This window comes from Pieris napi, chromosome 21 (assembly GCF_905475465.1).
Source record: "Pieris napi chromosome 21, ilPieNapi1.2, whole genome shotgun sequence".
NCBI classification, from domain to species: domain Eukaryota; kingdom Metazoa; phylum Arthropoda; class Insecta; order Lepidoptera; family Pieridae; genus Pieris; species Pieris napi.
Window position 1 is genome coordinate 4,338,635 of NC_062254.1, and position 72,089 is coordinate 4,410,723.

Genomic DNA, 72,089 nt, shown 5'->3' on the forward strand with positions numbered 1-72,089 from the left:
TACTACTAGCTTCTATTTTTAGAACAGGGGGTAAACGGGCAGGAGGCTCACCTGATGTTAAGTGATGACGCCGCCCATGGACACTCAATGCCAAAGGGCTCGCGAGTGCGTCGCCGGCCATTTAAGAATTGGTACGCTCTTTTCTTCAAGGAAGGAACCTAAGTCGAATTAGCTAGCTGAACAGCTGTGTTTATATAATATTTATTTCACGCCAAGTAAGGTACATTAATTGGAATTAACAAAAGCCATATTCTGACATTTAAATTAAATAAAGCAACAAAAACTGTGATAGTTCAATGGTTAACATCGGATATCCCATCAATCATACTCGCCCATTTAGTCAACAAAAATACTAAGCCCAATATTTGCAAACATAAGTTTGGCAATAAATTTCACCGTTTCCAACACCATTTTAACACAATAGTTTTATGCATAATCATCTTTCTAACCTAAAGCTTTATAAATAAGCGTTATTTTCCCTTAGCGTTTGCGTTTGACAAATATCAGGAGGTGACATCCACGGTTCTGTATGACATATTGCTTGATATCAGACACACGGGGGCCATAAATTCTAAACTTTACCATGTATTGTTAATCTATTTTAGTTGTGTAAGCTGATAACGAATTGGGAATAGATAGTGTAAGATGTATCAATCACTAATAACATATCCGGGATAGGTATTTTTATTGAACAAAAGACAAACGGCCAGAAGGCTCGCAAGTGCGTTGCCGGACATTAAAGAACTGGATAGGTATAAAACAGAACGAGTACCATTTCGTATTTTGTAAGAAATGTATTAAATAGATTATGCAGGTAATTATAACGATGAATACTGTATCCGATCAAATGGTTTTTCTATTAGAGAAAAAACTTTTTTACAACACAGCTTAGAACAGAACAACACATTATTATGTGTGGTCTCTGGCATTATGACCAGCGCTGTGGAACATTCTGCTCCTCAGCATTATGCTGAGCCAGGGCCAATTACATCCACAGCACACACGCATTACACACTTGAAACGAACCGAATGGGAAAAGGGAAAAAAATTTTTTTATATGTCTCATTATATTAATTTTTTCTTCGATTATTTTTATTTTGTGTGTTTATATGACTGTTTGTTAGTAATAAATGTTATGTCTTTAATATATTAATGGATGGACGGATGTTTATTAAACCTAAATGTCATAAAATAAAATAATAACTTAATTGATTGTGAGCGAGAATCGTTTATTAAAATAGACTATTAGACTACAAGCCCATGAAAAAAAATACCTGTGAAATTAACTAACGTGAATAACGCTGAGAAGGCTGATACTATATCAGAAAATAACTCTGAGCACTATGCCGTCATTATACGATGTTTCTAGCAGTTTAGTTGCGTAATGCTTTTCAAATAGGTTGAAAGACCTATTTTGACTCCGTACATTATTCTTATATCAAAAACCTAGCGTTCTTTCCTACGGTTCTTTTTCCACATCAAAGCGGTTTAATAAAACTTTCTTTTAAAAATTTTGTCAGGGGTGAAAGCAGAGAAGTTATTATGACTAAGAAGCCAATTACGGAAATGAGGAGAATTTTCCTTCCTTGTAACTTCCCCTTTTGGGCGTACCATTTATTTTTATACGCTTAATCAGACCTGACAATCACATCAAGGGGCGAGTCACGAGTATCGATTCCTTTCCAATTTCTATGAATACCATGACTTTGTTAATGAAGTCAATGCATATTATACGTTAAAATAAACTATTGATTGGAAGAACTCTTTCAAGATGTTATCTGTAGTGAATACAGAGTGTGTAAAATTACATGACATGAGCAGTGTTGGCCTTGTGGCTTCAGCGTGTGACCTTCATACCTAAGGTCGTAGGTTCGATCCCCGGCTGTGCATCAATAGACTTTCTTTCTATGTGCGCATTTAATATTTGCTCGAACGGTGAAGTAAAACATCGTGAGGAAACCGACATGTCTTAGACCCAAAAAGTCGACGGTGTGTGTCAGGCACTGGAGGCTGATCACCCACTTGCCTATTAGATTTAAAACTGATCATGAAACAAATTCAGAAATCTAAGGCAGAGACTTAAATAGGTTGTAGCGCCACTGATTTCTTTTATTTATTTTTAAAATATACATGACATACAATACATACAAACCATGCTTTTGCGCATTTTAGCCTTTTCCAACTCGATAGCTATTGTGCCTTTTGAATCCATGTGTAGCCTGAATGGTTAGTATAGTATCGGGTCCTCGTACACTTTTATCTGCAGAAGTTTAGAGGACAATGCGCACGTCTGCCGCTATATTGTTTTTCCATTCCATTTATTAAGCAAAATATATATCTAAATGCATTTAAATATCATCATACTGAACTAAAGTCTAATAATGTTCCTAGATAACAGAATCTATTCATATACAACATAATTAATCACCTTAGTAATACATAGTAGACTATATAACACTATAAGAAATCCAGTCTAACATAGAAAAGCCTAATTATCTAGTTGATGTGTATAATTTTATTCACGATACACAGGAAACGTTATGATTAATAAACTGATATTTTCAAGGCAATTACACCGGCGCTTTACAAAGCTAGTTTATGCTTATTTACGTATAAAATGTAATATAACTAACATCTTATAAGGCATTGGAAACTAATAAAGAAATCTTATTTCCACATTATATCCCAACTGCAAGTATAAATTCTTGATCCTTTTTAAACTTCTTCATTCTGTAATGAAAAAAAAATAAAAAAAAGGAATAAATTATTTATGTTTGAAAATTTGTTTTGCCCTCCGAGCAAAAAAATTACGTATTAATTATAAACAGAGCAGTGTCGACCTAGTGGCTTTAGCGTGCGATTCTCATCCCTGAGGACGTAGGTTCGATCTTCGGTTGTGTACCAATGGACTTTCTTGGATGGATTAAGCATTAAGCATTCGCTCGAACGGTGAAGGAAAACATCGTGATGAAACCGGCTTGCCTTAGACCCAAAAAGTCGACAGCGTGTGATAGGCACATAGGCTGATCACCGTCTTGCCTATTAGATTAACAAATGATTATGAAACAGATACAGAAATCTGCGTCCCAGACCTAAATAGGTTGCAGCGCCACTGATTTATTTATAATTATCTATTATTTTTTAATTATAACTTACCTCGTATCACCTCGTTGTGCGTCGTTACACAACTGAGAGTTATTTAAGGCAGTTTTGCCGTGCACCATGTGGAAACAGCTACCCGCTGAAGTACTTCCAAACCAATTCCACTTCGCATCTTTAAAGAAAAAAGCGTACCAATGATTAAAAAGCCAGCAACGTACTCGCGAGCCCTCTGGCATTCAGATTCCATGGACACTATAACATAAGGAGATAAGATTCTGTAAGGCCGTTTGCATCCTGTTCTATAAAAAAAAATCACGTACCTAGTTTGAAGTTATGACATACGTTCTAACTAAAGAACTACAAATTAGTTATCCTGGAATCACTATATAAAGTTTTAAAAACGTTTACCGCGAGAAACTAGAAGCCAATCTGATTACCATGACCCTTAAAAACTGCATAATAAAAGTTTATAGTAAGGAGTTCCAATTACGCTCGTTAATATATGGAACTGTAAAGTATACTTATCAGAGAGCACACAAGCAACCTCGTTCATAAACGAGATACGACCCATTATAAAAGGTAGTCCACAACTAATTTATGACCCGAGTTGGAACCTCACCCTAACTAATCCATACTTATTAAGGATAATGTAGAACCGAACAAGTTTTCGTCTTTATCTCTCCACCATAAATATCAGCTATCACATGGGCCAGTAGCCTGAGGTGTCGAAAGTTTATTTTTATAACTTACTAATTAAGGATTAAATTGTTGAGTGCCAGTTAACTTTGACTTCGATATGAACCAATCAACGATTCTTTAGAGGCTTTTAGTAATGAAATACATAAATCATTTTTATTTAAAATTATAAATTTTTTTTAAGCTTAACTTTATATCTGGTAATTTTAGCACAAATATATATCTGCACGTCGTTATTTTTTATAATGTCGACAAACGGTAGAAGTTTAAAAGACAAGTTTAAGTGTGAAGTATCCTAAGATCCTATCTCTCCAATAGTCATCAGTTATAATGTGTGAACCTTATAACAGTTGTCAAAATTTTTTGTCTATTATAATAGGTTATAATAATTTAAACTATTAATTTTAATTAATTTTTATTATTATTATTTTTTTTAAGTCTCGAACATATGAAACTTGTGTCATTAATTATTTTCTAAGCAAAAATCTACAATTCCATCGAAATTCTAAAGGAGTTATCGTATCTAGTCTACACAACTAAACAGAAGTCGAAATTCAATGACAAACACAATCATGTTCTATAATTTTAATAATGCTACAGAACAACGTCAATTTTTTTCTCTCTATTTGAGTTCTTTCTATTTAATTCGTAAAACAAAATAGTCACGTAGACTTTGCTCCAGTATTTACAATAAATTGAAATTAATTCTTCGAGGCAATAGCCATATCGATTGAAAACGATATGGCATCGTATAACGAGTACAGTTAGCACCCCAAGTGCCGACATGAGTCTAACATTTCAACCTTTCTGAGTATTGTCCATTAACGTATATTTAATTAATTAAAATGTGGTATTTGATATGAGGCCAAACAGGCGATATAAAACACAGGGGTATTTATGTGAATTTGTAATTGGGATTCAATCTTTTATTCTTTAGTCTTTAAATAAAGACAATATTAAGCTTTATTTCTTTTGAAAATCAGTCAGAGTTTAAGCTTTTAATTATACACGCTGAATACAAGGTCCTTGAGACAAGATAAATTCAGCATTTTAAACAGTTGCGTACTAAAATTTATGAGTAATAGCAGAGCCATTACATTAGCTTGTATAATTAAAAGAAGTAAAATAAATTATAAACAGAATTATTCAATGTTATCACGGGTTACCTTAATATTTCATTTAATAAATATTACGGTAATTACACAAATCTTCCAAGACTCCTTTAGTTACACTGTTAATTTTTACTATTATTATTTTTACATTACTTTTCTTTTTTTGCGTCTATGACGCAAACTAACTGTTGTGACCTCTGGCAGAATGACCAGCGTTGTCGAACACGTCGTCTGCTCCACAGCATAATGCTGAGCCAAGAGCATTACAACCATAACACACACACTTAAAAGGTACCTTACTCCTATTTTTTCTTTCCATATATTTTTTCTTTTTTGATTATTTGTGTGTTTCGTGTGTAATAAATGTTTTGTCTATGTCTTTCTAATTGGGAAACATTATTAAATATACAATAGAAAAGTTAATTGAGTAATCAAATATTTTATATTTTTATGTACGAATCGAATCTTTCAATGTGACGAAATAATTAAAAAAACATGTGCGTGACCAATAATAGCCGTCAAGTTAACAACATACATAAAACGAAAATAATGAATTTCGTAAGGTTTTTACTGTACTGCCTCCGGGTGCAATTCCGTTAAATTACGAGCCGGTCCCTGTGACCACCGCAGGTGGGGGGTTAACAAATGTCTAAATTTATTGTTCATTTATATTATACAACTGCGGTGTTGCCCGTATGTGAGATTTGCGTTTCCACTTTAAGGTTTATTGCGGTAGAGTTATTTTATATTGAAATACCTTTCAATATGGGAAATACTATGATTATAATGGATAAGTATTTAAAGAAAAAACTTTTTAACCGGATTAAGGTTATGTATTATTATAAATTTATAATTATTTAACATAATTTTAAATTTATCCGACGTTTCGCGTGCTTTACAGCGTCACTCACGGTGACTGAAGACAAAAGATGTTGGATATCAAAAAGTATCACAGCTGTAGAGAAAGTTGCATTATCTGTATTTATTTCCCCGGAGTTGGTATCGACTAAAAGATGGAGGGTTTTGGCAAAAATGGTTCACGGTGTCCTCTATTTTCGCGGATTGTTTTTCTTTTTGAGATTTTAATTTGGATATTATTGGATCCCAGGTGTTTGACAATTTTAGGTCTTCTCTATTGAAATTGGGGTGTTTTTTGATTTCAATGGCTTCGCGTACCAATCTTGGGAAGATTCATCCCAAGATTACAATTGTCTAGTACAATTTAAATTAAGTTTAAGTGTTACAAACTATATTAGGTTTACAAACGTTTGTGTAAATTTCATTACAATAAATAGCTTTTATTCTAAATATACCGTCTCTATACTATTTTCATTATGATAAAATCCTTACAATTTTGAAAAAGAACAATCCGTATGTTCTACTTTGCAAATGAAACCATTGTTTACGCGATAAGAATACGCGCGGCTCATACGCTCGTCACGATGACAGCATAAATTATGACAGCCCTGCGATTCTGTAACTCACTTTTCGAATTCACTCAGCGGTTTTCGCATCGGCGGTCGCTCTCAAATCAGTCGTGAAGCAGTCATTTTATGATTTGGCATTCTAAAAAGGTGGGAGCTTGTAGTTTATTGTTTATCAGAATGCCAAATCATAAAATGACTGCTTCACGACTGATTGGAGAGCGACCGCCGATGCGAAAACCGCTGTGTGAGTTCGAAAAGTGAGTTACAGAATCGCAGGGCTGGAATAAGTAGTGTGCCACGTGGCAAATACTCAGTATTATTTCCTCCAGCGACAAGTAAAACGTCACTCAGATTTACATCAATAAAGGATTCTATTCCCATAAACTAAGTTTGATTTAATGACTCCGATGTCGGAATAACTTTTTACGTGACTTATGCATAGTGGTAGGAATTAGCATTTAATAAAGTTATTTTGCATATAATTGGCAAAGTGCTGCAGCGTTTCAGTAGCTTCGTTTCAGTAATTTCAGTCATGCAATTTATTTTCATATTGTAACATTAATTGGGCGACGCGAAATTTTAATTGGACTCCGTACCAACTGAATTACTTGTACGGATATGTGAACGGAATTTCAAATTTTCGAAGCATTAAAATTACAGAAGGAATTTTTGATAATGTGAACCTTTTGTTCACGTCATCAAACATACTAATACAAATTAAAAAGTTCCTTTCTTTACACATTGAGATCTTTAACTATTGCCTCTATTTTTATTTAGAACTAGCTGGCCTGGCGAACATCGTACCGCCTAACAGTCGATTCTTCATTTGTTTAAAATACTTATTCTGCTATTCGGGACACCGGTCTAGCCAGTAAGATAAAAAAAAGAAAATCGATAAGACAACAAATACATTATGTCAAAAAATAAAAATTTACCTTCCCGGAACCCTTCCACTAACACTTGAACTTTATGCTATGATTTTAAAGTTCAAATTGACTTTTAAGTATTATTACGAATATTTTGTATGGGAATATAGAAAAGTGTTGTTTTTAGACTTTTTCACTCAATTTTTTTTAATTTTTCTCCGTAAGAACCATCCTCGTACTTCAAGGTATATTATAAAAAAAAACAGACAAATCGGACAAGCTGTTTTCATGTTATGTCGTGACAACGGAAAACGGGTTTCATTTATATATATATATAGATTATTTTTGCTTTGCGTTTTGTTTATGACTTCGTTTTATTAGTAACTTCTTAACATTAAGTTAGGGGCAAATACTAGTCATTTAAACATTAATTAATAATGCAATAGAACGAATTCTAGTTGTACCTAAACTTATTTTGATAGAAAACAAAAATATATACATTACATAAGTCATAAAATTGTTTTGCGTCTTCCTAGAAGAAACGTTTCGATTAAGTAAAGTTTCCAATTTGCAGGATATTTTTGCTCGATGGTTTTACCTGATATATCTATACTAATACTATTAAGAGGAAAGGTTTGATTTTTTGTTTGTTTAAAATGAATAGGCTCTGAAACTACTGGACTATTCACTATCTATAAAAAATGTCGCGACAGCATGTCTCTATCTTTTATAGTAACGTCACAATAAGCGTCCTTTTATTATTATTTTTTTATTAAAATACCACCGCTAGAAAAGGCTCTTTATTCGTACCTAGGTATTGATCCTTATCAAAATAATTACCAACGTTTCACATAAGCTACAATTTAATAGCATAACCACCAAAAAAGCATGGTGGATTGGTGTTCTCCTGGCGTTTCTCTTGAATAGTTTACTACTATGTAATATAACAAAAATCTTAGCCACAGCAACGCTTGGCCGAGTCTACTAGTATTTATATATGTATTTCCGTATACTTTAAAAAAAAACACTTGAAAATCTGTATATAGATATAATTATTTCGCTTTAAGCAAAAACAGGAACCTGTCTTGGCAAGGAAATGCTAATTTGACGTAAGACAATGGCTGTCAGCTTATTCTGGATACCGCACCTCAATGACCTCATTGGGGTGGAGGCGAGTATTAGCGAGTCATTGTTTTGTTTACATTTACACGTCAGCGATTATTTAGTCTAAATTTTTTTCACGACTAGACCAACTTTCGTAACAGTGTTTCTGCAGGTTTTTACGCGGCTCTAAAGGCCGATTTACATTATCTTAGTGTTTAGGAGAGTGCTTTAGGATAGTACTTTAGTTGAAACATGTAAACGCTACTTGCTTTAGTAAACGCTACGCTAAAGTTGCCTTTCAAGTTGTACTAAAGCACTCTCCTACACACTAAGATAATGTAAATCGGCCTTAAGGGTAAGATGGTGATCGAAACTTAGCGGTAAGTATGGCCCCCGTATGCCAAATAGGTATTGAGTTTTGAAATACGGGAGTATATAATCACCTTAAGATCATCACCATACACTACATCTTGTATGTTGCGTATTCAGAGAAGAGACAGAACAGAGATTCAGGAAGATACATGATTTATGATTAATCATATAGGTGTTATTTATACTGGTAAGCAGTGTTGGCCTAGTGGCTTCAGGTTGCTACTCTCATCCCTGAGATCGTAGGTTCGATCCCGGCTGTGCACCGGACTTTATTTCTATGTGCGCATTTAACATTCACACAAACAATGTAGGTACACATCGTGAGTAAACCAGCTTGCCTTAGACTGTGTATCAGGCACAGAAGTCTGATTACCAACTTGCCTATAACATTGACAAATGATCATGAAACAGATACATAAATCTGAGGCCTAGAACTAAAAAGGTTGTAGCGCTACTGATTTATTTTATTTATTAAGTATAAGTGACACCAGTCAATCTATTTATTCATAAAATGATATTGATAAAACGTATTTTTAATATTTATGACCAAAATTACCAAAAAGATCTGTTTCCAATGTCATAGTAAAATGAAAACTTCGCTTTATGATCACGGCTCACGAGAAGTTGAAAAGCAATAAAGGAACCAACTACTTAAACTACGCTTTGAAATTCTCCCCTTTTGGCCTACTTTGTAATTCTTTCATCGATTCGTGACGAGCGTCCACCAATTTTTTGAACGCGTAAGTACCATTATCCTTTGAGTAGTGCGAAATATTACTGGGTCTAAATCGAGAGTGCTACTTTGATATAGTAGACCCTTTTATCGGGATTTTAGAGGCTTGGAGGTTCTAACAAGGGTAGATAAGGAAATCTTCGTTCATATTACTTGGGGTACGCGAATTTGTAGATATGCGCTTGGCACATCGGATAATATCCTATTGTTAAGAGTCCCGTGGGGTGGGTTTTTAATCAATTTCTAAGCGAAGGGGTTTGAAAGCAAAAAGTGATTGTAGTATATAAAAGATCTGTATTATCTGTTGCAGATGCAATATGTTGAATGGTTTTCAATGCACTTTTTTATGATTGTTAAAATTAACTTTTAGTAACGTACTTACATTGTGTGGTAAAACTTGATATTTATTTATTAGAAAAAATATTGTAACTTTATTAAAATTTGTAATTTAATTATACATTATTTCAAATGCTACTTCTCGAACTTTATTCAAATAGGTAAACAAGTACACAAATTAAATCTAAATTTACATTTACTACCAGTTCGCAAGTCAAGAGGGTAGAGCGGGCAAGAATCACTGGCAAGAAACTCTCCGACACTCTTTTTAACCGCTAAGTTTTGAGTCATACAAACTGTTTGAACATAAGCAGATCAATCCCAAGGATATGGATCAATTTCATATTCGTCAAATTTATAAAATGCTTTATTAATAAATTTACGGTTCTGCTATAGGTTTCTGCAAAACATATTTGTATGTAATTGACATAATATTGTTATTTTATTTAATTAATAAAATTATAAAACATCGAGTTATGTAAATTATTTTATACATAATATAACATCACGTTTATTACAATATTATTTTAATAAATCTAATTTATATTCTATACTACTTCATCTCCTGGTTGTGATTATTTAAATCTCATAGAAGGCCAGAGAATGTTTCTGTTCTTCGACGACTGTCATGTAGTTGTGAATGAATTTGCAATTGTGAAAAACGTATCAACTATTTTTACCTCAATTCGTTTGTATGGCATAACGGGTTTCTTAGTAATTTACATATTTATTTCACGATAGTATACATATTTCACTTGTATGCGTAAAAAATGCCGTAATGAATTTTCCACGTTCTATAATTTCGAAACAAAAAGAATGTAATTGATTATATATAGGGTTCTGAGCAGTATTGGCCTAGTGCTTTCAACATGCATCTCGCTCTGGGGTAGTAGGTTCGATCCCCGGCTGAGCACCAATGGACTTTCTGTCTATGTGCGCAATTAACTCTTCACGAGGAAACCGGCATGACTTAAACCCAAAAATTAGACGCCTATTAAAATGTTAAGGGAACAGAGCCCTCCATACCTAAAAGGTTGTAGCGTCATTGGTACAACACAAAAACAACTTCGATTGCATTTTTGTACCTTTAACAATTAATTCTAAACAGTTTCTACTCACTTTAACATACACCCCATATAATGAATAATTTATAACGTATCCCCTACTACAACTAACGCGAACTAACCAAACATATTCATTTGTAGCAAATAGAGTGACATTGAAAAAGCATCCTATTGTCCCAAGGGAGTATGTGGGTTTGACTCCCGTACCAATTAGTGGTAAAGTAAAAATTCTGCGTAACCATTTTACCCGGGGGACGGTCCCAGGTGGTTTCTAATGGTGTATCTTTGCTTAGAGGGTGGTTAGTTTTAGTTCCATATGTATCGCTTGTAGTAGTGTGAAATTATTATCATTGCAAATGGCATAGATTTATTTGAGATTAGGGATCATAATCTTAGTAGGTTTTGGTTGTTATTTAAACGTTTGACTTTTTTACTTTTTAGTTTAGTTTAGTCAGTTTTAAACACGAATGTACGACCCACATTATTCCCATAATTCGATTATAGCGGTTCGTAATTTTTTTTTAAATATGTTTCAAATTCATGTCTGTGACTTCAAAATTATGAAGATAAAACGAGACAAATTTTAAATTCGACAATAAATAGTCTTCAAGATATCAACTAGACATCCTCAACACTTCACTATTGTGTTTTAATATAGCTGCCCCCGCGAACGTCGATTCGCCTTAACATATGGAACATTTTATTATACCCTATAGAGTTCGCTTTTCCGGAATAAAATCAAAAACAATTTTTTTTCATATTTTTCCCAATTCTCTCTCCATAAGAACCTTCCTCAGAGTTCAAGGAATTAAAAAAATACTCGTATTTCTCCAGCCATCTTCGAGACTTGCGATTCATTTTTATTTATATAGATTTCCTTTTTTTGTTACTTAGAGATACTTATTTTTATCTCTTTACCCTTATGAGAGAATAAATCTTAATCAAAAAATCTTATTATTGCGCAGTAAGCATTGAAACACACACACAAAAGTGAGAACTGTTAATGTCACTGAGACTTATTCCACGCACCACGACTTAGTGAAACCAGCTGTCCATTGAAGTATTTTCGAACCTATTTACGGTCCTTCAAGAAAACCCGATTCTTAAGAGACAGCTTGCGTGCCTTCTGGAACTGTGAGTATAGGAGGCAGTGTCGCTTGACATTAGATGATCGTTCTGCCGGTTTTTTTCTATAAATAAATTGATTAATTGAATTGTTATTCAGTGTTGATAACTTGCTACACTTAAGAACATTTATAATTATACGCCTCAATATTTTAAACCCAGACTTATGGTGTCGAGATAAAAGTGTTTACAAGATTAATTGGTCCAAGAAAGATTACATTTCACGGTACACGAAATTAAATTAATGAAAGTCGTTTTATGGGACTTTTTAAATATTAACCTTAGCTTTTTCTTTTTGGTTCTAGAATAATCTGTAAGGTTTGGATTAAGTATATCTACAATAAATTATTCTTTAAAGGATCTAGGATTTCTTGGGTTTGATTTCAACTCATTTAGGTCAAACAAGACCCAGATTTTTAAATTTCACTGTACTACAGAGCTAAAACAGCACTATTTAAAGTTGAAAAGTTAAATATTTAGAGTTCATTAGATGATAGTTAAAGGTCGAATTATATATATCGAGTAACATAAATACTTTAAATAACAAATTTGAACAAAAAGTTTTTATTCTTCTTATGAAATCGAATGAACGCGTTTGAATCCTAAACATTTTCTTTTTAGTTTAAATACTCGCTTAAATTATTTACGCCGAAGGTTTTATTACAATACAATAATTCTATATATCATATAGATATTGTATCGGCTATCTATAAAAGTATAATCAAGAAATCTCCTGGAATATCTTTCACGAATTCTGAATAAAACAAGGGAAATTAATAATAATAAATATCAGAACGGACTGTCAAAAGTTTCATTTCCTCGTCATTTTAATTAAGCCGGGACGAGTTTTGACGCAAATAAATTGGTATTGCGAGGATTCTATTATAAAAATACCAGAAGACGAGTTCAAGATTCATAAAGGAAATTGTATTTGACACGAATTGTGCAACAACCAATCGATTACGTCTTATTTAGAACTAATACTACGAATACTATATTCGTATGCCAAATCAAGCTGTGTGTGGCTAGTGCCTATTGTCAAGTGCATAAGTACATATTCGTAATCAACTAGTATATAATACATATGGTGATTAGGCGTGCGTGCCAATGTACCATGTTATTTAATATATGCGTGAGGTTATATGTTAAATTATCGGCTATGCTCCGTGATACAAAAAACCCTTTGTTCCCGGGACATTAACACAGGTCGCAATGCTAACGGTGTTTATTTTTGAGATTTCTTATGATTTCTGGATTCACTCTTGACACACTCCTCTTCTCAGATCAATGATGCTGTTCAATATAAACTGAAATAAATTGTAAAGATCCGTAAAATTACTTTATAACAACGTGTTTTTCTGTTAGTTAAATTGGAGTTATACATTTATGTGTAGCTGGCAACATTGGATTTGTTTTCTCATCAAACCCGTATCGAAGTGTCGCCGTACATCGTCCGACTTTACTGCACTCAGGGGAAATTCAGTGATTCCTTGAACCGTGTTTGTGTAATGCAAACTCAACGACGTACCTTAACAACGACGTGAACAAAAAACTGTATTAAGAGCCATCATACATAAAATGTTTAAATTTACTATATTGTATCTTAAGGATCTCTTATAAAACTAAAAACTAAAAGAATAAAATTAAACAAAATACATCCTTGGTTTAAGAAAAGATATATAGTAATCCTGGAGTCATTTATTTTTCTAAATATAAAATATAAGTCGCAGAAATCTAATCGTACCAAAAAAGTTAATATTCAATTAGGTTCAAAGTTAAATTGCCCTTATCAAAAATAGTCCTTTAAGATTGTCATCCGTTTTAATTTATATAAAGTTACCAATACCATTTTATCCAACCAATCAAAATACCAGCTGATTTTAGTATCTTTAACGTCAGTTTTTTATAAATAATCATTTTATGGTTGTTTACGAAGTGAAAATAGTTAATTAACTTATTAAAACAACATCCGCGTACAATAAATTAAAGTAAATGTTTTTACGGCATTTAAATAGCCCCTGATAGGCCTGTTGAAAGTATCTTTAGGTAATTATGGTTATTATTTATACGGAAAGTATAGATAATGAAATTGATTAAAGAGGTTCGCAGCGGGATCAAAGATGGCCGCCGTGCTGCGGCTTAATTGACGTTACTTAATAAATTGCTAATTTACACCAGGATATTTAACATCGCTATCGTTATTGCTACAAATTTATTTATTATCTATAGAAACGGAGTCAATAATCGCTGTTAAAATTTATTTATTTTAAAGGCATAGCGAATTTAATTTTCATTATATTTAGCTAACTGCAAACGGATATTTTTTTAAAACTCTCTTTGAAGCTTCTATAGATAGTTATATTCTTTCGTTTTAATTGTTCCTACACCTGAACATCCAGATATGCTGGAGAATCAAGTCGGGACAGCGTGTAAGCCTTGCGAGTGAGCTTTTACAAGGAGGCTAATTTGCTAATCTTAGTCAATTCTAAACTAATATATAAAATTCTCGTGTCGCAGTGTTTGTAGTTAAACTCCTCCGAAACGACTTGACCGATTCTCATGAAATTTTGTGTGCATATTGGGTATGTCTAAGAATCGGACAACATCTATTTTTCATCCCCCTAATTGTTAAGAGTAGTCCACCCCAATTTTTTTTTTAATATTTAGACATTTTTAATTTTATAATGATACAGCATTAAAAAATACATACAACCCCTAATTTTCACCCCTATACGATCAACCCCTATTTTTTAATATAAATGATATACATGGCAAAACGACGTTTGCCGGATCAGCTAGTTGTATTATAAATATGAATTGTTTGTTAAACTATCTCAGGAACTTTTGATTCTCAGACTCATAGTCCAATAATATAGAGGAAATCTATAATATAACGTCACCCAAATAACGAGGGTAAAACTGGTTGGCTGATAAAACATAAAGTTGACAAAGCTTTACAAGACAAACTTTATGAAAATGTAAATAATGCGTTGGCGGCCACCCATTGAAGACGTATCTAAAAGCTATAGAAATTCAATTGTAATAAATTCGAACTCTCGAAATACAAGGATGAAAAGAACGTTATCCAAAACCATATAAAACCGATGTCCAGACTTAACAAAAGAGTCAATCGTAATAAAAGTATATTTTCAATAAATTTTATTTTCAATGACATCAGACAAGTGCATTTTCAACTATACCTATAATTTGTATGACACAAGGACAGTGTATGTTACGATCAGTTGCGAAAAAACATCCTTTAAAACTTCATCATTAACAGAATTAGTTAATTTTGACGACTCATTGGTCTAGTGGTTAGTACCCCTGACTGCGAATCCATGGGTCCCGGGTTCGATCCCCGGCTGAGACGAACATCGATGTGATGAGCATTTGGTGTTGTACTTAGGTCTTGGGTGGTTAAATATGTATTTATATGTCTATCTATCTATAGTATGTATGTATATCCGTTGCCTAGTACCCATAACACAAGCTTCACCAGCTTAGCATGGGACTAGGTCAATTGGTGTGAATTGTCTTTAAAAAAAAAAAAAGAGCAGTGCCCTAGTGGCTTGAGCGTGCGCCTTTCAACCATGAAACGTACATTCGAATGAGGTTTTCACTTTATAAGAGCAATTAACACTCGCTCGTATGATGAAGACATTGTCACAGAACCAGAGAAAGAAAAAATTATCGTGAAACAGATACAGCAATCTGAGGCCAAGACATAGGAGAGATTGTAAATCCACTAGTTTCTATTTTTAATACAAAAACATAATAAAATAAGTAAAGAATAAATTTAATCACAAAAATAACAAATATCAGAAAAAATACAGTCGACTCTCGATAATTTGACACTCGTTAATTTGAATCTCTCGATAAATTGAATTTGTTTCTGGTCCCTTGGAAAATACTCGATAAATTGAATAAAATCAATGATAATTGGTCCCTTCGGTAATTTGAAGTTGAAAAAGTATTATCTTGCTCGCCAACATGCGATAATTTGAAGTCCGGTCTTCCCTACTCTCTATAATTTGAAGCGTTTATCATGCACATACCTGTCGTATGTGTACATAAATGCACAGACTTGTCAATTGTTTACATAAATGAGGTTTGTGTCAAAAATTTGTGAATAATTGTTAATACACAATAAGAATATAGAAATAATAAGTAACAAATTTTGATCAAATTCTTATTTCCTTCCGTCGCCCCTCCCCCTCGTAGTTATTCAAACACTTGTTATTTTGAACTCTTGATAATTTGAAATTTATCTCTGGTCCCTTGAGTTTTAAATTATCGAGAGTCGACGAAAAATAAGTTCGTATTCTGTTATCTTAAAGAATACACAACTGGTTCATATACAAAGGGGGTTTTCCTCACAGTTTCTCTGCGTTTATTTCAAGTAAAACCGAATTTGACATCTCAAACACGCAAATACAACGAAGCTATACTTAAACATATACACTAGTTAAATTAACTTAAGTTGACTAAACTCGCCCACTAAAAGTTCCATTTACTGTATTAAGAAAATACAGTTTATAGATTGAATCAATACAAAATGGAGCCTGGACACCCGCGGTGCAACCGAAAGGTGGAACTCAAAGTAACACAGTATTTGATTATTTATTGTTGAAATTACCATCGATCCAAATTGTATGTGATTTAATACTTTACATTTATTTCGTTGTAACGCATGTATGTTATTAATTATATTGAATGGCTTATTTAATGGGTTCTGTATTTGTAAAATGAGATTATATGTTATTCTGATTCTTCCTAATAAGTAACAGGTAAGTAGTTGAAAATAAAATAAAAAATATTTAGTGTTATTATTTTTTTATCTTCATGTGAGGCCTCACAAGAAATGCAATTGAATTTCATATTCAAACACATTATGGTTTATATTATTCTAAGATTCGTTATAACTATCTTGAAAACAATACTTACCTATTTCAATATAAATATTCATTTATTTAAGAAGTAATGTATAAACAGATGCCCACCAAAAAATTGGGAAGAAGAAATAAAAGGGATAGATCATGGAAAGGAATCATGTCACTTAGTATACAAAATTAAAAAAGATTATTCAAGTACGTACTATGTAATTGTATTTACAGTGTAAACTCTTTAGAATGATATTCCTTATAACAAAAAGCTCTCGTAAAAATAAAATATATTGGCTTGGTTTAACACAAAACCCATACATTAATACACTCTTTATAACGTAACAGCAATTCTCAATTGCGAAGAAATATTCATATTTAGACATCAACCACATACTTAAGTGTAATTATTTTTATAATCAGTGTCGAAATTTGTAAAAAGACACCTGACGTCATAAACAGCCGTCTCGCCTTTGTTATTGTTAATTTCATTAACACGTGTGCCATTATTTGTAAACAAACTGACAAGGTGGCCAGACAAAATACTCAAAAAAATACAAAACAAATATTGGCATAGCAAAACACGTCGGCCATAGTTAACAGAATATGTGTTTAGAATAATTTACCTATTGATAGTAATAAAATTAGAAATTATTATAATTGGTTAAATTTAGTTTCTTTTCTCTTCTATCCGTATAACGAAAACTCTCTATAACGAAAAAAAACTTGTGGCACTAGGGAACTGCTGCGATGACGCTATTGCATAGCATTTTTTATCAACTTATGCAATTATAATTATTTATTTATTTTTTATTTATGCAGTATTTTTCTTTTCTTTGATGTTAATTCAAGTTTTTTCTTTGATATTAATTCAATCTACCAGTCTACCAGACTCAGACTAACACGCCTATATAGTCTGTCTCACTCTAACGCGTACCGACTGCACCGGCCGCGCTTACGCTAGGTCACAGATCTCGTCAGAGAGATGTGGGACGCAGTATGCGCTCTGTCCCACTCTAACGCGTATTGGCCGCACCTATATTACGTCATCGTGTGTTAGGCTTTTTTCGTTACACCATTTCTTGATTCGGTCACCGCGCTCAAAGCCCGCGATAAAATCTATGCAATAGCTTAAAAATGCTCAGTCTCTTGAAATTCGTTATAAAGAGTTTACACTGTATTTAATAACAATTTACAAAAATATGACGTGGCAGTATAGCAACAAAATCGTTGAAATTCATCTTTTGAAATGCCATCAAATATTCTATCCGCGTTCAGCCCGCTTCGTTAGTTCTCACTACACTAAAATTCGTCCCGGAAACTGCTATGTTATTACGGAAGGTTTATTCTGGCGCCACGCTCGATGGCTGAATTCAACTAAATGGCACTTCCGTCTTTATGGCCCTGGGTGCGTTAGACGCTTGTGACAATACCAAGTGAAAATTTAAGATAACGAGGAAAAGGGGATACATGGGAAACAATTTCTATAGAACGCGAGAAATATGAGATATCTGTTTTACAAATTATGATTTCGTGCTGTAAAACCCGGTAAAGGGGTTCAAATTGGGCAGGGGTGAGATTTGTTTCCCAGTTTAATTGATCGCGTTCCTTCATAGGAAAATCTGTGCCTACCAACCCGAATAATCAGGATCTAAGGGTCTTCGAGTTAAATGCAATTGTATTTAAAATAACGTAGAAACAGTTTTACTACTTATTGTACGCTTTTTATGTTTTTATGTTATTGTTTGAGTTTCATCATCGGAGGTCGAGGTAGCATACGAAATCTCACCCGTATCATCTCGACGTCCGTCGTTCCACAACTGAGCGATTTTTAAGGCAGTTTTGCCGCGCACCAGCACTATGTGGAACCAGCAGCCCACTGACGTATTTCCAAAACAATTAGACTTAGGTTCCTTCAAGAAAAGAGCGTAACAATTCTTAAAAGGCTGGCATCGCACTAGCGAGCCCCCTGGGATTGAGAGCGTCCATTGGTTATCACTAATCATCAGGTGAGATATACCACTCGTATTACACTCATATACATCTAAATCAAATACTATTTTTATATAAAAAACAGATGCCCTTATATTAAACCAAGACATGAAGAAAACGTAAAAACCCAAATTTATTCAAAAACTGAAAGTACTCAGTAGTGCTGAAAGATCTTAAATTTTTTAGTATAGAAATTTCAACTTTAATGTAATAAAGCGACAGTCTGTGCTTTAAAAGCAATGATGGTTACAACATTTCCGACAGATTAAATTTTACTTTATTCTCTTCAGGTTCATGAAAAACATCGTCTTCAGGGGATTATAATTTAACAAGAATATTACAGGTGTCTGGCGAATTTAATCTTTTCCTGTATGGAGGCTTCGTCCAATAGGAAGTTATTATTTTATAGAACAGCTAACGCTCGCCCGAAGACTTCATATTATATTTAAATTCATGAGGCAACTTTTTCAGCTTTTATCCATATAATAAATTTTTCAATGTGGTCATTTTAAACAATTTCCCTTTTGATTTAATTAATTTGCGATATTTGTTTTAAAATAAGTGTTGTTTGATGATTTGCTCTTTTTCTCTCGGCCTACACGCTCTGTCTTCATTGACGATGAGTAGGGATTAATAATTTAATGACGTGGAATAAGTGATACCTGTATCTTATGTTCCATAATAAACATATTTTATTTTTCAACGAATTACTACAATTTTATCAATTATATAGTAATTATAGTAGTTCTCTATTCTTAAAAAAATAAATAGCGCTACAACCTTTTTAGGTCTGCGCCTCAGATTTTTGTATCTGTTCCATGATCATTTGGTAATCTAATAGGCAAGTAGGTGATCAGCCTCCAGTGCCTGACACACGCCGTCGACTTTTCGGGTCTAAGACATGTCGGTTTCCTCAAGATGTTTTCCTTCACCGTTCGAGCGAATGTTAAATGCGCACATTGAAAGTCCATTGGTGCACAGCCGGGGATCGAACCTGCGACCTCAGGGATGAGAGTCGCACGCTGAAGCCACTAGGCCAACACAATTCTTAGTGAAAAATATTCTTAATAAACATACATGGACTATTAATTGTCTATTTATGCCCATAATTAATTCTTATTAAATTTAAATCGCTTACAACTTCGTGTTTGGTGTTCAAGAAAGTACATTGTACACGCCTAATCCATTTACACCAAAGAAACAGCCGTCAATTCCCACATTTTCTGTCCACACTCCCGTAATATTACCCATTTTCCTGTAAAAGAATAGCTTTCAATTTCAATCTAATCCGGACGGAAATGCGAGGGCCGTATGACGTAATGGTTGGAAGTGTTCCACAATTCTTGAATTTTCCGGCGCGATGAAATTAAAGGGCCAATTTAGGAAATGGTTTAAGGTTTCTAAGTAAAGTGGATACGGGTAATAGTAATTCGTTCTTTTGTGGAAGACATAACAGTCTGAATGAGTGTACTTAGTAGTAGAGTTACTTAGTTTGTGTGCAATAGTCATTTTCAGTAAAATTTTAATCTTTTTGTGTATATAATATATTTAAATTGACTGTTATCAAAAGTTGTTAAATAAAATATAAAATACGATTACTCCATACTTTACTAACAACTGAATTGACCTTGTAACTGTTTTATTAACATTTATTTAACCTTAAATATATATTAATAGTAAAGTATTGCAAATACATTTAATGTACTTTTTTAATTTCAAGACACGCAATGATATCAGTGTTAAAAGTTACTGTCTGACAACAGATGAAATTTGTATAAAAATCTACTCAATTTAGGAAGCTAAACTAATCTAATACGAAACAAAAGATTTATTTTACTTTACAGTAAGCTCGCTGATTATTCTTTTTTTTAATTTATTTATATATTAGAATTTACAACAGGTAATAATTCGATATGTGTTGTGGTTAATGAGTAATGTTGCAGCAATACATGTACTTAGAATTCATCAACACAATGTCTTTCTTTTAAATATTTACGCTAGACGTTTTCCTCCATCTATAAGGTAACAAAAATCATTGAAGAGAATAAATATCTTCAGATGAGTCTGCAGACAATAAAAACAAAAGTATACTATCATGTATAACATTTACAACGTGATAAATAGTCCGGATAAGACGAAACGACACCGTCGCCACTGAAATATAGTATTTTCTTCATATCTTTCCCCTCCTGATATTATTCGCCAGGTGTTTACTTAGGCCCCCTTTATTACTTCAGAGTTATATTAATCCGGAGATAATGATAATCTTTAGCAGTTACGTGAGGCTATTTTAAGTACCTTAAAACAAATTGCATTCTTAGCTGACTTTAATTAAAAACATCTTGTATATTAAAAACAACTTTGTTTCATATAATTTTTGTTATAAATTAAAAATAGGAACAAAATACAATTTTATTTTAGGAGAATAATCAAGACTAAAACCTCGAGAGTAATAGGTTTACAGAATAGCTCCAAACCTTAATTCTGATGTCGATTTGACATTAAAAAACTGCATAAAAAATACCTGTCTTCCATAGATTATTAGAATCGGGACTTTATTAAAATTGACTGTTTCGCTGTCGTTTCCGTTATCTTCAGGTGACCCTTCTGCTTCTTTAGCGTTATAAAATAAATTGATTCGCATTTTAATCGAACCTTGAAATTATTCACCAAATATATTGATATTATTAAAGACCTTTGTACCAATTCACAAAGTTCGATAAAGACGTGATTGACCTATATAACACGCTGAACGGGCAATAGTCAGCAAATTCGTAACTTTTTTCCCCAGGCGAGGCCCGCTCAACAAATAAACAGGATTACATCGGCGAAGTTTTTCTATCGATTTGTATTCAAATTTGTTTTTGTAATTTTGATTGAAAGGGATGTTCGAATTGCGATAGTTGACGGAGCACTGCGATTGTATGGTTTTAATGTTATAAATCTCTAACATTAATATCCTCGTTTTTTTCTAATTGGTATTAATACTAGAAGGGTAGGTTAGGGACAGGTACTAAAGCGTTAATAAGTTACATCATATTTTTTCACTAAATTTTGTGTGTAACTGTGGCTTCCTTGTGTATATATAAGATCCTGAAATTGACCAGCCACTACATTATGAGCCAAATAAATTATATCAAAATGTTATGTAGGTGATGATGTACCTACGGCTCGCTTATCTGCTAATTTTAATGGTCAAGTGAAAAGGCTTTCTCACATAGATGAAAATATTGATATTTATTTATTATTGCTATTATATATATTTATTGATTTTACAAAAATCTTCCAACTTACCGTAACTTTGTTTAATTAAGTAAGTTTTAATTATTAGTATTTTTTTACTTACTGTTAATTTTTTGTGGTTGCTTGTTTAATTTAGCTAGCTTGCTTATGTTCTAATATAATTGATATGTATGTATGTAAAACTAGTATAATTTCATGCACACACGCTGTTTTAGAACTTATAAATAAATAAATGTTTTGATTACTATAAACACAATTTTTATAAATTATAATTTGCAAAGCAACACAAATCAATCAATAGCTATACTCGTAGTATATTTATGAAACGATTAAAAATGTAAGTTACACAAGTGTTATTAGTTATAATTAAAGTACTTTAATAATTGATTATGCTATTAAAAGTCGTAATATGTCCTTAACCCATAAATCATGTGTAATTTAATATCATTTAAGACAATTTTTGATGCTTGCTTGTGTGTATATATGTTTATATAACATGACACACAGGTCCAGGTTTCGATGCCCAGTGAAATATTTCAGGTCGGCGCATAACCACCACACTACTTGTCTTAAAAATATCAATAGAATTGTCTTTGATTAACATAACTTTTATTCATTTAAATAAAACACTATTTTGACCGGATTGAAGTTATGTATTATTATAAATTTACAACTATTTAACATATTTTTAAATTTTCGCGAAAATAGAGGACACCGTGAGCCATTTTTGCCAAAACCCTCCATCTTTATAGAAATAAATACAGATAAATATGCAACTTTCTCTGCAGCTGTGATACTTTTTGACATTCAACATCTTTTGTCTTCAGTCACCGTGACCACGCACGCTGTAAAGCACGCGAAACGTCGGATAAATTTAAAATTATGTTAAATAGTTGTAAATTTATAATAATACATAACTTCAATCCGGTCAAAATAGTGTTTTATTTATATCAATAGAATAAACACAAAATTTGTCTTCAAAACCCATTAGCGGTTACTTCGAACAACAATACTGTCACAATATTGTCTTCAGTATGGTACTCTTTGTAACAAAGAAACTCCCTAATAATCCTAAAAGTTGCCTGTTTCCGGGAGCTATGCACATTACCTGTTATTGCCCCGGGCGTAACAATAAGGGATCCGGGATGTAATGAATGTCGCAGCTATGTAGTTTTATTGGGCATTTAATTAACAACTAGGAGTAATGAAACGTCTTATAGGAGAATATTAAAGTAACGAATTAACAAATTGTTTTGCTTGTATGCAATTGTTTGTCTATACTAAAGCGTCATAATTCTATTGATCTGATACATAATCTTGGGCAGACTAGATAAACTGCTTCCAATATTAGTGTCGAGTAGTTAGGGAATCCATACGGCGGCGCTAAACACTTATCCCTAAGGGCCGATTTACATTATCTTAGTGTTTAGCAGAGTGCTTTAGGATAGTACTTTAGTTGAAACATGTAAACGCTACTTGCTTTAGTACGGTTCTACTTGACTTTCAAGTTGAATTAAAATAGAATCGCTTTTTATTTTTGTTTCAAGTGAAGTTTCAAGTCCTCCCGCGCTCGCGCAGCCCCCGAGATCTTCCCTCGTTGTGTCTAAACACGTAATTTAGTAAAATCTTTAGGAGAGTGCACAAGTGCCGTGAAACGCGTGCGTGTTTTTTGATTTTTAAAAATGGCTAAATGGTCGGAAGATACAACTATCAAATTTGTGTCTGAATGTGTTGTTCACGAATGTTTGTGGAACGTTAAAAACAATTTATACAAAAACAAACAGGCTAGGCATTCGGCATACACTGCCATAAAATAAGCTATTTTATTTATATTTAGTTTATTTATTTCAAATAAAATCTCGTCTTCTATTTGTTCCATAATAGACCACAAGCCCATGAACAAAAAATACCTGTGAAATGACCCAACCTGAATTACGCTTAGAAGGCTGTTACTATATCTGAAAATAGCTCTGAGCACTATGCCGTCATTTCTGAGCGGTACATGTGAGTACGTGAGTGAATGGACTTTCTCAGGTACAATGGGGTAATTTCGACTAATTATTAATGTACGGCTTTGTTATAAGTGTATAGATGATTAAAAATAAATGTCGAAAAACCTAGTGCCGTACAAAAGTGATGGTGCCGGAAGTCGGTGCAAATTTTTAATTCGACGACAGTTGCAGAAGCAATATAGGTCATTTATTACTGTACGGCATTTGTGTGATTCCTTTTGGACACATATACAGATACTTTAACCGTAAACGCCGTACATATTCCCAGCGGACCGGTCGAAAGCCAAGGGTCGCAACATATGTCTGATTAGCATATAGGTGATGATGATATGAAACAACATAAAATTAAATGATCTTGAGAGTACTTCACAAATAGATAACATTTTCCAGCATGCCGTACATTTTTTGTGGAACACATAGGTGTATGGGGTAAATTACTTTCCTCAGAAAAGAGTCATTTTCCGGTGACTTTTATCTGTACGGCAATAACACAGGTTATTAATACTTTAGACAATCTTCAATAAAAGATAAATGCCGTACACTTTCGATAGTCCGCTACCACCGCCTACCAATACAGGGCATCCCAAAGTTATGGGAAATGAAGGGAAAGTACCTTAAATATCGTAGATAGGGTATTTTACTAAAAGAAGACTTTATGTTATTTTTAAAAGTTATTAATTCTGCATTCAAAGATTTTTTAAAAATTACTTGCCTCGTCTGGGAATCGAACCGACTTAAATGTAAAAAAAAACACCCCTACTTTTATGATGCCAATCGAAATAATGGCCAAAAACTAATAACTAAAAGTTATTAGGTTTTGTTTTTTGTTAAGTTATTAAGTAACAGACTCGTAGGGGATTTTTTTAGGCCGAATACGATAGATAATGTTTTTAATTTTATTAAAAAGGTATATTCACGCTGTTACTTTCCTTTAAAATACTATGTTAATTAAGAAGAGTTATTAGTTTTTGGCCATTCTTTCGATTGGCATCATAAAAGTAGGGGTGTTTTTTTTTTAAATTTAAGCCGGTTCGATTTCCAGACGAGGCAAGTAGTTTTAAAAAAATCTTTGAATGCAGAATTACTAACTTTTAAAAATAACATAAAGTCTTCTTTTAGTAAAATACCCTATCTGCGATATTTAAGGTACTTTCCCTTCATGTCTCATAACTTTGGGACGCCCTGTATTATATTTTTATTTTTGTTAAAAATATTTTTCCTTTACCTCTCTCTGCTGGTACAATAAGGCTGTAAATATACTTTACAGCCTTATGGTAGTATACTCAGATATGTACAGTTATTAATGACCTTAAGGGACACCTCAAACGTCGTCGAAGTTTTTATCAGCTGTAAAGAATTATCTGGAGTAAAATGTACGGCATCTGGTTTTTTTTGTTTACTTATATTTGTTACATATAAAATAACAATAATCTTTAAAAATATTACTCCCCATATTACTCTAGGAGCATTTGAAAAGTCATCTAAATTTCGGAAATTTCATATATTTTTTATCATAATATTTTTATTTGTTACCATTTATAATGAACGGCTATAATGTACAACGGTAATATTTAGTAACATTATGTAAAAAAACAAGTTGCCGTACATTATTCTCTGATCTTACAGCAGTAAGAACTTGGTAAATCCTGAAATTTCGATAAATATTTAATTACACAAATATTAACTATAATATTTGGACGGCATACTTATAAAACATTATTGTCCGTGTTAAATAATATTTTGAACATGTTGCCGTACATTTTACAATGACCTTAGGGTATATGGGTGTAGGGGTAGGGTTCCGACTCTTGGCTTTCGACCGCTCCGCTGGGAATATGTACGGCGTTTACGGGTAAAGTATCTGTATATGTGTCCAAAAGGAATCACACAAATGCCGTACAGTAATAAATGACCTATATTGCTTCTGCAACTGTCGTCGAATTAAAAATTTGCACCGACTTCCGGCACCATCACTTTTGTACGGCACTAGGTTTTTCGACATTTATTTTTAATCATCTATACAATTATAACAAAGCCGTACATTAATAATTAGTCGAAATTACCCCATTGTACCTGAGAAAGTCCATTCACTCACGTACTCACATGTACCGCGCAGAAATGACGGCATAGTGCTCAGAGCTATTTTCAGATATAGTAACAGCCTTGTAAGTGTAATTCAGGTTGGGTCATTTCACAGGTATTTTTTGTTCATGGGCTTGTGGTCTATAACTCCAGTTAGTATTTTGCGTAGAATAGAGCGTGTTTGCCGACGTCGTTGGCCGTTGCGCGTTCATTGTGGCGCTGTAATGATACTCTACTGGAAGAAAAGTAAACGTTCACTCGCAACGCACTAAAGCACTAAAGAACTTGCCTTTCAACTTGTACTAAAATACTCTCCTAAACACTAAGATAATGTAAATCGGCCCTAAGAGACCTGCCTTTTCATCCCATAAAAATATATTCTGAATAATCTTTTAATGCAGCGTAATACAATTATACTCCTAAAAACATAATATCTAATCTTAGATAGATAGATGGAACGTAAACACGTCTGAACACAAACTTCGCAATATACAGAGCGTACCTATTCTTAAAAGGCCGGCAACGCACTCGCGAGCCCTCTGGCACTGAGAGTGTCCATGGGCGGCGGTATCACTTAACATCAGGTGAGCCTCCTGCCCGTTTGCCGCCCGTTCTATAAAAAAAAAAAAAAAAAACAATACCTTGAAAATGGTCCTAAAATATGTTTTTCCATGTTCGCGTGTTCGGAAGCAACCATGCGAATAATACTTAATAGTTTATTAAAACATTCAATATTCGCCCTTATTCCAAAGGGAAATATACGGTATGTTTTTCGTATATTCCTTGTAGCTATATCATAAAATCGCGTGTTTTCATTGTAATGCGATTAACAAAGGCTTAATCCTTTCACAATAGGTGGATTAATCTGGCTTTTGTGTAAACAGAAACGGTATTATATCAAACGCAACGAATTTCGTTTACACCAATTATTCAATACGAGAGCTTTGGTTCGTTATAAAAATTTTGCACTTAATCCGCTCGCTTTTTTTTTTAATTTATTTATTTTATAAGCCATACATCTAATGATTATTATTGTTATTAAAGCTTTATTTAATTCGTACATTTCAATTGGTTAGTTTATATTCCTTAATATTAGTATTAGTTAAGTTAGTAAGTTTTAAACAAAATTTAAGTTAGTTTTATGTTTAGTTTTTTATGTCTAGTTTTTGTATGGCCTCCTACAGATTTTTCCATTTCTCTTTGTTTTGAGCAACATTCATCCAGTTTTCCCCCACTAGTTCTACAATGTCATCTGTCCATCTTTTCCTTTGTCGTCCTATACATCTCTTTCCATCTAATGATTATAGTTTAAGTATTACTCTAACAGTTTACTAGATAACGAGCATTTTTATAGTATTCAGATCTAAGGTTCAATGAGTCTATAATATAACTTATAAATCTATCACTAAATTTAGAATCTATATAATATAATTCCGCTCGCATTTTGAATTTTACACAAAACCAAAATAATGGAACTTGCTGATTCTCGGTTAACGATATTGATGTTTTTGCAATTCGATAATATTTGAATATGATTAGTTAGATCACAAAGTATGTGTGGACAATTTCATAATCTGTATTGTTGTCATATACACAATCATTAGTATGTCGGTCTACAAAATTCCCGAACACCATGACTTATATCGAGATTATAATTCCTATCTAATTTCATAAATATTCATTAAGAATATATCAAGCATTTTGGTTTGTGATGGCCCTCTTCGAGTCATAATAACTCTAAATATGTGCCTAAACTGTAATTTTAATTAAATGTTGAAGTTCTAAGTACTTAAAGATGCTAATGTAATTATATAACAGAGATTTATAATATATTTTTTTTAAACTTGGCCATGTATGGGCCGTAAATAACTAATGTTTAGATCCTCCATTGTTACGAGGTGTGAGGGTATGCTCCGGAGGGATCCAAGCCACATTGCAAAGCAAGCTCTCGACTGGAATCCTCAAGCCAAAAGGAAATGTGGCCGGCTTAAACAGATCTGGCAACGATCATTAAAAGGAAACTGGATATACGTACAGTGAAGTTTATAGAGCTATACAAGAATGATGAGGCTGGTGTTCTGTGTTGGAGGCCCTCTGCCCCATTTGGCGGACATAGGACCTTAAAGCCAAGTAAGCCAAACCCCTCGTTGAACATTTCAACAGTAAATTTTACTATAAAACTAGCAGACCGGCCAAGCGTTGCTGTGGCTAAGGTTTTTGTTATATTACATAGTAGCAAACTATTCAAGGGAAACGGCAGGAGAACACCAGTCATGGGGACCACCATGCTTTTTGGTGGTTATGCCATTAAATTGTAGCTTATGAGAAACGTTGGTACTTTCAACACAGCGCCATCTGTTAGAATTGTGACTATCAAATAATAAACAAATATTTTGCAATAAAATAATATTGCGGGTATAAATTGAGATGTAAGCTATCATATCTTTTAAGTTGGATCAAACTACACACGGTGTGCTAATTTGATTGATATCGGTTCGGTAGTTTAGGAGTCCACAGCGGGCAAACAACGTGACACGTAATTTAATATTAAGATGATAATTAATATGGGTAATATTAAAATAAAAAAATCTGCCATTTATACTGGAAAATCTGTAAAAAATTACGTATACTCCTTACTAACTTCAAATCCCGAAGAATCACGTATAACATTCGACGCGTAATTTTTGTTTTTGATACTAGACATGTATTTGGCTGTCTCACTGAAACCCATATTGATTTTCATAACATTTCGCCCGTCTCATTAAAATAAAACACGTTTTTACGTTATAATTAACGTAATAACTAACAGTTGTCACGTATCGCGAACATGCTGCTTTAATGAAAATAAAATTAGTTTTTTCACAATAGCCTGACCACGCGACGTAATAAAAAATAATCTTTATTGTTTTGTGTAGAAATTACCATAACTCAGGCTTATTAAATTAGATGATGATTTAGTGCTGTGGTCAAGCTATTGGGAAAACGCGGGGTTTTTATAGTTGTATTTATATGTTAATTACCTTTGAGTATTTGTTTTATACAAGTGTACACATCTGACACAAAAGTAAGTCTAAGCTAAGAGTTACATTAAATTAATTCAAATAAATATAAAATAATAATGAGCAGTGTTGGTCATATATCATAATTGAAGTCTTAGGTTCGATCTCCGGCTGTGCACCAATGGACTTTTTTTCTATGTGCGCACATTTGCTCGAACGGTGAAGGAAAACATCGTGAGAAAACCGACATGTCTTAGACCCATAAAGTCGATGGCGTGTGTCAGGCACTGGAGGCTGATCACCTACTTGCCTATCAGATTTAAAAAATGATCATGAAACAGATTCAGAAATCTGAGGCCAAGACCTAAAGAGGTTGTAGCGGCAGTGTTTTTTTTTTAAATATAGACTAATATTGTCATCATAACTCATAATTATTGTCTATGTCTAACAAATTACAGGCTTCAATGATAATGTTCATCAAAGAAAATTTCTTTAAAATCAATCAAATCGACACCACTTTATGATACCAACTGTATCACAAGTAAGTACATAAAACATTCGAAATTCAAAATATTTTACGTTATCCAGGTCATTCGAAATTCAAAATTGAAAAGCATTGCCACATTTTGCATGGAACAGTGGTCGTGCAAACCACGACTGGATTAAATTTTAAATTCATTTTTTGGATAAAGGGTAAATTATTTAAATTTGGAACTCGACCGAGAAATAAATTCTGAAAATTGGGCATAGCGGTTGTATGTGAGGGTCGAAATAATAAGTACTTAACATTCGTTAATTTTTGGTTGAAATATATATTTTTCTTTTTTATAGGTATATCTTTATTATACGTAATCGTTGATTCGGGTACACTGAATCGTTGATTCGGGTAGCTTGATATGTTTCAGTACTGGCGCTACACAAAAACATTGTTAAAAAAGTAAAAGTCAGATACCAACTAGAGCATTGTAGCCTAGTGGCTTAAGGGTCGATTCGACCAAACAAGAGTAAATCTTAATCTTAGAATAAATCGTCAGTTAATCGAAAGTAAATCAATTTTACGTTTTACCAACTACAAATTCTAAGAATAGTGGGCTTATTCGGGAATTGCTACTATACCGCCGTTTCGCACGGAATAACAGCTATTCCTAGAATAATTTAATGGCGTCAGTCAGTCCAATCAGCTGATTTCTGTCATTTTACAAATATGTATTCTGTGTTTTAATTTCAAGTCAACGCAACGCACTAAATTAATAGTCTAGCATTGTATAATGAAACGTTTAAACAATTTATTATTTATTTATTTATTTTTAGATTTTTTATTTTCTATAATATTAGAATGAAATTCAACTAGGCTCAACAGAAGTTCCTTTTTAGACGAAAGCCTCAAACAAACAACAAATAAAAACTTTTTGTTGTCGTTTGACACCTGTTAAAAGCTACTTTTTCACACTATAATACGGCAAAATCGAGTTGACATGATGTATGCTCTTACACTGTCCCGTCGTAGAACAACATTTATTTGCCGAGTTTTATTTTCGTTCACCATTCTCTTGCTATTCGCGTATTGTTATTCCTAGCGCAATTATACTATCGATTACGTGGACAAACGACTATGGATTTACTCGAGATTAAAATCATGGAATAGATTATTCTTGGTATAGTTACTCGTGTATAAATTGAAGTTTGGTCGAATCGACCCTTAGTGTGCATAAATTAACCCTGAGGTCAAGTATTCGAAACACGGCTGTGCAGTAATGAAGTTTGCTTTCTATGGTGAAGGTAAACATCGTGAGGAAATCAGCATGCCTCGAAAACCCCAAAAATCTACGAGATTACTACCTATAAGGCTACTTCTATAAAGAATATAATATTCAAAGAAACGAATGCAATCAAACAATCGGCGGACATACATAACCTTACGTAGGTCTTGGCTTAATTTGAATTAATTAAAATATATCTATATATATAAAAATGAAACCCGTTTTCCGTTGTCACGACATAACATGAAAACGGCTTGACCGATTTGTCTGATTCTTTTTTTATAATATTCCTTGAAGTACGAGGATGGTTATTACGGAGAGAAAAATTAAAAAAAAATTGAATGAAAAGTCTAAAAACAACACTTTTCTATATTCCCATACAAAATATTCATAATAATATTTAAAGGCAATTTGAACTTTAATACCATATCATAAAGTTCAAGTGTTAGTGGAGGGGTTCCGGGAAGGTAATTTTTTTATTTTTTGACATAATGTATTTGTTTTATTATCAACTTTATTTTTTTTATCTTACTAGCTAGACCGGTGTCCCTAATAGCAGAATAAGTTTAAAAAAAATAAAGAATCGACTGTTAGGCGGTACGATGTTCGCCAGGCCAGCTAGTATAAAATAATATTGTCATCATTGCTCATATTGTCTATGACTCCGTCTTACAAATTATACTAAGACATCAATGATATTTTTCATCATAAATAAATTTCTTTAAATTCAATCAAATTGACACCACTTTATGATATCCGACGGTACTACAAGTAAACATTCGAAATTTAAAATATTTTATTCACGTCATTCGAAATTCAAAAATTTAAAAGCAATATAATGGCTATACCTACTAGGGCTAGGAATAGAAGAAGTATTATTTTTATAAAAAATGCTTTATATTATTCTTCTCCACCCAAGAGCCCCAGCCCTTATTAACGGTAGATTGTTATCCACTCACACACTCACTCACTCCGGCGAATCTGCGACCCAAAAATTGTCTTGGCCTCCGAAGAAACTTCTATCGCTATACGGTGCCACCTTCCGCTAATTATTGCTGGCTTTCAGCTGCAGATCTTCCTCTACCCTGTCGAACTAGCAGCAGCTAGCCGACCTACTGGTCTCCGAGCACTTAGTTGTTAACCACTGACTAAAACTCCATATTGCCTTTTGTCTGATTGTAGTTTAATAATTTAATGCTAATGTGTCACGTATTGCCTTTCAAACAATGAGGGTCCAACGGAAACGCAATTAACTTTGTACAACGGAAAAAGGAAATATCAATTCGGGCTCAGAGTGGGGATTGATTACTCGAAGCCAATCTACTCAATTTGTTGCATTGGATATGTTTTGGTATAGCTTATTAAGGTTAGAGGAAGTATTTAAAGACTACATGTCAATGAACATATAACAAACAGATGAAATAATCTTAATTAATAGTATATCCATAGCTAGCTGGCTGGAAATTCATTACAAAGGAATTTTTGTGTGCAACGTTTAAAATCGGACGTTTCGGTTATTTTGCTTAACTTGAAAATTTATTTAGAATACCATTATTGTATGTAACATTTTGAGACTGTTTCTAAAAAAGAATCAATTTATATAAATAATTGTAACTAGTTCTATAAAGATATTATCTACTCGTATTGTATGTATAAAAGAGCGTACCAATTCTTAAAAGGCCGGCAACGCACTCGCGAGCCCTCTGGCATTGAGAGCGAGCCTCTTGAGCGTTTGCGTTCTGTAAAAAAATTTGTTTAATTAAAAACATTTTGGAAAAATGTAAACCCATTCCTATCCGAAAAGAATTATTACTAAATCGTTCCTTTGTTAAGAACCCTTCGGGTTTTTAAGTCGAGATAAATATCATTATAATCTTCGGCATGGTATGATCTCCAAAGAGTTTTGGTATTATTATTACGTTTTTGACTTACTTTACTGAAAACCGCGCCGCTGAATCTATGTCACAGTAAAACAAATGAAATACTACATTCATTTCACCAAGCTTTTATAAATCTCGAACTCAATCAAGGCAAATGCAATGTTGGATGGCGACGCGACGTATGGTTTGCGTTACTCGATTTTGCATCCCGATGCACTTCGCTTGCTATCTTGGGATTGGATCGATGTCTAGACTAGACAGTCAATATAGGTCTCCATCGTGCCTTAATCTTGTAAAAATGCTTTCAATTCAAATGTAAATAAAGAAAACAGGGGTACACTGGGGGTTTATAGAAAGGGTACTACAATCTTTGTTCGCTATGTTATATACGGATGATTACTTGAGGACTAAAAGTGTATGGGGATTTTAACCATATGGATTTGGATGTATTTAAATTCCCTATTTTTCACACTTATTATCTCGTATTCTAAGTAAGTATGGTAAGTATATATAAGTTTTCATTCTTGAATTTGATTCAATATTAAAAAGACAGTCGTAAAAGTATTTTTGTTTTATTTCCTCATACATATAAACCAATTTTTTTTTATTGTTAATATTTTAATTCCATTCATCGCTCTTAAAAAACTTCTTGCCTGGCTTGCCTAGATCGCTGATAAAATACCCTGCCCGTTGTATTCAGTCTTTAGATAGAACCGTGACGTGATATATTCTTGTCTTGTTTAAGTGTAAATAAAAACGATTTGTATTTGATTAAATCAAAATAAAATACGTTTTTCTTTTGTGACATTAAAGCTGAACAAAAAAGTAGGGAAAGATCAAAGAGGATGACGAGACGTCTGGAATAACATTTTAGAGTAATGGATTTTCGAATTTCATTACGAAACACCGCGGCCACAACGATATCATTACTACATGCGTAATTTGCAATACATTGAAAGTTTTCTACGACAGTATTTCTGTAAGCACGTAGAAGAAGGGATGTATAAAAAACAAATGAAGGCTTTCGTAACCGTTTTAATAGTTGTAAAAGGTTCTCAGAGCTTCAAGTAATGACCGTGGAGTTAAGTACGAAGACAATGCAGAACTTAAACATTGTTTTGCAGAACAAAACTGCAGTCGTTTTGCATTCTTGTTAAGTTCTATTGGTTTATTTATATCTTAATGATGCTTAATCTTTAAAAACTTTAAGCGGTGTAAAGTTTTTTATTACTGTAACATTTACGATATTATTTTATTTAAAAATATAATTGAAGGTTTAAATTTTAAGCTATTATGTATTATTTTACGACTACTACTTCCCAAACTCAAAATAATAACAACAAAGTATTTTATTTCCTAATTACAAGTTCAACAAGCTTTGCAAGTGCGATTATATAAGTATATCTCGCAATTCGATGTGCCTTTTGGCATAGGCCTCTCCCGAAAAAAAAAAGGTGCTCAAAAAGAACGTTAGATTTATTAAATTTAATTTTTCACCTCATCGCAATTAGTGAATAAGACGGCTCCTGGGTTCTATTCTCGGACAAACAATGCTGACTTTTATACTAATAAACTATGAAACAGAAAAAATATGTCTGCCCCATGCTCCTTTATTGGTGAAAAATCATATTTAAATTTAGGTATTTCATCTAACAGATAAAAAATATTTGTATAAATAAATGATTACACAAAGTGAATGCAAAAAAGCTTTGATGTTGCAAGTATCCTTGTTGAGTATCATACGATTTAAGTTTAAATTCATTTTAATTAAAATATACAGACTAGTGATTTCATAAGAGAACTTCATAAATGATAAAAAAAGGGTGCGTGTACTTATGTACGCGCGTAAGAAGTTATACTTCTTTGGCATTATTAAAAATAGTTTTTGATTGCATGCAAATAATTAATTACAATTAAATAATCAAAGACTGGAAAAGGAGTCATTAAAGTCAATAAAGTTCAGTTTACATTTGAAAAATTAATTAAATAAATATTTATTATTATTCTCTTACATTAAACAAATAAAACACTATTTATCTTTAAAACATTTTTATTTCATTATACTATTTATTTTTAAGTGACTGTCTTCATCAGAATTTCGGTTTGTAATTTTAAATTAATCATTACTTGGTTGTGCATCTACGAGGCTTCTCCAAAACTAAAACTACTACTTGCTTTCTGCAACAAATAAGAGAATATTAATTTAAGCTCTGTCCATGCAAAACTTAAATTTTTTTATAATTCATATTATAAATTTTTTAACACATTTATATTAATATAATTATATAAATGTGTTAATAATATAATTTGTAGCACATGCTACAGACCTGGATAGCAACTTTCTTTTATTCTATTTAGAGATAGAGATAATTTAAATATAATACCGGTGTCTTCCTTGTAGGTTTCTTTGGAGTTGTTTGGGGATTCTTGTTGTTCAGTTCGACATGATTTTCTTTAACCTTTCTTTAATCCTACAAAATAATGAAATTGTTAAGTTATGTTGTCACTGTTGTGCACACCTTTGTTTGGCTTTTTTAGTATTCAAGTTATGTCAAAACTGATTTATTACCTTGTCATTGTTGGCTTTTGGGATATCAATTGTTTCCAAAATGATTTTATTTGTAATATCCTGAAATATATAAATAACATCTATTAATTTAAGTATCATGGTGAGTGGTTCGCACTCAGGTATTAAGGTGTATTATACCCACTGTCCATTATAAGTGGGAATGGGCTCACTTCTGGCTGGACAGAGTTTCGGTACTACAAGTGCAACATGGATGTTTTGAGGTATTACAATATCTCTAACTACCTGTAGGGGAATAAAGTACTGTTGTGAGCATATGCCTATGCTTGAAAGGTTGAACCTTGAACATCACCATACATCATATTTATAATTAACATTCCTACCTCGACACCATCACAATCAAATTCATTGAAATCTACTTCAAACCGTTGCGGTATCATCTCTGCCATATCCATTGTGTCTCGAGAAGGTGATGGTGGCTTTGTTCCACCTCCAGTTTTAGATGTTTCACGGCGATAAGATGACAACTCTTTTTTTGTATTCAATTTAGTGCACTTCCACTGATTCATCAATTGTTTTTTGTCTCTTGTCCTTATATTTGCTAGATTAAATCTGAAAAATTACATGTTTTGATTAAATAATGTGGTAATTTTTTTGAGATGCAGGTACTTATTAAAATGTTTACTTCTCTGTTATATCGCTCCAAGCCTTCATTTTCTCCTTATTAGTATTCGTGCTTAAATCTTTGTTCTCAATTATTTATATATAGAATATTTCTAAAACGTTGCTGTAACAAACGCAATAAACATAAGCAATGAATAATGGTTCATGTTTCAGTTTTAATCAACAATAATACTCGATAATACCTACGGATAGTTAACCTCAATTGTATTGAAGCACTCAGGAAGGTTGGCACAGTTTTTTCACAAATATTTTATCATATTAATTAGTTTTGATTTAGATATTAAATTTAAATCACTTCTTATTATAATTCAGACGCACATATAAAATTCGCGCTTGTATAATGAAAATAACTAGATACATAGATAATCTTTTATTTTAAACAATAATTCAAACTCCTATATTTGTTTAAAAGGTAAATGTCAATGTCAGATGTCAATTGTCATGGATATTCAAAATTCTTGTTAAGCTGCTAAGCTAAGAAATAGAATATGCGTGAAGTTAGCTTATATTCTATTTCTTTTGTAGATTGCGCACGCTATAATCACACTCCGAATTTTGTGTCATAGGTGCGCGCGCATCGTAAAATTTCACTCTCATCAAATTTTCATAACGCGCCTAAAGAAGTATAACTTCAAAAATGAACGAATACACTTGGCAATGCCATTCCTATTTTTATATAATGTACATACATTCAACCAACCGTTTCCCGTCGCGATTTTTGTGTATGGTCTAGAAACAAGTGACAATCATAGTCCTCGTTCCACAGACGTTAAACAATGAAAGATCTAGGTTTTATTATTTCGCAAAGACAAGATATATTTGAATTAAAATAATTGTGTAACCAATATTTCATAATTTGGTTTGAAACTGATAAGTGTGTCAAGTGTGTGTCTAAATCTTCTGGTGCGATCGGCCTGCCTTTTTGGTGATAACTCTAAATCTACCAAACAAACATACTATATTTTTATGTTTACTATATTAAAGTTATGTTAAAAAAATATCTAAAATTATACATTGTTTTTTAAATATATGATATCAAATTTATTATAAACATTACCCAAATAAATATTGACTTACCACAAGTTTAACAAATTTGCCCTCGACAACAGGTGAGTTCAATTAATATCTTAGCAGCTCATCTCCTCCACAAAGCTGAAAATAACAGTAAAACACCACGCGCGCATATAAGTGCTTCCGCGGTCTGTATCACCCACTGACTTTAAGATGATAATTAAGATCGTGTTTGCAACTGAAATCAAACTACAAACTGTGCCATACCAACTAAGGTATCAAGGTGAATTATATGCCTATATATTATATAGTTTCTTGCATAAGTAATATGCCATCAGCCGGTTGTGAAATGTCAGTTCGATACGTAATATTTGCTTATGCAGTAGGAAATCTAATGTGTAAGCTGTTTATCTTAAACATGACGCGAGTCACTTAACTAATGGATTTGCAAGCAATATCGAACATAGTTCACTGATCATATATTCCTGTAAGATGAACCCGCTTGACAGTTCTGATTCAAAAAATCTAATCGAAGATTTTCTCCTCTACCTGATCGCAAAAAATAAACAAACAAAAAAATAGCCGCAAATTACGTATGTCAAGTGTAATATTAGTTAGTAGTGTATTCTATAATTTAACGCTAGAAACACCTTCTATTCGAAAAATGTTAGATGTTGAAAGACAAACGACGATAGCGCATTTCGTTTGCTTGCGATTGGTCAAACGGAAAGGCAATGCGTCTTGATTAAACATGTGATTCTCGCGACCATCTAAACCAGAGTTCCCCAAACATTTTTGTGTCGTAGACCCCTTGCCATGGTTTTCCGAGTTGGGTAGACCCCCTACTTTCCTGATATTGATTTCGTGTAAATTTCTAACTGTAGTGAAGTTTAGTGTTAAAAATTTAAAGTGTTATGTTGTTACATGTTAATTTGTACATTTATTAATTGAATTTATATTAAAACTACTCATAATATTTTTTTTTTATCTGATATATTGGTACTTTTATAAATAATGTATATGTTTTTATATTATAAGATAGTATGATGTAAGTAAATAGGTACTATCAGTGTATGTGTTGAGATCCACTACCGTGGATTTTCATTTCATGGACCCCCAAATTTTTTTTCGCTGACGTAGACCCCTTGCATGTTGTCATAGACCCCTAGGGGTCGATATAGACCACTTTGGGAATCACTGATCTAAACGAAATGCGTTGTTTCGCCTGGCGTTTTATATCCTCCATGATACTTTTTTATGCCAAAAAGGTATACGCCTATACTTAAACTTAAACTTAAATTTTAACATAAAATACATATGAAACATCGTACATCTTGGCCGTGTCATTGCTAAACAAAACAAGGTTAAATCATATGCGTACGTTTTCCTTAATCTTGACACATGAGTCAGTTCGTGTTTTGCAATCAATGCAGCATAACATGGACTGATTATTGTATACAATGAAAGCAATAATATTCATTGTGTTATTAGTGTGTTTACAATTACAAGCCAAGGACTTGATATTAGGTACTAGAATTAATAACTTGTTGATATCAACACAGAAAGTTGTGTTTGGTGGAATACCACTTATAAGACGGGATAAAGATTATCGGTCTTACTAATAAAGATTTATGCACATCGTATAAGCCTGTTATAAGAAAAATGTTACTAATAATGTCTGAATTGACAAGGTTGATGTATACTGCTGTTATAACAAGTGTCTGGTTTGTATGAAGACTTGTACAATGCTTATACAACGCAGAGGCCTAGTTTAACGGGTGTATAAGACAAAAATTGCGTAATTTCATCTGATTTCGCGTTTGACAGCATTTTTTGACTGTTTAGTTCAAGGAAAGATTTAAGTTAGTAGATATTTGTGTTTGTTGAAAATAGATTTTATAGATCAAATAGAAGATTTAGATAATATTGATATGCAGCTAATACATACGATTGAAGATTTGCCGCCTCCAAGGAAAGTCAAAGAACATACCAAACTCGGTGCAATCCGTTATTACTTTCGCTTGGCGATTTCAAAACAAAATATCGCTTTTCAAAGAAGTATGTTATGAAGATCTGTGACAGAGTGCGAGCTGATGTCGAAAAGAGTACTAGAGGTGGAGGGTTTTCGATTTAGGTGTCTTCTTCATGGCTTCTCAGTGTCATTAGAAAATGCCAAATTATATATAGTAGCACTGGCAATCCTCCACAATATTGCTATTGATATCAAAGAAGACCTGGATGTTACGTTTGATGACACTGAGAATGCTCCAGAAGAACCAAGGCCAACCTAGACGCCCCCAAGCAATCTGGCTAGACAAGCTGCTAGAGCTGCTTTTATTGAAACATATTTTTAAGGCTGTTTTATTTACATAGGTGTGGATAGTTAGGGACTTGAAATAAATAAAAAGTTATATTTCATTTAAAACGGGGGTTTTATTTTTTTTATAAGTATATAATTATTTATTTAATTGCTGCTGTAACAATTTGAGCCTTAGAAGCTTCTGTCTAGCCCTTTCGTGAGCTTCGGCGAGTCGCTTCTGTTTGAGCTCATGTGTTTCAGCCATCTGCCTTTGTTTTGTTTCGTGCTCTTCCTGGAAACACTGGAACACTACCGTGTTGCGGAGTTTGGCACTTTCCACTATTTGAGATGCCTAAAAAATTTAAGTATGATCGTTGAGGGATTTTGAATGAAATAGTCCTTTCTCTATCACATTGATACTAACCTCTTCTAACTTTTGTACTGCAGAACGCGGCTTTTTATGTAAAATTCTAGTCCTCTTTGTCTGAGGTTTTGGAGTTTCTATTAGCTGCAAATAATAAATTGTTATTAGTATATTGAGTAAATGTGTATATAATTGCTTTGGTTGATAAAATAAATACAACTTACATTAGAATTATGAGTCGTATCAAAATTATTAAATCAAACGTCAATCAAACACGGCGGGTTGCCAGGGTAACAATAAATAAGGGTCGTTTTGTTATTCAACCAATACACATCGATTATTGGTCAAAGAGGAGTTTATGCCCTGTACAAGCTCTATTCACTGAATTACTATCACCTTGTCATAACGCATATATAGTGATTTTTTATTAGTAAGACCGTATGTGTATACTGATTCGAAACAGAGGATTATTAAGGTAAGCTGTTTTGTATAACTTTATTCGTTTTGGCTTAAGCTTAGGTTTCCTAGAAAAGCGGTGCCGTTATCCGTATATAATCGATTATTTAAAATATAAAAATCGCGAAAAAAAATCGGTTTTAATCGATTTTATTAATAATCGATTATTTTTTCACATCCCTAGTTGTGAAGAATCTGACGCTTCGATGCGGTTCGAATCTGCGCTAGTAAAATTGACCCTTAGAAAAATTGAATTATCACGAAACAGAAACAGAAATATGAGACTTGAACGGTTGTAGGTCATGTTTTTATTATTTTTAAGTTTCTATGATTATTATTATATGTAGCTTAGGTAAGATTCTATTGTAAATTATATTTTCCTTTTTTATATATTTCATATTCACCCTTGAGCTTGTTAAAATTGGCTAACACGGTCTCAGTTGTTAAACTCTTGCTGCCGTCGTAGCTGTAATAAACTTAAAAAAAAAAAATTGGTTGTTTGTAAAGTAGGTTTACGATCGAGATGTTTACGTGATAACGTCTTATTGGTGATATAAGTTTTTGGGAAGTAAGGAATTAATGAAGATAACAATTTTTTCAAATTTTAAATTACATCTATCGTTTTATTCACACTTTTGATGATAAATTTCGGGTGTAAAATGACAAGTTTACTTATTCGACTATGATATACATTTTTCTTCATACATTCACGGAATGACTGGCAGCGCTCGAGATGAGACGGGAGATCGGTCCGTCTCTCTCTCGTTATACCTGCGATCGCGCTCGTGAGGTTTTGGTGTGACACAAGTTTCTGAACATGTCACCCGACTAAAACGATTTTAAAGACGTTATCACGTCAAAATATAATGCAATAATTTATTAAGATTATGTATCTTTTCCAGGGTGTGATTGCCCGCGACCTTTCTCGAACTGACGCTGAAGTGACAGTGAGAGCTGGAGGTGTGGGCGAAACCCACATAACTTTACACCTGCGGAGCGCGAGGGGGGAGGGACTGAACTATCTTATACTCATTTTTAGTCAGAATAAATAGTTTTCTTAAAAATTGTGTTGTATGGATTAGACACCTGTTCAGCAAGAATTTGTTGATAATTTATTTCTCTTACCATCAACATTTATATTTGCAATCTATACTAGGAGTTGGTTGACAACAAGATTGTACACATTTTACATAATATATCAATCACAGATTATAATAATATCCATTGTAAGTAAACATAGTACAATGATGTCATATTATGAAAGTGTTTTATGATATTGTTTCTAATAGAAAATATGTACTCGTAATTATTTTACACCCTCCACCTCCCATCCCATCTATCCCTTCCCTAAGATTATCATTCTGGTGTGTACAAATGCCTCAATGCGTGTGTAAAAAACCATGTAAACCTGTATCTAGTCTAGTATATATATCTAGTCTATATAAGTCTAGTATAAGTCTTAGCTCTCTATTTTTCTTTATAATATATACTATTTTGGTTTCAATTTTTGTTAAGTTGCTATTCATTAAACCATTGGAAATGCGGAGTACACTGATGTACAGGTCTCAATAGGCATAGTTCAGGGGCTCCAATATCTGCTAAAAATGTAACTTTTTATTGAATAAAAAAAAATCTTTTTTTTTAAATTTGAATGTAATTAAACGCAAATCCTTAACACCACAATAAGTACCTACGAGTATGCATAAATGAATACCGGATTTATCAAGGTCATAGTATATATTATTAAGGAAAATCATACTAAATCTCGAGTTCTTAGTTAGAATTTTTAAATCGAAGGAGTTACATATGTTTTGTGTGCGATGAGGGCAATAATATTTGTTGTGTTATTTTATTATTTGATATTTGTGAGTGTATGCGCCAAGGATTTTAAATTTGGAATCATCTATAATAACGACTTAATATCATTTAAAAAAGTTGAAGCTGACGGAATACTGCTTACAAAAGTAGAAAAAGATTATATTTATATTGATCCCAAAGATAGTATTATTGAGGTAATATAAAACGTTTTTAAATCTATTAGTAGATATTTGGTTTAGTGGTTAGTACCCCTGACTGCGAATCCATGGGCCCCGGGTTCGATCCCCGGCTGAGACAAACATCGATGTGATGAGCATTTGGTGTTGTGCTTAGGTCTTGGGTGTTTAAATATGTATTTATATGTCTATCTATCTATAATATGTAGGTATATCCGTTGCCTAGTACCCATAACACAAGCTTCACCAGCTTAGCATGGGACTAGGTCAATTGGTGTGAATTGTCCAATCATAAAAAAAATATATATATATATATGAAGATTTCCATAGTTTCTTTTTTGGCTATGGTATAATAAAACCAATGGAGCAGTGTTGGCCTAGTGGCTTCAGCGTGCGACTCTCATCCCTGAGGTCGTAGGTTCGATCCCCGGCTGTGCACCAATGGACTTTCTTTCTATGTGCGCATTTAACTTTCGCTCGAACGGTGAAGGAAAACATTTTGTGGAAACCGACACGTCTTAGACCCAATAAGTCGACGGCGTGTGTCAGGCACTGGAGGCTGATCACCTACTTGCCTATTAGATTAAAAAATGATCATGAAACAGATTCAAAAATCTGAGGCCCACACCTAAGGAGGTTGTAGCGCCACTGATTTATTTTTTATAATTAAGCCAATGAGATCACGAAAGTTTCTTTAAAATAAATTAAGCTACAGTATTCATAGCGATAATCCTGCAATTTAAATCTGACTTTAGAAATATTATATTGGTATCATTCTTATGTTGAAAATTTTTCCTTAAACTTATATTACTTGGATAAAAAGGCCGCAACGTGATAGATTCACGTTGCTTCATTCAAAACACTCTAATAGTTTTTCCTCTATGGAAATTTTACTTTTTTGACGTAGCTATTTGAAATATAGACCTTGTACACAGGTTATACATAGAATTTGTATTTTGTTTGCAGGGTGTAGTGGCGTATGATCTGTGGCATACAGAGGCTGAAGTCAATGTAACAGCTGGAGGCGTCGGCGAATCTCACGTGACTCTGCATCTCCAGAGCGAGATAGGAATAGGACTCAATTATGCTATCCTTGTTTTTATTGAATAAACATCAAAATATAAGTAAAGTCAATAATTTTTAATTTAATTATGTATTTAAATTGATCGTACCTACCTCAAGCGCTTGGCACACTGCTTATAGAATAAATAAAAAATCCTTTTTATGCCTTGCAATTTGCAAAAAAACAAAGTAAAGTTAATATTTCCCAATTATTTGCGTTAAACACTATAATTAATATTAATTTGATAACATATGATATGATATGTATGGTACAAACATTGTACAACCATAACATATTTGTACCATATTCTTGCAATACATTATTATTAAAACGTAGCGCTTAGGTTCCTTCCTATTCCTAACCTAATTAGAAAATAAAATAAATCAGTAGCGCTACAACCTTTTTAGGTCTCGGCCTCAGGTATCTGTTTCAGGATCATTTGTCAACCTAATAATCAGCCTCCTGTGTCTGACATACGCCATCGACTTTTTTCAAAGAAAGAAGGAAAGTTTATTGGTGCACAGCCGGGGATCGACCCTACGACCTCAGGGATGACTGCCGTAAGCTGAAGCCACTAGGCCAACGATTCCCGGCCTAATAATAGTTCTTACGAGTAAAGTGAAATAGAGGTATTAAATATCTTATCAATTGTATGAGAAACAATGTTGCATCATTTATTATAACGTACGATACTGTTGTATAATGCTAAAAACTGTAATGCGGAAATAAAAACAAACCGCATTGCTTTAATTCTTGAATTACAACTTAAATAAATAAATAAATATAGCCTTTATTGACAATCTTGTAAGTTATATTATCTTATTTCTACTTAGTTATTAACGAAATTTAGTTAAAGTAAATGTAAATATTATCTTATTATTTCCTATTAGACACCGGTTTCTTGATCGTCTTGCTTTTCTCCACAAAGATCTATCTACGTCACTTATTCCATATATCCCGATTAATTTTATATAACGCTTGTTCTAGTTCTGTTAACTTTTCTTTCGATTTTAATTCTTGTATCGATTGTTGCTATGTGTAGTCTCTTTTTCCGTTCAGCCCTGCGATTCTGTAACTCACTTTTCGAACTCTCACAGCTGTTTTCGCAGCGGCGGTCGCGCTCAAATCAGTCGTGAAGCAGTCATTTTACGATTTGGTATTCTGATAAACAATAAACTACAAGCTCCCTCCGCTTGTCAAAACGTAATGTGAAATTGCTTAACAGAATACCATGAGATTCCAAAAATGGAAGGGAGCGTTGTTAGTGCGAGGTGAACTCACGGATTAACAGAATCGCACGGCAGTTGTTGTGTTTGCTAGTTTTTCCGTTATGAGATCTTTGAATTATAACTTAAAAGTCACTATATTAATGTTTATGTTTCCAAATTCCTTTATCCACGCTGATCAACTCCCCCGAAAGTGCAAACACACAAATCAATTTTAGCGAATTGTCTGTGTACACAGGGTGTTTAAACTGAGGGTGAACTAATGGAGACACACATTAAACCATGCCGCGTGCAGACAACATTGACACAGAACAGGGGGGCCTAATTAGTTTAAGCCTGTGGCCAGGGCACCCTGGAGATGTCTTTCGAGATACAAATATACTAGATACGCGCTAACCTATTAGGAAATGATATTGGCTCACGCTTTATCACGTGACCATTTTCATAGAAATTCGTTTGGCGTTAGTGGGTCACGCCTTTCGAGAAGTGATTTTGTCTCAAGCCCCAGGTTAGGTTATCTATAGCTTTATAATTTACGCATATGCCTTTCATTTATAGAGAAATCTTTGATTTTAAAATTAAAGGTTGTTGGCAAATCTTTTATTATATAAGAATTTAATTAAGCACGAAAGTAATGTTACATAAAATTTATATCATCTCGAAAATAATTAACTGGCTTATACATATTTACTTTGCCCTATTTATTACACGTACGCCCTATTTCTAATTTAAATCAAGTTGCAAACACTGTAAAAACATTTTTCTTCTAAAAAGATTGACATAACATTGACACTGTCAAATATTATTTGACAGTGTCCTAGACCAGATTGTGATTTGAAATTCGAATTAGAGCGGGGATAGGGATATTTGTAATTGTTTGTTATTTGAGTTTAGTGTAGCCATCTCTTTGTATATTTTCTTTCCGCATTGGAAGGCTGGTGACTTGATATTACAGGATTTCTATAGTCATATTATAGGCACCAGCCTCTCACAAAGATGGTCATCAAAAGTGTAAAATACAATATTGTTTTAGTTTTTAATTATATTTATCCATTACTTCTTGGACCATCGTTAAATAAGAATATTTGGCACATCCAGCACAACTATAGCAATGCAATGTCCAGTGGGGCGCCAGCCACTGCTCACATTTTATCCACGGATCAAAAAGCATGTGCTTATTAAATTTTCATCGAATTACCTTAATACAGTAATTCAATTCCCATTTAGAAGTCGCATACAATTACCATTTATTTAAGTTAATTGATAGTTCGGCGTAATTAACAGTACTTTTGAATATTTGATATGACGATAAACTCGAATGAGTGCAGTAAAATTATACTACATTTTATATGTAGAAATAACATTTTATGATGATTAAAACTAGTTACACTAGGCGTTAGGGAAGAAAATGCGGTAAATATTCAGTATCGCGGCACCAGCGATTTTGAGGCTGATTTTTTTTTTACAGTCGCGTTATGATCTGTAAACATCATAACTAGTATTGTTATGATGGCGCATGAAAAAAAAAATTCAATTTATTTGAAAAAAATAATAATATTCTAACCTAACCTAACCGAACAATGCAGCCCCGGAGGGCCTTGCGTACCAAAGCATTTTATGCCTGTGCTGTTACAGGGGGGGTTCTGCTCTTCCTCCGCGCCTCCGATTTTTTATATACACTCTAGGGGTAAGGCAGACAAGACCACGTCGATAGTGGGGTGCACTGATTCGGTTTTGGGTACTGTTTGTTTTATTTTTGCAAAAAAGGACATGCGCCATCACAACAAGTTATAGTGCTGAGAACTCATGACGAATTTTTTTTTTCTTTTCCACTTACGAGCATTTGAAAATAAAATAGTGGGTGTCGTTAGCATTGCTTTTTAAAATACGGAAAACGTTTAAAATATGGCCACTGTTTAAATTAACACTAGCTAGAAACTTTTAAGTACATATTTGTGATACATATAATGTTTTAGGTTAATAATATGTAATTTGGATTGAAATTTACTTACACAAAAAAACACAACTGATGACGTCAGATATACTATTAAAGCCCCAGTATCAAGCGACTCTTTTCACCTTGTTGATGCGGTCGAGTTAGAAGTGCCCGAGGTTGTTTCTAGAGTGAGTTGTCGAGTTCCATATACAACTGTACTTTAGCAATACAGGATAGCCCAAATGCATTTTGAATAATAAAATCACTGTACTCTTTCCCATTCAATCTATAATTTCGTCTATAAATTCAATCTATAAATTCGCCGCATAAATTTTATGAAATGTCGAAGTAAATATTTGAATTTAGAACTCATTTCGAGATTCAGATTTTCAAAGTAAAAGTTAAACTCCAAATGAAGCTTCTATCTGGATAAGTAATAAGATAAAACTTAAATATACTTTTGCAAAACTTCCTCTCGGCTTGCTAAATTAAAATATCTTAATGGGAATCGGATCTTACTTTCTTGCTTTCATTTCGCCTGAGGAAAATTTTATAGAATTTGTCTATAAAATCTCTTTTTTTTTAATGGCTGTGGCACGATTTGTGCATTAGCCAGCGTCAAGTATAGGATTTTTTTATAATTCGTGCTAGTCTTTAGAAATTCGACCATGTCCTCCATGTACGGTTTAGGCACTCGCCCGGTACCGCACAACCCTTCCAAAGGCCGAGAACAAATTTAAATTAATTTAAAACTTGCCCTCGAACCGGGAATCGAACCCGGTACCCCTCACCTTAAAATCTCTTTGGTTAGTATAAATAGATGTAAATATTAATCTTATACAGGAAAATTAATTTAATTTCACTTATTGTTTAAATTAATTTATACATTGCGTTTTTTTATAGTCAGAGTCAAAAGTCAAAATCGTTTATTCATTTAGGAATGTACACTTATGAACGTCAAAAAAGAAATACATAATAAATGCTTCTAATTTTACATTTACTGCCAGTTCTCAAATCTAGGGCGTAGAACGAAAGTGAAGAACTGGCAATAAACTCACACCCACTCTTTTTAATCGCCAATTTTTTTTTGTTTTACACAATGTTTGTAAGGAGCTGCAACCACTACACTATGTTCCACATGACTTCTTAAGGAATAAATAGTTAGTTAATAATAATAAAATAAATTAAAAACAAAGATTTGTCCTCTATCAGCAGAAGGCGTGAATAGGCACTTACATTCTCGTAAGAACAACACGCAAATCATAGTAGAAACAACTACAACATCACCACATACACGAATTCAAGTCCGACCAATCACCACAAGTAGCACCCATTCACGAGTATGACGCATGGCCAGCCATCGGTCCCCTTGCCATATTTTAGGGAGAGAGCCCGCATGGACAATAGAACTCATAGATCCGATAATTTTACTAGATTGCTTACTAACTTTAGATATATTATAAATGCAAGTATGTACAATTTTAATAGGATAGAATTGTGTAAAGAAAGTACGCACCTTTCTTGAAGGACCCTTAATTAAATTTGTGTCCAAGGTCATCGATCGATTAATAGCTTTCAGGTTTTCAAAAGTTTCATTTTCCATACATTAACAAATCGTTACATAATATATGAGGTTAGAAACATCCTCAATATATATCCTTTCACAAGTCGACTCTCGTACAAGAGATCGAGTATTGCAAACCAGTCATAAATTCTCAGGTCTCCCAGTTTACGTACGTATCGTAAAAGCATTGGTAAGCATTTAAAGTATGAAGCTATATTTCAGCAGTTAAGCTGTCCAGTGTGATGTGTGAAGTCGGTACTAATGCACTCCCAGACGCAGACGAATAAAATATACATAGATATAATGCATACTTAGGGTGCATACAAGGCATTTTAAATTCTTGAGGTATTTTTCTTTCATAAAACTTTCTGTTTACGCTGAATGGGCACAGATAAGTCAGCTATTCACTAGTATAAAATACCGTTTTAGTATTTTAATTAAAGGTATTATTTGGAGCTTTATGGTCTTTCAAAATAGATTTATTATACATAGAAGTCGATGTGAAATCGTCAGTAAAATAAACTGCGTAAACTATGATTAAATGGTTTGGTTTGGTTTCATAGTCTACTGTAAGCTATTTTAACTTAACACCCGAAATTAAAACAAGTAAAGTCGTTTTTGATATTGGCTAAATGCATTACAATTACTATATAAAAGGAATATCAATATAATAACGTATAATAAAAAAAAATATAATAAAATGTTTGTGCGTTCAAGGAGTTGGCGTTTTCTCAAAGCAATCACCACGATGAATAAGAGCTTACAAGATTCGATACTTTCAGCGAAAAGTGAGGGCTATTAAGGGCTTAGTTATGAAATTAATTAACTTTATGTAAATATAATTCCAGATTTTTTAATAAGTCTTTTACGTATATGGTATAAAGCAAATTTGTTTTGTTTAATAATAATTTTTATTCCTAATATGTAGCTAGTCATAATAATAATAAAGAGAATCTGTGCTTAATGGTTAATGTACTATATAATATGAATTATATAGTGCATATAGATAAGTAAATGTATGTCCAAGGGGGTGGAATAAAGAAGTAGTTTAAGTCAATTTTAAGATAAGAAATCTCTAATTAAACCCTAGAAAAGTAGTCCTGATGTTTAATTATCAAAGGTAGATCTTGTTTTATGCTGAGCAAGTATTCTTTTGATTGAATTATGGTAGTATGAACATAATATATTGATGTTCTATAATTTTTGGGTAAATATTCATATATTACTACAAATTTCAACAAGCCCATTTAGGAGGGATTTAATCATAAACACGCACAAAAGATTTATAAAAATTATTAAGACCTTACAGAGACACAAAATAATAGTTATAACTATGGATTTGCTTTATAAATTTGATATCCCACATAGAAGTAAGTGTTAGGGGATGAAAATGAAACATAGTCCGAACCGGAACAAATATTTATCTTACATGTTGTTTACTCCTGGGATCGATCGAAAAATATCCATCCCCAAATAACTTCTTCGCTTAACAAAATAATCAAATATGGATACATTATAAACAATACAACTTACTGCGCTCATATTAATTAATGATTACATTTGTTCGACTTTTTACATACGGTAATAGGTATATTGTCTTTTTGGGGCTGTCAAAGGCTCGATTTTCGGAGAAAACTAGTATTTTAAGACTTTTATTATACTTATAACGATACAGGTACAACTTAGATTTCGTCAATTGATTTGTGATTAAACGTAATTATACAAGCCTCGTAATTAGCTATTTAAATATTGTAATTTTGACTCATTACACAAGTTTAATTTTGACTTTTTTTTTAATTTTAGTTAGTAGTTTACTAGTGTTACATGTTATGTTATGTTTTTTTTTGTTTATTATTTATGCATTTGTATTTTACACTAAGTAGATATTTCTTTTAATTTTTCCATACTAGGATTGCCTGAAAGAAATCGCTTCTCGCTAGATAAGGAAACCCGTTGCTTAATAATTTATGTCTTTTTATAATATGTTTAAGGTAACGAAGTAAGATAAATAAATCAATAAAATCATAAAAAAATCTATAACTTTGTAAAACAAAGGATAAAGGAAATTAATCTATCTATAATGTATATAATAGAAAATAATATATATATAACAATATTTGATATATGGCAATACATATTATGTTTGTATTATGAATGTGCCTTTACGACGCTGTGCTTCATTTTCCTGAATTCCACATCAAGCTTCACGTCTGACAGTGAAAAATATAAACGCGAAAGCAAGATAAGTTTAGCAGAAACTTTTAGATTTCTTAACTAAATAAAGTTTCTGAGATCTCTCGTAAAATATTGTTTTCAGTGAGAATAAGTTTAGTTTTATCAAGACAAATGATAACAAGTGAATCCACATTCAATTATATAGAATAGTATAAAATTATTTATTTACTCAATAACAAAAAATAGTTTCACTAGTTTACATAATTGGGTTTTAAAAAAAAATATTCTGATAAAGGGAAAGATCATAATATTATATAAGTTTTATAACAAAATAATTTGTTTTATTTTTTTTCGCAAAAATTCAAAAGTTATTTAAAAATAATGATCAGATTAAATTAAATCAAAGATTATGTAACCACTGTTAAAAACACAAACGTACTAAGACATAATAAAAGTTTCATTCGTTCGTGAAAGAATCTAGGCTTACGTGTTTTTTTTTTCATTTTATAACAAGAACCTCATTCCATTGAAATGTTACAATATCACGAATGTCGTCGAAAGCATTTAATTAAATTCGTTTCGTTTAATTAGCACATTAACCTCAAAAGCTTTGTTAAAACCCTTTAAGATAAGCCCTTTGTAATATTTTGTCACAATTTCCTTAATTCTCTGCTTTTATTGTGGCAATAACATTACAAATTTTACCTTCACAAACAAATTGCCAGTCATTAGTGGATAGTCTGCAAGTTTGAATTTCGAATGTAACTTCGTAGACAAGTACCGAAAATTCATTTTTGATACGTTGCAACGACGTTCCATCAAAAAGTCATTTCCTTACAAGAACTACGAAGAAAATTTTCTAATTTGATCCAATCTAAATCCAATTACATGTAACGGAGGGTTAGCCACGCGAAAAAGCTGATACGGATCTAAAATAAACTAAGTTTAGAAGTAATATCCTTACTGCATATATTAAATATTTTCTAACAGCTTTATAGAACTTTGATTTGAGAACCACAATATACAATTAATTATTTCTCTCGTGTTAAGATCTATTTGACGTGATAATCATTATAAAAAAGGGTGCACGTAAGAAGTTATACTTCTTTGGCATATTATTAAAAATAGTTTTTAATTGCATGCAAATAATTAATTACAATTAAATAATCAAAGACTGGAAAAGGAGTCATTACGGTCAATAAAGTTCAGTTTACATTTGAAAAATTAAATACATAAATATTTATTATTATTTTCTTACATTAAGTGTAAAATAAATTCTATTATTCGAATGTTGTTTTTAAATTATGTCCAATGCCGTATCATCTTCCGTGGGCAACTTCATTCTTAAATTTCATAGAACACGTTAACTACAATCTGTTCCTATTACACCACTACATATTATATTCTGTTGACAGAACATGAAGTAATAAAGTTTTCTTACATTATGCAGTAGACAAGCGTCTATAAATTAATGTAACAAGGGTACAATTATTTTCGAATCAATATCAAACGTATTAACAACATTAACAAGGATTCTATCCAGGCTTCGTACTTACCTGTTGTTTCTATTTTTGGTGTATAAATAACTTATACAAATTAACCTACACGTATTGTTTACATTTCGTGTGACACGTAAATGCAATTTTCATTTATTAATAGAAAAATGTTAAAAGGTAAAGAACATTGAATATTTCCCAACGGTTTGAAGCTATGTGAAATACCATAGATAATATTTATGCGAATACGCCATCGAAATATTACTGTAGTGACATAATCTGTGACGCTTGTCATGCGGTCAATGGTTATTCGATGTTTAAAATTTAAATTCAGTTGAGTCACGGATATAATTGAGTGGTGTTCTGAGATCATTTTGACGTTAAATTAATTTGCGATAGTCACGTCACACCTATCAAAATGGTGCGTGTACTTATGTACGCGCGTAAGAAGTTATACTTCTTTGGCATTATTAAAAATAGTTTTTGATTGCATGCTAATAATTAATTACAATTAAATAATCAAAGACTGGAAAAGGAGTCATTATAGTCAATAAAGTTCAGTTTACATTTGAAAAATTAAGTAAATAAATATTTATTATTATTCTCTTACATTAAGTGTAACATAAATTCTATTATTATTCGAATGTTGGTTTTAAATTATGTCCAATGCCGTAGCATCTTCCGTGGGCAACTTCATTCTGTTAATTTTGTGTCACGGTGCGCGCGCATCATAAAATTTCACTCTCAAAGAAGTATAACTTCAAAATTATATTAACTCTTTATTTAACAATTATATTATATGTATTGATTCTATACAGACAACATTTTATTCGTTTCCAGTGGTTAGTGGCTTATTTATACATCTTTTGTCATTTGCAAGTATAATTAGGTCTTATCTGACAGCCTACGCTGTGGCTAGGGCGCCTAGATAATAATAGCTCTGAAGTAATTTTATTATCTTGAGACTTCTATCTATGGCCAGTATTTCTGGAATTGCAACTAGCTAAAATCTAGTTTTAAATTCTATTAATTTCTGTTAATTCAAATGTTTCTGTTTAGTTTTAAGCTGTGAATTAAGACTACTTATAAATAATGAAAGAGCGGTGTTGGTCTAGTGGTAGTAGTCGATTCTCATCCGTGAGGTTCGATCTCTGGACTAATGGACTTTCTATTTTACACTCGCTCGAACGGTGATGGTGATCGCGACAAAACAGGCATGCTTAAGACCCACGGCGTGTGTTAAGCATAGAAGCACAAACAAAAACCAATGATCATTAAAAATATATAAATCTATAGCCGAGACCTACAAGAGAATAGCGCCACTGGTTGATTTTTTTAAAATCTGTATTTTTTTACTTAAACCTATATCTAGATAAAAAAATTGTTCCTAAGCGCTATAGTCGAAGACGGCTGGACTAATTTGAGTATTTTTTATATTTATTCCTTGGATTCTTAGTCTTTTTTTTATGTAGATAATTAATAATAATTGTAATAGTTTAGTTTTGTTAGGCTTTTCAAAGAGATTTCAAAAAGGTTAGTCGACATCACAGGAGACCGAAGATCTGGCAGCTACCTCGGACAAAGAATTAGTCTAGCAATTCAAAGGGGGAACGCTGCCAGTATCTTCGGAACCTTGCCTAAAGAGACTCCTTTTCATAATATATTTCAGTTTATGTTAAGTTTAGTTATTTATTTCAATGTATATTATTTTATTATTATAAGTATTTAGTAAAATCTCTATGTTATAGTTTTATTTGGTACTTAGGTTTTATTCCGGTCTTTAAAGCAAAAAGCATAGCAAAATGTTCCATTTGTTGGTATGTAACTAAAAAGGTAGGCTAAGTAAAAAAATCATATTAAGAAACGAAGTTCGCAGGGGCAGCTAGTATCGTTATAAATATAACCATATACAATAATTAAATACTTGTTTATTTTTTTATAATTCCGAAATTGCAAAAGCGCACAGCTGGTTGACAATTACATAGATAGACACTAATTGTCTAGCAATGCCTTATTATATTTATTATTCGTAGCGCTGCCACAAACAGGGAATCACGGGGCTTGAACTATATAAGATTGGAATGGGGTTCGGAAACACTATCGATTTTACGCGGCAAGTCTGCCTATAAATAGGCATAAAATGTTTATTGCTGTTACAAAATAACGTTTCCCATACGTTAGAAATAAAACGCGATTATAACAATGATTTATGAGACCTATCGGCGACCGCTGCCCCCAGTTTTTAGTTCATTTTTGATAAGTGAAATAATTTAGGAAGTACTAAATGATTTATCGTTCCTTGTATTCAATGAAACGCATTTATTCATTATACACTGATAACGTCAGAGAATTCATTAAAACATCAGTAAATTTATTTTTATTGCCATAATACGTTGCCGTTAATTAGTATGATAAATTTTTATCTGTATTTTGTAATGGTCGTTTGTAGATTATTGTTGTTAATGGTTTGAGTATTTCTAAACGTATGACAAGAAAATTATTAATAAGAAAACAATGAAAAAAATATGAATATCGAATGTACGAATTCTTTTTTTATTACTTAGAACATTTTTGGATATATGACGGCTGTGGCTGGATTGCTAATGGATTAATTATTTGTCTATCTAAATTTACGATACAATATTGTTTAACATTAAATCCTACAAAAATTTTATTTTAATGGAGCAAACGAGCCTATGGGACGCCCAAAAGGGCAGTCGTCAGCGCCCATGGTAACCCATTTTAGTGGGTGCGCTGGCGGCCTTTGTAGGAGGAGTATTCTCTTTCTTTAAGCAATTGGAGGTCGTATCTCCTAGGGAAGACGATAATTCGCAAAAGAAAGTGACTCGTGAAGCGGACTTTGAAAAACTTCCAGCCATCAAGATGATACAGCTTTTTGTATAATATAGCTTGCAAAGTTAAGTTCAAGCTAACAGAACTGGCGAGCAGCACCGTGTGTCACATGAACCATTCGGAACCACTTGGACCCCTTCATAACGCAAAAACTATTTCACATAAACATGACAAATCCATCGTATATGAAAACTAGCTAACTAAGCCTTACCAATATATTATCCTAAGTTGTAAAAGAACTGATATAATATAACTAATACTGTACTAACTTGTTACAAAATATTTATTTAAATACAACCTAAACATAACAATCAAATATACAGTATTTACAATTGTTTAACCTACATAGTAATAATAAAAATAATTAAAAATTAAAACAAATTTAAAAAGTTTGGTCCCTGTGGTAGTGTACCTTTAACGCCGGCAGCATTTCATAGGCGAAAAATAAAATATTTTACATTAGGTACATATACATATATAATATTCAGGACTAATTAATGAACTTGGCACCCATTTAGATCTCACTACTTTTGCCGTTGAAACTAACAATTAAGGCATCATAATATTCAACTCTCATTTCACATTTGTTTTTGGGGGGTTTTTTATACACAATAGTATGTAGATCGATACAAAAGAGCCTATAACTAAACAAGATCAATGAGTCATATATATTATGAATTTAATTTCGAGTGTTATACCTAAGTATGAAGGACTCAGTAAGAGCCAAGGGCCTCTAAAAATAACTACGATCAGCAGTTTTTGGTAATGAATGTAAAGTACCAACGCCCTGATCTTCAGTCGCACCATAAAACTTCCTCGACACGCCTACGATGACGCGCAGACAGTTTTACGGCATTGCTGCGCTGACAGGGGACTATTTTCACACTAAACGTATTTAAAATTAAGCCAAAAAACTTTAAAAATGAAGTCAAAAGACGCGGAAGCAATTGTATTTTGAGAGATAGGTGAGATATTTAATGTGTTTTTATGAAGCTATGACGATTTTAACATTTTTTTTTAGTAGCCAGTCTATTTTTTATCTAACTTTATGTTTTTCTTGTATGAAAAAAGTCAAGACTTCATAATATTAGTATCGAATACTTAAAACTTCAGTTTGTATAATGCAGTATATTTTCGCTTCTTAGAGAAATCACATAAGTTTTTGTACTAAATAAATGTTCGTAACCTTTTTAAAACCCCATAGCACTTAAAGTATAACTTAATTCAATATCCACACATTAGCTGTTTTAAAAAAACGCATTGTAATCATCCTTCGAAGTCAGATAACGAAAAAATCTGTAGCTGGAAATTTCAAACGCAACAAAAAACTATCGAATAGTTCATGAATAGACGCCCGGTGACAAACATTGTGAGAGCGTGGCAAGAATATCAACACATGGTGTCGTTAACTTGATCTAACTCCCTTGGGTTTTGTCACATAAAAATTGTTATGGGGTTGTTTTAAGCAATCACATCTTAAGATTATTAATAGAATACTTTTAATAGAAACTAATACAGTGCAATGTCAAGAGAAGGCTCTCCGTATAAGACATGCTTTTCGCTGTCCCCTATGAAATTGCTTTAAAGGGATCTTAATAGTAATTTGTATGTCAGAGACTATACACTACTTAGAGCTAGTCGCAAAAATCTATCGATCTCTTTCTAACATTGTTTCATTCTATATTATAATGGACTGCTCTGTGCATAGACAACACGTCTATTATATTAATACTAACGCTAATATTTGTTTGATACAGACACAAAATCACAAAAATTATAACACCTTTTACAAATAACACATATTCAAAAAGGTTACCAAAAGAAAAATATAACATGATACGTAACAATAATTGTTTAGAAAATACAATTTTGTCGATTTTTAAATAACCCTTTACATTCAAATTACCCTTTAAATTAAAAAAAATGGGGATTTTTTTTAAATCTCTATTTTCAATAGGTATTGCGCAAACGAAGTGTGTGAAACCTAAAAGGAAGATAAAGCTACACTTAAGTTAAAAGCAAACGATAAACATGTACTTAGTTAAGTTATCGCCTGTGAGGATTTACGTGCGTAGCGATAACTTGATTTACAATGTCTTACTGATATTGTTTCAAGCACTCTTTAACCAGTTTAAGAGAACCAGTGTTTATTGCATTAGCAAGTGGGCAAGCGCAATAAAAAAATCGCCATTATGATTGGTTGAAAGGGTTTAAACCAAACTTTCTTCTTTCTGTAAAAAAAGTATGATAACGATTTAATTAACCGAGTTTAAAAATATGTTATTTTTTTGATGTGTATTCTCAGGTAAGTAAATCGGAATTATTGTTAAACAAGGACGAATCCGTTAGAATCGTTGCTTTTTGTTTTAAATAAATGGTTTTATCTTAAGTACTTAAATCACTTTTATCTGATAATGCGCTCCTAGAGCCTCCTCCTCCTTTAAGATTCGTGCGTTTTACTTCTGATTTCTTCTGATAACGACCATAGGTGTAAAGGGCCGGCAACGTATACGACACACACAATTGTTCCATGTGCCTCGTAGGAACTTGAATTATCTGCATAATTCGCCAATATCGGGATTTATCTATGACACTAATTATGAGGATATTGATATTTTCCACCTCCCCAAAACGGATGTGAGGAAATATTTGAAGAGGCGGGAAGAGTTTGACTTTGTTTTGAGCAGTAACACTAGTTTTTTCTTTGAAATATTAAGTATTAATTGTCGTTTGTTTAATGTTAAATTTCAGTTTTCTTTAATTTTTTTTTATATTTTTGTCTATTGTACTTACTTGTGTTTTCTGTTCATATACATATATTGTTTATCTATGCAATCTGTTTTGGCTTTCTATACTGTCTATGTGTTTTGTTTTATAATATGTATGTTAGCTGTAAGATTTCTAATAAATAAACGTAATTTCTGTAATTTTTGGTGTCCATTCGCGAGTCCATTAGCTGGCGATTACTTAATACATATTAGGAAAAACTCCTTCCCGGTTGCACCTGTTTAAAAAAAATAGATGCATACGTCCTTGCAATACATCGCTTTAGTATCAAGTTAAAAAAAAATTATTATAAATAAAATCGTTGTTTCAAAATCGTATAGTTAATTTCCCCACTTATAGCAGTCGTAAAACAAATGACGGTTTAAACATTGATAAATTGAGGTATAACGCTCTTTAAACCTGAATAATGACGTGCGGGCGAATTGGAACCACAGGCATTACATGTTTATAAAATATCCGATATGGGTAATAAGGATTATGAAACGAATTAAAAAGATTAGAAGCTTGTTTAGTCAACAAAATATTTTTTTTCTACGTCTTTTCGCCGTCTCCATTATTTACTGAAGATAGTTGATGTGATAATGAATGTTACTTGTAAAAAATAAAACAAAATAACAAAAAATACTTTAATATTAAAGAATCATAATAAAAGTTCAACTATGCGAAAAACATATACTAATTTAATTGACAGAAAAGATAGTTTACATATCATTGATTTTTCATATTCTAACTAATTACCTCTTAATAACTATTTTTATATATAATAGGAGGCAAACATGCAGGAGGCTAATCTGATGTTAAGTGATACCACAGCCCATGGACACTGACATTGCCAGAAGGCTCTCAAGTGCGTTGTCGGCCTTTTAAGAATTCGTACGCTCGTTTAATTAAAAACGACAATTGATAGTTCTAAAAAGCGTTTACACAATTTATCACTAATTACACACACTACTATGTGTCATATTTATCTTAATAAAAACTGTATTTTTTTAATTAAAAGTATTTTCTTATACAATCAGTTTTACCTTACAACACCCTGTAAATCGTAAGTTATGCAGTCGGGATCATTTTCTAAAATAAGTCATCACGCTGTGTGAAACATAAACATTCATCAAGTACGCTTTAGCCGGGAATACGTACAGACAAAACCCATTAGTTCAGTGATAATGCAAGTTCGTGGTGCAGGTATTGTTAGTCTCCAGCGAATGAACAAAGCGATGGGGTTCTCATCTATGGACCTATTACGGTCCCGTTGTTAGAGATGCAAGTAGAAAATTAAAATGCAGCATTGTTTCGACTCACGCCTCGCACGCTATATCGATGTTTTGTTTACGTTAAATCACTAAAACAAGACACAAATATCCCACTTCTAAAGTTAGGTGGAATAAAAATGTTCTGTTTTTTAACCTAACTACCTAGTTGTATTACAGTAATTGCGAAGGGACAGAAATGGGACAGCCTTGCGATTCTGTAACTCACTTTTCGAACTCACACAGCGGTTTTTGCATCATAAACAATAAACTACAAGCTTCCACCTTTTCAGAATACCAAATCATAAAATGACTGCTTCACGACTGATTTGAGAGCGACCGCCGATGCAAAAACCGCTGTGTGAGTTCGAAAAGTGAGTTACAGAATCGCAGGGCTGATACAGACTTCACGTATCTAAATTTTGTGATAAATATACCACAAAATGCACGTACTTTGAAATTAAATACCTATAATGTATACGATTTTGCTTTCCGACGTTCCTTCATACATCAATAGATCAAACGGTCTATAAAATTTATATTCAGTTGTAATTAAAGATTTAAGTTGGCGCCCGGATCCAGAGCTGGTCCCTTTATAAGTATCGCAATAAAGCGACGAAATGATTCCAGCATTAAAGGAACATTGCCACAGGGACCAGGGACCAGGGACTTTTCAAATATATTTTAGTTTTCGATTTATACATTTAAAGTTATTATTTTTACTACGTATATTAAAATATTGTAAATACCTATTATAAATGTAAATAAATAATAAAAACAAAATTTTTTATCTAAAAAAAATTTTTGTTTTTGGGTGGACACCCTTATCACTTGGGGTTTTAGAGATAGATAGTAGCCGATTGTCAGACTTACTGAATATGCATAAAAAAATTCATAAGAATCGGTCGAGCCGTTTCGGAGGAGTATGGGAACGAACATTGTGACACGAGAATTTTATATATTAGATAAATAATGTAAATCAAGCTAGCTGTTCCTCGCGATTTAATTAAAAAAGTCAGCTATAAAATATAGACACACACTATCGATTTTCTGATAATTTCTTAAGTCTTTTTCAGAACATTAACCTTTAACACAGCACACGCAACGGAAGTTCTAAATACATGATTTTTTTCTGTTCTTGAAACATTTTTATTGATGCTCTGGTCTTTATCGTTATTTCGTGATCGATAAATGATCTATAACACAATAAGGATTTTTCAATTCGAAGAAGCAGTTCCTGCGATTAGCCCATACTTCCAAACTCATCAGTTTTATAATATTAGTAAAGATATAAATTATTCAATAAGAAAGCACTGTATATTTATTTAAATCATATTATAGAAATTAAATCGGCGTACAGTTTAATCCAATAAAACTTATTAAGTTGCTCACAATCTTAAATAAGACCGCGAAAATCGCCAAAGTTGCCATGTCATGTAATTTCCTGTTTTAACTTATAAAATGCGGTGAGGCTCTTGTAAAAGTTTAAATTGCTCGCTTCTTTTTCACTATCTCCCCACTGCACTCACTTTTTCCTATTTAAACTTTCCCGTTCTATTTACGAAGTCACTACGGAAATGTAAGTACATATTTCCTATGGTTTCTTGATAAAGATTCTATTATAAGTTATTAATAAAGAATAGTATCTATGAGTAAAAATTACTTATTGATCTCTTCACACGTAGAAATAATTGCATTCGATATTCAAATCAAAAAGAACTAAACATTGTTTTTAGCTTCCATTTTCTGTACTTATATTACATAATTTTTTTTGCTTATGACAACTCCAATCTATGTCAAATCATAGACTATATAGACCAGTGCAGATAGCCTTTAAAATAAATAAAAAGTGAAAAAAATTACAGTAGTTACCCATTAGAAAAGGAGGGGAATATGGTCAAAATGAAAGGAAAAATAAATTACGGTCGATCTGAGGTCGGGAAGGGGTAGGGGGGGAGTTTTAAGGGTAAAAAACGGTTTATCTCGATTTCCGGCAAAACTAAAAGTCCTATCGAAGAAAGTTAAATGGCAAAGTTGTAGGCAATAAGAAGATCTACGAAGGGGATGACGGGTCTGGGCGTTACTGCATACGATTTTTTGCATTTTCCGAGAATATTTACTATGGTAATATATATATTTTTTTTACCATGGGAAAGTAGAGATTTCAAGGCACTGAAAGCACATCAACTTTTTGAAAAAAGCTGAAATTTTGACGTCAGAATTTTCTATTGAAAATTAGGGTGTTTTTTCGATATTAATTCAAAATAAGGTGTAAAAATAAATATTTTTAATCAAATAAATTACAGTATATTTGGGACATAATAAGGTAAGTTTTCACCAAATTTGGTTTAAAAAAATAAATTTTTGTAAAAGATAGAAATAAAAAACCAAAAAGTTGGTTTTTTGAATTTTTCACCTAAATTTTGAGGTTATGTGAAAAATCTGCAAATACAAAAGTTGTAGATCTTCTTATTGCCTACAACTTTGCCATTTAACTTTCTTCGATAGGACTTTTAGTTTTGCCGGAAATCGAGATAAACCGTTTTTTACCCTTAAAACTCCCCCCCTACCCCTTCCGAACCTCAGATCGACCGTAATTTATTTTTCCTTTCATTTTGATCATATTCCCCTGCTTTTCTAATGGGTTTCATCCTACTGTAATTTTTTTTGGTTTCAAAAATTATCGGCACTGGTCTAATAATAAAGTATTTTATTTATTTTTATAGACAACACACACCAAAATATTACATAATTGTGATAACTGTATTTTTGTATTAATATAAAATAAAACATAAATAAAGTCTATGTATTTATACATATTAATATTATCACACACATTACATATATACTATTTAATGTTAAACTATTCGTTATTCTCACTCAATATTCAATACAAAGTATTTCCAAATCTGAATACGCTTGCTAGGAATAATAGTGCTATTAAAGAGGACGATTAAGGAGTTTTGCAATTATAATAGTCAGTTTCTGAACGTGAAAGTAGGACTACATCGGCATTAGCATACTACCGCATTGAAAACAAAGACATCGATACAAATAGATGAAAATCGTGACTTATAAATTCTACGGCCATTAGCATTTCGTTTTAACACCAAAATCGAATGCGTTCAAGTTTCTTAGAGGTTTTAGTGATTTAACCATTTCTGAGTGGTGGCTGGATAAATTCAGGCAGTATATGCAAGTATCTACTTTATACTAGTCCAAACCCTAATCTTTGTTCTAAAGCTTCAATGGAGGCGAGCAGGGTATGTAGCAAGACTCTCAGAGACGCGATGGACCATTAGGGAACGGACGATCGATGATGGACCGGTGGGCAAGCCCTATAGGGAAACGATCGGAAGACCGCTCATTAGATGGGCGGATAACATCAGAACGGCTGGCTCCAGCTGGATGCAGTTTGCCCATGACAGAGATACCTGGAGATCCTTGGAGGAGGTTTCACCTGCGGAGGGGTACTTTTAGATAATATAGTATAGACAAAAATAATGTAATTTATTTGCTTTTTAAAATGATAAATAATAGGATTTAGTTTTTTTTCTAGTTTTGATTATATTACTAGTGATAAACCACGTTGTCAACTCCCTTAAATCGTGCAGGCAATTTGACCTGTCTCTTGATGAAAAGGACAATTTTTGTTTGTTATTAATTCCGCTATACTTATAAATTGAGCTATCATATAAATTGTCTTCGTGATAATACTTTTTAGACATTCTAAATTACGTATAGTACTGGGCATATTTGTTATTTTACTTATTTTATAAGTTATGTCTTCTAGAATCAACGACCTTTGCTATTTTACCAGTGAAATGTTTCCTTAAAAATACAGTCTCCAATAGAATTAGGAATCACAATTGGATTATGCTAATGAAATGACTGGCTTTAGTGGAATCTCGCCGTTCATTGGATGGTACTCAAGCTAAACGTTCACGGATCGAACACGTTATTGCACCGACTGCATTTCAGATCCTTAATCTCTGGGTTTCTACGTCTTGATTTTAAGAATTTATTTTATATTACTGACGGCAGAATAAAGATCTAATATGTAGTTACACATTTGATTCATTCACTCACTCACTCACTGACTCACTCACTCACTCATGCACTCAGACGAGTTTTTTTTTACTTAAAAGGATTCCCAAATCTTACACATTATAATGAATTATTGTCAAATGAATGAAACACATTTTTTTATGAAGTTAAAATTTTGTAATAAAAATAAATGATTATAATTAAAGGCAAGTAGGTAGTCAATGCCTACAAGGCCAAAATAATATTGTATGCTATTTACTATATTACTCCTTGGCTTAGTGATTACAACTGACAGACAGTCGTTATGTCACGTTACGTTATGGATAAAGAGGTTAGTTTAACCTTGGTTTCTATTCAAACGATGAAAAAAGGATTTTTATAAATAAAGCTTTAAAAAGCTTAAAATGTGCGAAACAGCAGCAATTAGTGGTTTATTTTCAAAATAAATTACGCTAGGGTTGAAGGTTCAAAAATAAATTTAAAATTCGCTCGTATTTTAACAGCCCTTGCGATGCGTGGCTTTGAACAAACTTAAACAATGGCTTGGATTTTCCCGAACTTTAACCCCGACCTGTTTTCAACGTACTTGGAATTTAATTACATGAGTACCTAGAAATACATGACTTAATTAAAAGTATAAAATATTTTTTTATACACAGCGTATCGTGGCGTTTAGACTTCTATAACATATAGCATAATACTACGCAGATTTATGAACCACTATTTTACCACAACGGAATTACAATTCACTCATAGTAGATAAAATATATTTACATTTAAACATCCTTTTCATATGTGATTTGTCGTTTCTAATTAAATTTCTTCGGTGCTGCGAGTTTTGGAATAAAATGAACCTAATAAAAATCAATTGTTTTAGTTACGTTAAAAAAGTTTAATAGAAAAGAGGTTTAGTCTCTTGGATATTCTTCTTATATTAGACCAGGGTCAATTTAGAACATGCAAAAACTTATGTAATCTATACTAATATTATAATAGCTGAAGGTTTGTTTATTTGTCTAGTTGATTGCGCTCATCTCGGAACTAAATTTCGAATTTAAAGCCTTACTGTGTTGCATAGTTTATTTATCGAGACATGCTACTATTTTGAGTTGCTTGAATGAAGAATTACTAGTATACAATAAAGCATAAATAGTAAAAACTCATACCTTTTTATTATAATAATTGTTGAAAATATAAACATTTATTTGTAAGAGTGAAAATTGTAGAACATTCAATAGCTGTTTTATTTTTATTATTCTTTACAAATACCAATAATAAAACAACAATGTGAAACAATACCCTCTGGGCTACAGACTCGCTACTTTTAGCATATACCTATACCTAGATAAGATCCCATGGTTGTCATGGTAACACCCTTCCAAATTAACATCGAGTACTTTTTGGAAATACTCAAGTTAAATTTTACTGTTAAGCCTAATAAGACATTTTATTTTTTAATGCAACAATTTTTTAAAATGGATATCGCTTACTTTTACAATTAAGTTATAAAAGCTTATAGTATCTTGTTTACGTATTTACAACCAACGAATTAATAATAAGCAGATTGATATACTCGTAATATAACATAGACATAACATTTATTACTAAAGAAAACACACACAGAAACACACAAAATAAAAATAATCAAAAAGATTTTCTTTTAAAAAAAGATTTTCTTTTAAAGATCAAGGTACGTTTTATGTGTGTAATGCGTGTGTTTTGTGGTTGTAACTGGCCCTGGCTCAGCATTATGCTGAGAAACAGACTGTTCCACAGCGCTGGTCAATCTGCCAGAGACCATAGCAGCAGCTATAAGTGATATGAACACACAAAAAGAGTATTTTATCATTAAAACTAATATTATATATAATGTTACCTATATGCATGATGTGAAGATATGAAGTTGGTACTGTTGTGTATTATTAATAGATCTATATAGAACCTTTTTTTCTTTTTCTTTTTCTTCGTTTAATGTATATATAATCATTTTAATGTGGATTTTAATAGAGTAACCACTTTTCAATATAACTTTCTTAGTCGTATACACATTTTGTAAAACCTTTCTCTCACTTGAATAATTGTTATTTCAGAAGATATACGGTTACCTTTAGCGACGGAGGTCGGAAGCCACGGTAATTGCTCTTTAAACCACATGGACCATAGAGGTAACCTCGGGACACATATACCAAGGTTTATGGTCAGTTTAAATTTACTAGATCTAGGATCTAAAAGGTTATTATGTAGGTAGTTTTTACAAGTAAATACAAGTTGATTAGTATAGACGATCTTAATCAATGAGAAAAGCGGATGGATACAGTTAGATACGGATACAGTTGGATACAATGGTGTAACATTAAATCTATCTAATTAGTATAGTATTTTTTACAAGTTATTAAAAGTTTGTTCGTAGGCGATCTTAATTAATGAGAAAAGCGGATGGATACAGTAACATACGGATACAGTTGGATACAATGGTGTAACATTAAATCTATCTAATTAATATAGTATTATTTACAAGTTATTACAACTTTGTTCGTAGGCGATCTTAATTAATGAGAAAAGTGGATGGATACAGTTAGATACGGATACAGTTTGATACAATGGTGTAACATTACTTCTATGTAATTAGTATAGAACTCGTTTCGGCACACAACTCCGTCCGGATATCGTACGAGTATTACAAAAGTTTCTTGCGACCTCTTAATCAATAATTTTAGTAAATTTCACTTGTTTTTAACTTTATAGTGTTCTTACAGACTGATGCGGTTTGGGCCTTAATTTTATTAAAAACTATTAGGTTAGGTTAGTTTTATGTTTTATTTAAGGTTCAATTTATTTTTTATACTACCACAAGATATTTCTTAGATAGCCTCAGTCCCAACCAATCAAGTTTATTCATATATAATCTTTATGCGATTATCATTAATTTTGTGAAAAACTCGTTTACGTTTTCCACGAGTATTTGACTTGTACCATTTTTCACACCTTATATAAAATATAGTATTATTCGATTATCTTTTTGATTGAACATTTGCCTTAAAAACGCTAGATAAATGATAATTTATCGGCGTATATATAGTTCTAGTACAAAAAATGTCAATGGAGCTCCAATGTTTTTTTCAGTGAATTTCGCTTGGACCTTAAATTCCTAAAAAGCTTTTACAAAGGGTACTCCTATTACTGTTAAAGGTAAGGGACATCTTTTGAATAAATCGCTTTCAGCAAGCCCATTAAAAAAAACAACGACGTATTCCATATATTCAACGTTGTTCATAATCCTTTACAATAATAAAAGTTGAAGATTAATGCGTAGGTTAGTGGTTCAAATCCACGAAACACTATAAACCCCTGTCACCTACATACCTACTTAAATTTTCTAATAAACGGTTAAATAATTCTGCCATGTTCGAGCAAGGCTTTATGGTATAACGTCTCAAATTTATTACTCATTATTTTCTGTTCAATACGTATACTCTGTAGTCCTAATATGTATGCTTAACCTATATTTTTTCAACAGATTTGTGGTTAACGTTCACGAACACAGGTACGTCTAAATATCGATCATGTCAATAAATATAAATCACAAAGCAGACATCATAAATGCATACGGACTAGCCGATCGACATGACAGCGGGGGTGATCGCCTCGTTAAACACCACCAATCGACGCACTGGATTGCTGTCAATGTCACTATTAAACCTATTTTGAATTTCGAATGCAATATTTAATTTTAGTTGAATCACAGACAAGATTTGGAAAGCACAGAGTATTTAAGCATTCAAATTTGTTTTGTTTTTAATTGTTTACTAAATAATAGATACCAATTTGAATTTTTTGAGATCTTACAAAATATTTGTTTATGCCCATTACGAAATATAGAATTATAGATTACAAATATTCTTCAAGTAAAGTATTTAGACAACAATTTTAATCATTCAATGCAACGAATAGACAAAATCCCGTAGCCGACCGTTTCTCTCCGTTCTTTTTTGTCTCTAACTTTAAATTTCAATGTAGCAATAGATAAGTATTGTATACTAGTTTATAGATTAAAAATATATATATAATTTTTTTCACATTAATGACTGCTAGTAATTATCAAAAATGCATACGTCATCCATTCAACTATTCGCTGATGAATTTGCGATCTCTAACTTGAACTCTCAAATGCTTACCACTGACCTTTCAAAGGTAGAATGCAAATACAAAGAACAGCATTATATAAACTTCAAACAAATACGCAATTTATTGAACACCGTTAAACACCACTCTACAACAATTTGAATGAAAAGCGTTGAGAAACTTTAGTTTATGAGAACCACCACAGACTAAAAAAGCAGTTATCTTAAATACTTTATAGTTTATACTATGGAAAATAAACATATTTTTGGTCTTAATATGGTTGTATAAATGAACTTTTATTATGAGAACTCATTCAATAAGAAAATCGTTACTACTAACAAACTAAACACGTATTTTAAAATGTTAATACATACTAATTCTCCGAGTCAAATATTTTACTTTTTTGTAAATAGATTACATTTACGCGGACCAGACAGATGTCCTTCCTGTACACATGTCTTTAACACAAAAGCTAAAAAAACATCTCATTATAAATCTAAACCATACTCGAATCCATTCGACACACAAAAAAATTTATTCAAAATCCACCCGTTAACAGGAGGTTAATTAGAAATACACTCACAGATTTAGATATCCAAAAGATTATGTTGTCAAACAAATAGTGATTATTACTTTAAAACGTTAAAAATAAATTAATGAGTTAGCTATTTCGCATAGCTATGACGTGCTTCAATAATATCGTGCTCTGTAAAGAGTGTCGAGACTGAAGAGCTCTTCGCCCAACAGCTGTTTCTCAGATCCAGCTGCCTCGCGTCACAGATTTGTAAGAACACGATCATTGTGCAAACAAAATGTCCCTGTTTAGCCGATCCGAATATTATTGTTTACAATACTTGTATAAATATTTCGGTTTTCAATTTGTTTATTTATCCGTTAAGGATCGTAAATATTTTCGAAACCGCATGATGAGTTGTTTTATTAGGTTTGATTTTTGTGTACAGCCTTTGTTTTTCAATAAGTGTATTTGAAGTTGAAGGATTTTTTTTATAGTAGGTCGGCAAACGAGCGGTACCCCTAAAAATAGCAGTCATCGCAGCCCAACCATTTTAATGCGTGCTTTGCCGACCTGAAGGAGGAATTTGATAAACAATTGGAGGTCGTATCTCCCAGAGAAGACCCCTACCGGGAGTCGATTCCACAGTTCGCTAGTTCGCAAAAGATAAATGTGATCACTGGTTTTTTTTCTCCAATAACATGGTATTTTAAAATGTCACAATATAAAATGCTTTCAAATGAATTATTTGCTTGATAAGAATAAATATATTTATTTATTAATTAATGATAGGTTGTAGAGTCAGCGTAAGAATCAGACAATAGAATTGTCGAAGAGTGAATTATCACTCTGATCAGCTAAATTGTCACGTATTTTGAAGGAAGATTTGTGCCTAGACTAGTCTTTGCGTCTCTATTAAGCCAAACAAATTTTTTTTTTGTTATTTCTAAATTTATTATTTTTATGTATTTTAGAACCTACCATTGTGATTAATTACTTTTAAATAGCTTATTTTTTATTTTGGTTTTGTGATTGTATCTGTAATTGTTTTTTTTATTTAGTTATACACTTTTTGAAAATTACCCTTAATATTTCTCTTTGCTTACTAGGGTTGTCTAGAAGAGATAGCTTCTTCAATAATTCATGTTATCTGAAAGTATATGTACCAAAGTGTTAGTTAATAAAGTATACTTAAACAATCCATTCAGTTATCACACTTTTGTTTTTAATGTCAAATTGTTTTAACCAACAAGAAACTCCATCGTAACTAAAACTAAAATCATGTACCCTCATGCTGAAGCAAGTTGAGCAAATGGCACGGTAATCACGTAAACGAAACGTCTAATGTGAACCGTTCAACAACGAAAACAACGCCACATTAAGAATGAATAATAAATTATCGCATAGGTCTTTTAATGTTGTTACTGTCAACAGAGTTACTGACAGAAACAACATCTGCAGGTTCATTTTACAGTGGATTGAAGACTTTAATACCGTGTTTATCAGTTTAGCCTATAGTATTAATTGGTATAAGTCACTATGATTCTTGTTGTTGTTGATGTTCAAGCACACCTCCTTCATCCGTAAACTGATCTGGATGACTAAGGTAACTTCAAAAAATTAACATAATCTACACTTAAGAATAGAAACACTGTTAGTATTAGTAAGAAAGCCAAACAATACAAATAATAATTATAGTATTGCATTATATCTTATTGCATTTTTACGGTTGCATTGCGGTTAATCTTTTTACCTATGCAATATATATTTTTTTTTGTGATCGTAATCTAGAAACTTATTCATAAAAACGAAATCAATCCTCTCTTTTAATTCAAGTATTATAACGTCCCTTCGCCCCAAATTGTGTACGTTCATTGTTTCACGTGCAATAGATAAATGAGCATCTTAAGTTAAGCCGGCGAATTAGGCTGAGTATTTTTTTGGGTATGCATTACGTATACGCCCTAAATAGTGAACCAAAGTTCCTTCCAACTGTATTTCCGATAATCCATAATAAATCAATGCAGTTCACGCAAAAAATCTTCAACATTTACGATCATCTTGAACAAGTTAATTATTCAGGGTTCTAAATATAGCATTCTCTGAATGCACGCACGTAAACGCGTCAATGAATTACATGGGATTAGCTGAAAGTTATAACATAGTTCTGCGGTAGGTCGGACAAATCGAAACGTTCCGTGAACCGCTAATCCGAAACATATGCGACAAAAAACGAGGGTCAACTTCGAAAACGTTCTATAAAAAGAGAAGATCAACACGGATTGACAATGACATGAGTTTCTCTGGAGTTTATTTATGTCTACAAGCATTTCCTTTTAGTGGGGACAAAACAAGGATATCTTAGATAAGTGTTATACGTCAGGATGTAGCAGTACATTATGGTAATAAGCTTGAAGCGGAAGATTGGACAGCTAAGACAGAACAAGCAGAATCAAAATGTCCTGTCTCATTTGCAGGAAACATTTTCATTTATGATTTATCCGAAACTTCATATAATAAGTATATTGATACATAACAAAGTTATTTACGTGAATAATTATTAAATATATTTTAAGCAAGAGTTTTATTTGGATAAAATAAAATTAAATAATTGTTGTAGCTTTTTTCAGCCAGGGCGCCTGAAAGATCTATTTTTAGGTGCAAATCATGAATGTGATTCTGAATGATAAATTAAATTGATTACATATTGAATGAAAATGTTACTTAAATTAAACATTAATGCCCTGATAACGACGTAGTTTTGATCGACATGAATACAAATAGAAAAAGTATCGAATGTGTAATTGAGCCATCGTGAGTCACTACCGCACATCTGCTATCGGGAGCACTGCTTGGTTGCATTGAGGTAAGAAATTGGCTAGGAATATTTTTGACAATTTTTTTTTAATTACTGAGACCCATAAATATGATATAAATCTCTGTATGTATCTGATATTTTATTGACGGTTTTGTCTTATAGTCAATCTTTTCTGGCTTTAAGATATCTATAAAAGTAAAAATACCTACAGCTAAAAACTTGTTACGAAGACATAACGGGTTCAAGCAAATACTTTCTCAATTTTTTAATTCACTTCAAAGTCTCGTGTGATTGAATTAAAGACGTGTAAAATCTATAAAACTTCGCAACCTTGTTAAGTTTCTATCTATCCCTCCCTTAGTAGATAGTAACATCCTGATACTTAGGTACGCAATGAATGTACTAATAATACTACACTACATATTTGGCTTTGTGACAGTTACTTACCACAATACGTTCACTTATTCCCTGTGGCCTATGCTTAGTTCCGGTACTCTACCATTTTGTTTAGCCCCTCGGTTACCGTGTGGTGTATTATTTAGCGAAAACTAAGGGACTCATTTAATGGACTCTAGAAAACTACAAAATGAGGGGAGAATATTAGATTTCTTATCGGAACAAAAAGGAACGCACGTTCGTAATTAGGGTACAAAGTTTTTAAAGAAACTAAATGCTTAGGGTAAATCAAGGTTGGGGGAACGTCCACGGTTGAGATTCAAATAAAAAATAATTGTATACTGAAGTTAAAGAAATTTAATATAAATCACAATTAAGAAATCAATGATGTTAATACAGAGTTTAGATGTAACAGTTTTTTGTTCTTATAATAACATAATGCCGCTACAACCCTTATTAGGCCTATCATATTTCTGCATGTGTCTGCATAATTTTCGTAGTAGTCACTTATTAGGTAGTAAAAGAAACTTCTCTGCTTGATACTAGTAGAACTAAGTTACTAGCTATGGAACTAAGATATGAAAGGTATACATATTTTCTTTTACCGAATAATTATGGGTACTTAGAAAAAAGGCAATTTCGCGCATTCGGGATTCGGACGGACTTTATACACATTATGTGTACGTTTTTTATTTAATATATTTAACTAAACTCCTGTGATGAAAACACATTTTCATCACAGGAGACCGAAGACCTGGCAGCTACCTCGGACAAAGAATTAGTCTAGCTATTCAAAGGGGGAACGCTGCCAGTATCTTCGGAACCTTGCCTAAAGGGACTCCTTTTAATAATATATTTCAGTTATTTCATGTTAAGGTTAGTTATTTATTTCAACGCATTTTATGCATACACGATGTTTTATCGCTATAACCATTTTACTTAATGTTGTTTGGCAATGATCTATAGAAGAAATAACAAAAGTCAAATATCTTAAACTCTTTAATACGTTTCACCCAATCTCTATGATGAAGAGCGAACGAACGAAGTTGTTTATTTTGCAAAGGTATGAAATATAAAATATTTTTTTTTACTTTTATTTCATGTTTCATTTATATTTCTTAACGAAGCATTGTTATAATTGTGTTTATTTAATTATGTTGTCAATTTTACTAACTATGCGGGTCGTAACTATCAACATCTCGCTCGTATAGAGACATAATCGCCTGCATAATATAATGGTAATTAACTAATATAGATGCACATTGCAGACATCCTAATAACCATGACACTAATCATTACAACAGGATCAAAATTTAATATCGTTTAATTAATTTATCACTAGTTTGATGACTAGATTATTCTGGAATAGGGTTTTAAATCAATTAATCGGAAACTGCATAGACGATTCGAATACGCATGTCAATATCCTTAATTATCAAATGTCAAACATTCCATAGATACAAAATTTTGCAAATTTGGCAGGTTATAAAATTAATATTTAAGTCTGCAAATTTTCTGGTATTATTGACAGTTGTTATATAAAAGATACGACTTTATACTGCTACAGTACTAAATAATATGATAACGTATAGTTAATGCGTAAGTTAGTGACATTATTGTAGCGGAGGTAAACATGTATATAGTAATCGCAACAAAATAACATACATCACTGCTGATTCTATGAATTACTTTCTGAATGTAATAATACTTGTTATTGGTAAG

At 32.4% G+C, this 72,089-nt stretch overlaps 1 protein-coding gene and 2 long non-coding RNA genes across 3 annotated transcripts; 2 read left to right on the top strand and 1 right to left on the bottom strand.

Annotated features, from left to right (window-relative positions):
• The first annotated feature begins 38,402 nt into the window (after nucleotides 1-38,402).
• On the top strand, nucleotides 38,403-41,226 carry LOC125060432. Its single transcript, XM_047665339.1, has 3 exons — nucleotides 38,403-38,614; nucleotides 40,110-40,145; nucleotides 41,029-41,226. The coding sequence occupies exons 1-3, from the start codon at nucleotides 38,468-38,470 to the stop codon at nucleotides 41,176-41,178; spliced, it is 333 nt and encodes a 110-aa protein (XP_047521295.1). The 5' UTR covers nucleotides 38,403-38,467; the 3' UTR covers nucleotides 41,179-41,226.
• On the bottom strand, nucleotides 39,586-40,075 carry LOC125060433. Its single transcript, XR_007118857.1, has 3 exons — nucleotides 39,895-40,075; nucleotides 39,731-39,814; nucleotides 39,586-39,658 (listed from the first exon to the last, which is right to left on the bottom strand). It is a non-coding gene; the product is annotated as an uncharacterized LOC125060433 (long non-coding RNA).
• A 362-nt stretch (nucleotides 41,227-41,588) lies between the features above and the next one.
• LOC125060330 lies at nucleotides 41,589-43,269 on the top strand. The gene is made up of 2 exons (XR_007118831.1): nucleotides 41,589-42,138; nucleotides 43,087-43,269. It is a non-coding gene; the product is annotated as an uncharacterized LOC125060330 (long non-coding RNA).
• The last annotated feature ends 28,820 nt before the right edge of the window (nucleotides 43,270-72,089 follow it).

Coding starts and splice junctions, on each gene's coding strand:
- LOC125060432 (XM_047665339.1), top strand. CDS start 38,468: ATGAAAGCAATAATATTCATTGTGTTATTAGTGTGTTTACAATTACAA. Junction 38,615..40,109: donor TTATAAGACGGGATAAAGAT/TATCGGTCTTAC, acceptor TTAGTAAGACCG/TATGTGTATACTGATTCGAA. Junction 40,146..41,028: donor CGAAACAGAGGATTATTAAG/GTAAGCTGTTTT, acceptor TATCTTTTCCAG/GGTGTGATTGCCCGCGACCT.